The sequence below is a fragment of the Arachis stenosperma genome, chromosome 1 (assembly GCF_014773155.1).
Source record: "Arachis stenosperma cultivar V10309 chromosome 1, arast.V10309.gnm1.PFL2, whole genome shotgun sequence".
Taxonomy (NCBI): Eukaryota; Viridiplantae; Streptophyta; class Magnoliopsida; order Fabales; family Fabaceae; genus Arachis; species Arachis stenosperma.
The window spans coordinates 93,917,211-93,989,299 of NC_080377.1; the positions used below are offsets into that span (position 1 = coordinate 93,917,211).

The 72,089-nt window shown below is 37.6% G+C and overlaps 1 non-coding gene across 1 annotated transcript; it reads left to right on the plus strand.

Annotated features, from left to right (window-relative positions):
- Positions 1-22,104: 22,104 nt before the first annotated feature.
- Positions 22,105-22,212, plus strand: LOC130954977 (small nucleolar RNA R71). The gene has a single exon (XR_009076536.1). It is a non-coding gene; the product is annotated as a small nucleolar RNA R71 (small nucleolar RNA).
- Positions 22,213-72,089: the final 49,877 nt, after the last annotated feature.

Here is a 72,089-nt window from a genome sequence, read left to right on the forward strand (position 1 = left end):
AATTTAGGAGAGCCTATATAAAGGCCTTAGTTTGTACATTCAAGGGGGCTACACTGGGGGATTTTAGAATTGGGGATTAAAGAGGGGTCTTCGGACTTCCTCCCCTCACACAATTTTCCTTCTCTTTCTTTTCTTTGTACTTTTCATTTATGAATTTGGAAGTTTCAATGTTAGTTTTAATCTTCATCTTTACTTTTCTGCACTTTCTTTCTTTTCTATTTTGGGTAGAGCAATGAAAAACTAACTCTTTTCATTGGGTTAGAGAGCTCTATTGTGATTTAATGGATCGATTGTAGTTCCTATTCTTCTTCTTCTTTCTTTTCTCTTGATTTTACTAGAGAGCTTTCGATCTTAATTCAATTGGTTAGTTGTCTTGGAAAAGAAACTCTCCATAATTGGATCTCCTCTGAGCCTTGAAAAAGGGATGAGGAGATCATGCTAGAAATGCTCTCTCACATTGGATTAGGTTGGGGGTTGGGCGGATATAGTGACATGTAATCCTCCCAATACTTTGACCTATAAATGTGTGTGGTATAATCAGTGACCAAACTTCAGCTCTTCCCATGAGCAATTAAATCAAGGAATTGGGAAATTGTTCAAGCTTAGAGAGATTGGATTGCCAAGGAATTGGGATCCAATCACTTAAGATTGCCAAGGAGATCAATGAATGCATTGATTGAGGAAGAGATGAGAATGAACTTGATCCGGAGGATTGCAATATCTCTTGATCCCAATGTTCATTTTATTTTTAGTTCTTACATTTACTTTTCTTGCCATTTTACTTTTCTGCACTTTATTGCTTTCTTTACTTTTATGCCATTTGCATTTCCTTGTTACTTATCACTCCAATATGATTCGTCTAACAAGGATAATCAATTAACCATTGATTGCTTAATCCGTTAATCCATGTGGGATTCGACCTCACTCTATTGTGAGTTTTTACTTGACGACAATTCGGTATACTTGCCGAAGGAAAATCTGTTGAGAGACAAGTTTTCGTGCATCAAGTTTACTTTTACCACTAATGTTCCATGCTCTCCTTTTTCAAAGTTAATGCCATTAACTTTCTCACTAACGTTGAGGCTTCTGTTTTCTTCCACGTTAATGGCCACGTTAGTGGCACTAACGTAGACACTAACGTGGCTCTTCTCTGCTTCTTGTTACCTGAAATCAATCAAACAAAGTGCATCAAAGTCTTGCTCTTAATCATGGGATCATGCATCATCCAACTTATCATTCAATTCATGCATAATTCTCATGAAATCATTCAAAATTCACAATGTTTGCTTGAATCATGGTATGATTGTATTTTCAACCAAATACTTGCTTATTTCCTAAGAAAATGCATGAAACCAACGTAAAGCATACAAAAAATGGCTAGTAAAACTAGCCAAGATGCCCTGACATCACAATACCAAACTTAAATCTTGCTTGTCCCCAAGCAAGAAAAGAACTATGCACAAAGAATTCTCTTAATTGGAATGTATTGAAGAATTGCTTATGATGCCTTAGTGGGTGAAGTGAATAAGTGACAGTGGGGTGAACTCTAATTTGTATGCTTATGCAAGGATTCCAGTGCTCATTAGTCCTCACATTTTGGAAGTCTTAGATCTTAGGACTTTCATTCAAATGATATTATGGAATCCTCTTTATAGATTGTCACCTTGAAGCAGCACTTATTTTCTAGCATTTTTCTTTCTTTGTGGAATTTGGCCTCGACTCTAGGTGTCATGTATCAAAGTGGCTTTTTAAGATAAGCTTTCAATCAATACTCCCAAACCAGTTGGTCTAAGGTATTAGGTGTTGAAGCACCCCTTAGGATTTACTTGCTAAAGCCTCTCTCTTTGATACAAATCCACCACAAGCATTTAACTAGGACAATAACTCTTTGAGTTCTTGTTTCTTTCTTTTTCTTCCTAGTAATTGATGCTCAGAGCCTTGGGCTTGTTCTTTGTTTTTATTTTTCTTTTGTTTTCTTTTGTTACTGCTTCTTGGATCAATAGATGTTTGAGAAATTCCATAATACTTCTCTAAACTTCATTTCCTGTCTATGAGCTCCCATGCAAGTTTTCACAAACATGCAACCTCAATACACAATCATACAATCAGAACCTCCACTCCTCTTAATCTTTTGCTTGCCCCATGATTTATAAAATTCTTCAACATTTTCCTTTCAAAAGAATGATTTTTTTGTTGGATTCTTAAAGATATTGGGTGCAAGTAAAACTCAAGATGATAATCATGATATCATAGCAACATGTTACAAATCAAATATCAAATTATGCTTATTCACAAGGAGTAATCACACATGCATACAAAGAAAATAGAAGACAATCATGCAATTTAAAGTGCTGGAAATAAGTAAGAGGAGAAAGGAACTTTACCACCTTGTAGTTTATCTTCATTATTGTTGTCCTTTTCCTCCTATTCTCCCCCTTCCCACACCAAACTTAGAATGATTGCTTATCCTTAAACAACAAGTAAAACAGTGGTGATGTGGTTTATGATGGACCATGAATGTCTTAGAATGAAGTGTGAGTATGCATGTGTTTCAGCAAGCAAGATTAAGAATAAAATAAAGGCACAAGAGATACAAACAGAGACATTTTGATTGCATTAACAAGTGGTGTGCTTGGTACCTTGCATGAAAAATAAGTGACAACACCAAACTTAGTGTGACACTCTTAATTTAGAATGTTGCAAGTACCCAGTGAAGATTGAAAATCAAATTATTGCATGGCCAAATTATTGAAAGTAAACTTAGCAAAGCAAGAAAATATTACCTACGGTTGGGTTGCCTCCCAACAAGCGTTCTTTTAATGTCATTAGCTTGACATGTTGTTCATGACTTTCTTCCTCTTCTTCTAGTTTGTTAAGATGAATGACCTCAAGAGGAAAGAGGAGCCAGTTAATGCCCCTTGCTTAGAGTGCCTCTCCCTAACAAGCTTTCTTTTGTTGTTAGCTTGAGTAAACGTGCTTGTTGGGGTAGGGGTGGGATGGCTTTTGGTTGACCTTTTCTTCTTTATGGATATTGTCCTTCTTTTCTTGGTCACCATCCTCTTTTTAGTGCTCATGTTGATTGCCTTCACCACCTTGATTTTAGGACTTGGGTGTTGTATGATGGTTGGAGTGTTTTCCTCATCAAGAGCTTCTTGAATTGGTGGTTCAATGAACTCACCCTTTATGCAACTCTCTGTGTCATTAGAGTAGTGTGGACTCCCTTGATTGACTTCCTCCCTTTCTTCTACATGATGTTGCATTGAGTCTTTTGGGAGTGAGTTTGTATATTCTTTTGTCACCACTAGTAACCTCTGTGGGTATGGAGCCTTAGGCTTATATACTCTCATATCCTCCTCCTTCTTCATAGAAATCTCACTTGGTATGGGTGCCTCTTTTTCTTGTTCTTCTGATTCCTCCCTTGGGTTTGCCATGGTACCACTGAGAGAATTGTAGGTAGTGATTTGCTTTGATAGATATCCAACTTGTGCCCCAAGCTTATTAATGGCAACACCCCGGTACTGCATAATGGATTTTACTTCCTCTTGGAAAGTCTTTGTGTCCTTAGATTCTTCCAAGAGCATTGCCAGTAGGTTCTCTATCCTTGATAGCTTATCCTCGAGGGGAGGGTGTGCAACTGGGTTGGAATTTGGAGATTGAGGGTGGCTATTTTATAAATAGAATTGGTTGTTTTGTGGTTGTATTCTGAGAGTGGTATGACTCTTGTGGGTAATGATATGGATTTTGTGGATTGTGAGATTGTGTGTAATGCAATGAATTGTGTGAGTGGTGAGATGAATTATATGGATGTGGGAAGGAATTTTATGTTGAGCCATATCCAAGTGGTGAAGGGTTTTGATGCGGAAAGCTAGGAGGTGAGGTTGTATAATTGAGAGGTGATGACTCTTGATGAATGGGGTATGAATGAGTAAAATCTCTTTGATTTTGATCTTCCCAGCCACAACTTGAGTAGTGATCAATTTCACCAAAATATGGACCATTTTGTGGCTCTGGAAAGTACCCCATTTCATGTTCTTGATACTCCCACCCACCATGAGCATAGTAAAGTGGATTATTTTGTGGTGGTGGAGAGTTTTCCATGAAATTTGATTGACTACCATATGATGGATGCTCCTTTCTTTCCTGCAAAAAGCTCTGTCTCAAACAATAATCACCAAAAGAAATTAGAATCTCCATTGTCACAGATGAGGAAATTCCCAGTGAGGCAATATCACAAACAGTTAATTAGCAAAAGAAAATAAAGAAACAAAAGAAAACAAAAAACAAAAGAAAAGTGTATAATCTAGTAAATCAATCAACCGTTAGTTTGTTAATCACAATTAATTCCCGGCGACGGTGCCATAAACTTGATGCACGAAAACTTGTCTCTCAACAAATTTCCCTTCGGAAAGTATACCGAATTGTCGTCAAGTAAAAACTCACTCTATTGTGAGTTTTTACTTGATGACAATTCGGTATACTTTCCGAAGGGAAATTTGTTGAGAGACAAGTTTTTGTGCATCACTTAGCTTGATCCACCTCTATTCCCTTGTTCGAAATTTTGTGCCAAATGACAATTCCTTCAGTCACCATAAAGTGACATTTTTTCCAGTTTAAAACCAGGTTAGTCTCTTGACACCTCTTTAGAACAAGTGCTACATGGTCAAGACAGGAGCTGAATGAGTCTCCAAATACTGAAAAGTCATCCATGAAGACTTCCAGAAATTTTTCCACCATATCAGAGAAAATAGAGAGCATGCACCTTTGAAAGGTTGCAGGTGCATTGCACAGACCAAATGGCATCCTTCTGTATGCAAATACTCCGGATGGACATGTGAATGCTGCTTTCTCTTTATCCTGGGGGTCTACTGCAATTTGATTATAACCTGAATATCCATCCAGGAAGCAGTAGTATTCTTGACCTGCTAGTCTTTCTAGCATTTGGTCTATGAATGGTAAAGGAAAATGATCCTTTCTGGTAGTTGTATTGAGCCTTCTATAATCAATACACATACGCCACCCTGTAACTGTTCTTGTAGGAACCAATTCATTTTTTTCATTATGAACCACTGTCATGCCACCCTTCTTAGAGATGACTTGGATAGGGCTTACCCAGGGGCTATCAGAAATAGGATAAATAATCCCAGCCTCTAGTAATTTAGTGACCTCCTTTTGCACCACCCCCTTCATGGCTGGATTCAGCCGCCTCTGTGGTTGAACCACCGGCTTAGCGACACCCTCTAATAAGATCTTGTGCATGCATCTGGCTGGGCTAATGCCCTTAAGATCACTGATGGACCACCCAAGAGCTGTCTTGTGTGTCCTTAGGACTTGAATTAGTCCTTCCTCTTCCTGTGGCTCTAAGGTAGAGCTTATGATTACAGGAAAGGTATCACCTTCTCCCAGAAATGCATATTTCAAAGATGGTGGTAATGGTTTGAGCTCGGGCTTGGGAGGTTTCTCCTCTTCCTGAGGGATTTTCAAAGGTTTTATTATTCTCTCCGGTTCCTCCAGATCAGGCTGAGCATCTTTAAAGATATCATCTAGCTCTGATTCGAGACTCTCAGTCATATTGACCTCTTTTACTAGAGAGTCAATAATATCAATGCTCATGCAGTCATTTAAGGTGTCTGGGTGCTACATGGCTTTGACAACATTCAACTTAAACTCGACCTCATTGACTCTCAGAGTTACTTCCCCTTTTTGGACGTCAATGAGGGTTCGTCCCGTTGCTAGGAAAGGTCTTCCTAGAATGAGAGTTGCACTCTTATGCTCCTCCATCTAATTGCTGATTGAATTCAATAACTTGTTCTGCAGGACTGAGTTCATCAGTTACTGTTTTAGTCTCTTCTTTCATGGAAGATTCACAGCTTAGGTACAGATGCTGATTTCTGGCAACTGTATCAATGAGCTCTTGAGCTTCCTCAATTGTCTTTCTCATGTGTATAGATCCACCAACTGAGTGATCTAGAGAAATCTGAGCTTTCTCTGTAAGCCCATAATAAAAGACGTCTAACTGCACCTACTCTGAAAACATTTCAGAGGGACATTTTCTTAGCATCTCTCTGTATCACTCCCAAGCATCATAAAGAGATTCATTATCTCCTTGTTTGAAGCCTTGGATGTTCAGCCTTAGCTGTGTCATCCATTTTGGAGGGAAGTATTGATTCAGGAATTTTTCTGACAGCTGTTTCCATGTCCTTATGCTAGCTTTAGGTTGGTTATTTAACCACCTCTTAGCTTGGTCTTTTACAGCAAATGGAAACAGTAACAATCTGTAGACATCCTGATCTACTTCCTTATCATGTACTATGTCAGCAATTTGTAAAAACTGTACCAGAAACTCTGTAGGTTCTTCTTGTGGAAGACTGGAATACTGGCAACTTTGCTGCACCATGATAATGAGCTGAGGATTCAACTCAAAACTACTGACTCCGATGGAGGGTATACAGATACTACTCCCATATGAAGCAGTAGTGGAGTTAGCATATGACCCCAGAGTCCTTCTAGACTGTTCATTTCCACGTAGGTCCATAATGGAGAAAGGGAGATGATGTGGATTTATTTTATTTATTTTATTATTATAGAGAAAATTTCGAAATAATAAAATAAAATAAAATAAAAACTAAAATAAAAAAAACAAAAGAATTTGAAAATATTTTATGAAGATTTTCGAAAAAGTGAGGAGAGAGAAAGTGGTTAGGATATTTTTGAAAAATATATAATTTGAAAAATTTTGACCAAGTCAACCCAAGTAATTCGAAAATTATGAGAAATTAAAGGAGTAGGTATTTTTTATTTTTGAATTTTATTAAGAAAGAGAAAAACACACAAAAGACACAAGACTTAAAATTTTTAAATCCAATGCTCCTTGTTTTCGAAAATTTATTTTGGTTTATCTTTGGACGTTTAGTTCTTAGACTTTGGGGGCTGGCCATTCGGCCATGCCTGAACCTTGATCACTTATGTATTTTCAACGGTGGAGTTTCTACACACAATAGATTAAGGTGTGGAGCTCTGCTGTACCTCGAGTTTTAATGTAAAGTACTACTGTTTTCTATTCAATTCATGCTTATTCTTATTCTAAGATATTCGCTGCACTTCAACCTGATGGATGTGATGATCCGTGATACTCATCACCATCCATCCTTATAAACGCGTGCTTGACAACCACTTTCGTTCTACCTTAGACCGATCGTGTATCTCTTGGGTTCCTTAATCAGAATCTTCGTGGTATAAGCTAGAACCCTTTGGCGGCCACTCTTGAGAATCCGGAAACTCTAAACCTTGTCTGTGATATTCCGAGTAGGATTCAAGGATTGAATGACTGTGACGAGCTTCAAACTCGCGATTGTTGGGCGTGGTGACAGACGCAAAAGAATCAATGGATTCTATTCCGACATGATCGAGAACCGACAGATGATTAACCGTGCTGTGACAAAGCATTTGGACCATTTTCACTGAGAGGATGGGATGTAGCCATTGACAACGGTGATGCCCTACATACAGCTTGCCATGGAAAGGAGTAAGAAGGATTGGATGAAGACAGTAGGAAAGCAGAGAGACGGAAGGGACAAAGCATCTCCACACGCTTATCTGAAATTCTCACCAAATTTAAAAATCTTATCTTTCCAAAATCATTTTCAAAAATCAAATCCTTTTCATTTTTCTTCTTTTTTTTTTCAAAAATTTTTAAAATTTATTTTCAAAATCTTTATCTTATCTTTATTTCAAAAATTTCAAAAACTTTACTAACAATTAATGTGATTGAGTCAAAAATTTGAAGTTTGTTACTTTCTTGTTAAGAAAGGTTCAATCTTTAAATTCTAGAGTCATATCTTTTAGTTCCTTGTTAGTCAAGTAATCAATTTTAATTTTAAAAAATTAAATCTTTTCCAAAATTTCTTTTTAAATCATATCTTTTTCAACTATATCTTTTCAATCATATCTTTTCAATTAATATCTTTTTCAAAAATTTGATTTCAAAATATCTTTTTTAACTTCTTATCTTTTCAAAATTGATTTTTAAAATCTTTTTCAACTAACTAATTGACTTTTTGTTTGTTTCTTATCTTTTTCAAAACCACCTAACTACTTTTCTCTCTCTAATTTTCAAAAATTACCTCACCCTTTTTTTCAAAATTCCTTTTAATTAACTAATTGTTTCAAATTTTAATTTTAATTTTATTTCTTCTCTTAATTTTCGAAAATCACTAACCCTTTTTCAAAAATAATATTCGAAAACTCCCCTCTCTCATCTTCTTCTAATTATTTATTTATCTACTAACACCTCTCTTCTACTCAAGAATTCAAACCCACTCTTCTCCCTTGTGTTTGGATTCTTACCTTTTTCTTCTTTTATTCTCTTATTCTTCTACTCACATAAAGGAATCTTTATACTGTGACATAGAGGATTCCATATTTTCTTTGTTTTCTTCTCTTTCATATGAGCAGGAACAAGGAAAAAGGCATTCTTGTTGAAGCTGATCCTGAACCTGAAAGGACTCTGAAGAGGAAACTAAGAAAAGCTAAAATACAACAATCCAGAGACAACCTTACTGAAATTTTCGAACAAGAAAAGGATATGGCAGTCGAACCCAATAACAATAATGCAAGGAGGATGCTTGGTGATTATACTACACCCACTTCCAAGTTTGATGGAAGAAGCATCTCAGTCCCTGCCATTGGAGCAAACAATTTTGAGCTGAAACCTCAACTAGTTGCTCTAATACAACAGAACTGCAATTTTTATGGACTTCCATCAGAAGATCCCTATCAGTTTTTAACTGAGTTTTTGCAGATCTATGAGACTGTTAAGACTAATGGAGTAGATCCTAAAGTCTACAGGCTCATGGCCTGGACTCTTGGGATAAGCTGGTCATGGCCTTCTTGGCTAAGTTCTTTTCTCTTCAAAAGTTGAGCAAGCTTAGAGTGGATGTTCAGACCTTCAAACAAAAAGATGGTGAATCCCTCTATGAAGCTTGGGAAAGATACAAGCAGAAGACCAAAAGGAATTCTTCTGACATGTTTTCAGAGTGGACCATTCTGGATATATTCTATTATGGTCTATCTGAGTTCTCCAAGATGTCACTGGACCATTCTGCAGGTGGATCCATTCACCTAAAGAAAACACCTGCAGAAGCTCAAGAACTTATTGACATGGTTGCAAATAATCAATTCATGTACACTTCTTAGAGGAATTCTGTGAATAATGGGACGCCTCAGAGGAAGAGAGTTCTTGAAATTGATGCTCTGAATGCCATATTGGCTTAGAACAAAATGTTGACTCAGCAAGTCAACATGATTTCTCAAAGTCTGAATGGATGGCAAAATGCATCCAACAGTACTAAAGAGGCATCTTCTAAAGAAGAAGCTTATGATCCTGAGAACCCTGTAATGGCAGAGGTGAATTACATGGGTGAACCTTATGGAAACACCTATAATTCCTCATGGATAAATCATCCAAATTTCTCATGGAAGGATCAACAAAAGCCCCAACAAGGCTTTAATAATGGTGGAAGACAGACAAAGAATTCTGAGTAGAGCCTCTCTAGCTTAGCAAATATAGTCTCTGATCTGTCTAAGGCCACTTTAAGTTTCATGAGTGAAACAAGGTCCTCCATCAGAAAATTGGAGGCACAAGTGGGCCAGTTGAGTAATAAAGTTACTAAAACTCCTCCTAGTACTCTCCCAAGCAATACTGAAGAGAATCCAAAAAGAGAGTGCAAGGCCATTGACATAATCAAAATGGCCGAACCTAGAAAGGAAGGGGAAGACGTGAATCCTAATGAGGAAGATCTCATGGGACGTCCCCCAAGCAAGAAGAAGCTCCCTATTGAGGACCTAAAGGAATCTGAGGCTCATATAGAGACCATAGAGATTCCATTAAACCTCCTTCTGCCATTCATGAGCTCTGAAAACTATTCTTCCTCTGAAGAGGATGAAGATGTAACTGGAGAGCAAGTTGCTCAATATCTAGGAGCCATCATGAAGTTGAACGCCAAGTTGTTTGGTAATGAGTCTTAAGAAGATCAATCTCTCTTGCTCAATAGTGAACTAGATACATGGGTTCAACAAACTTTACCTCAAAAGAAACATGATCCTGGTAAATTCTTAATACCCTGTACCATGGGCACCATGACCTTTGAGAAAGCTCTGTGTGACCTGGGGTCAGGTATAAATCTTATGCCACTCTCTGTAATGGAGAAACTGGGAATTTTTGAGGCACAGGCTGCCACATTTTCATTACAGATGGCAGACAAGTCAGTAAGACAAGCTTATGGATTGGTAGAGGATGTGTTAGTGAAGGTTAAAGGCCTTTACATCCCTGCTGATTTCATAATCTTAGACACTAGGAAGGAGAAGGATGAATGCATCATCCTTGGAAGACCCTTCCTAGCCACAGCAGGAGCTGTGATTGATGTTGACAGAGGAGAGCTAGTCCTTCAATTGAATGGGGACTACCTTGTATTTAAAGCTCAAGGATATTCCTCTGCAACCATGGAAAGGAAGCATGAAAAGCTTCTCTCAATAATACAGAGTCAAACAAAGCCCCCACAATTAAACTCTAAGTTTGGTATTGGGAGCCCACAACCAAACTCTAAGTTTGGTGTTGAACCCCCACATTCAAACTCTAAGTTTGGTGTTGGGAGTCCACAACATTGACCTGATCACCTATGAAGCTCCATGAGAGCACACTGTCAAGCCAGTGACATTAAAAACGCGCTTATTGGGAGGCAACCCAATTTTTATTTATCTAATTTTATTTTTATTTTATTGTTCTTTTATGTTTTATTAGGTTCATGATCATATGGAGTGACAAAACAATTACTAAATTTAAAAACAGAATCAAAAATAGCAGAAGAAACAGCACACCCTGGAGGAAGAGCTTACTGGCCTTTAAACGCCAGTAAGGAGCATCTGGCTGGCGTTGAACGCCAGAACAGAGCATGAATATGGCGTTGAACGCAAGAAACAAGCAATAATATGGCGTTTAAATGCCAGGATTACACCCTAAGGAGAGCTGGCGTTAAACGCCAGACACAAGCGTGGAACTGGCGTTCAATGCTAGAAACATGCTGTAGACTGGCGTTGAACGCCCAAAACAAGCATAGAACTGGCATCTAACGCCAGAAACAAGCATCAATCTGGCGTTAAAGGCCAGGATTGCATGCAGAGGGCGTTTTACACGCCTAATTGGTGCAGGGATGATAAATCCTTGACACCTCAGGATCTGTGGACCCCACAGGATCACCTCAGAATCTGTGGATCCCACAGGATCCCCACCTATCTCAAGTTACCTTCTCTCTTCTTCACACAACCCAATAAAACTCTCTTCCCCAAAACCCTTCACCAATCACCTCAATCTCTCTTCCCCATCATCTCTTCACCACTCACATCCATATTCTCTTCCCCATAAACCCCACCTACCTTCAAATTCAAAATCTCTTTCCCACCCAAACCTACCCTATATGGCCGAACCTTAACCCCTCTCCCTCCACTATATAAACCCCCCCATCCTTCCTCATTTTCACACAACACAACCCTTTCTTCTTCCCCTTGGCCGAATACACATCTCTCTCCCTCTCTTCCATATATTCTTCTTCTTCTTCTATTCTCTCTCCTCTTGCTCGAGGGCAAGCAATATTCTAAGTTTGGTGTGGTAAAAGCATAGCTTTTTTATTTTTCCATAACCATTTATGGCACCTAAGGCCAGAGAAACCTCTAGAAAGAGGAAAGAGAAGACAAAAACTTCCACCTCTGAGTCATGGGAGATGAAAAGATTCATCTCAAAGGTCCATCAAGACCACTTCTATGAAGTTGTGGCCAAGAAGAAGGTGATCCCTGAGGTCCCTTTCAAGCTCAAGAAAAATGAGTATCCGGAGATCCGACATGAGATCCAAAGAAGAGGTCGGGAAGTTCTGACCAATCCCATTCAACAAGTCGAAATCCTAATGGTTCAAGAGTTCTATGCCAATGCATGGATCACTAGGAACCATGATCAAAGTATGAACCCGAACCCAAAGAATTATCTTACAATGGTTCGGGGGAAATACTTAGATTTCAGTCCGGAAAATGTAAGGTTGGCATTCAACTTGCCTGTAATGTAAGAAGATGCACGCCCTTACACTAGAAGGGTCAACTTTGATCAAAGGTTGGACCAAGTCCTTATGGACATATGCATAGAAGGAGCTCAATGGAAAAGAGACTAAAAAGGCAAGCCGGTTCAATTAAAAAGACTGGACCTCAAGCCTGTGGCTAGAGGATGGTTGGAGTTTATCCAACGCTCCATCATCCCCACTAGCAACTGATCCGAAGTTACTGTGAATCGGGCCATCATGATCCATAGCATCATGATTGGAGAGGAAGTAGAAGTTCATGAAGTCATCTCTCTTGAATTCTACAAAGTAGTCGAAAAGTCCTCCACCATGGCAAGGCTAGTTTTTCCTCATCTTATTTTCTATCTATGCTACTCAGCTGGAGTTGTCATAGAAGGAGACATCCTCATTGAAGAGGACAAGCCCATCACTAAGAAGAGGATGGAGCAAACAAGAGAGGTCATCCATGGATCTCAAGAGATGCATGAGGAAGCTCATCATCAAGAAATCCTTGAGATGCCTCGAGGGATGCACTTTCCTCGTAACAACTATTGGGAACAACTCAACACTTCTCTAGAAGACTTGAGTTATAACATGGACCAACTAAGGGTGGAGCATCAAGAGCACTCCATCATTCTCCATGAGATTAGAGAAGATCAAAGAGCAATGAGGGAGGAGCAATGTAACGACCCAATTTTCAGTACGCCTAGGACACACCGGAAACTGAGCGCTACCAATTTGTCTTCCTAGTTATTATCTATTATTTATCATATGAGCCTGATTCGTTGTTAAAAGCGTAGTTAATTTGCGAGGTGTATTTTTTTTGAAAATGTTTGGATTAATAAACATAATCATTTATAATCAATTCACAAATAATAACAGATAAAATAGTTATAAACAACCACACATAAATACATCACAAGCAGCTAACAAGATTCAGTGATCCAGCCTTTATTAGAGTATAGACTTTTAGTTAGAACACCCCTAGATATAGCTAAATAATATCTATATACATATATATATATATATATATATATATATATATATATATATATATATATATATATATATACATATATATATATATATATATATATATATATATACAACATCCCAGGTCCTGACCTGTTCAAGAAGTCCCTAAGCTGGCACCCAGGCTAGCCTAGACTCTATACTCGCCTAGTCCCTCTAAACTACTAAAGCGAGGGAAAGTACGTTCTAAGTCTTCAAAACTCAAGTCAAGTGAACGTCACCAAAGGTAGGACATCATCTGCTATTCCTCTGCACGATCAGACATTGCCATAGGACGTCCCTCTGGTACCTCATCAAGTAGCCACACAACGGGAGTCTCGTACACAGGATTCAGATTAAAGTGCGCATACGAACGGGATGTAGACGTTGGTTGGTCTCACAGTATATACATATACATAGATAAAGAGATTCACCCTAGACTCAGAAGACTACCTAGAGCGGAATTCTCTTTACGAACGGTCATCAGCGAACTACGGAAGGGTACTCATGCTTCCATCTGGAAGGGGAAAGGAGAGAGAAGGGGTAAGAACTGGAGAGTTCTTAGTAGGGCCGGGGTTATTAGTTACGTTCATTAATTTTGTGTTGTTTAGCAGATTAATAGCAGAATATAGAGAAGTAGTAAACAGAAGACAGATAAATAGAGAAAATAGAGAAAACAGAAAAAGATCACAAACAGAAGAATACAAGAAAGTAAAACATAGACACAAACACAGAGAATAGAATACAAACAAAGAAAGCATACATTCATGCAACAATCATAATAGAGAAAATGCACAACCAAGTATGATGCATGTCTAGCCCTAGTGCAGGTAATGAGCTCATCTGTCGGTTACATACCCGCTCCCGACGTTACCCAGCAACCTCTGTCTGGATAAGGCTTTCCTGTTGGCAATATCCACTGCAAGCAACCGTTGTTTTGCAGGGTATCCACTGCAAGCAACCTTTGTCTTGCAAGGCGAAACTTATTAGCCGATATACACCCAACAGACTCACTATAAGCAACCTCTGTCTTACAGGAGCAACAACATACTCACTATAAGCAACCTCTGTCTTACAGGAGCAACAACACACTCACTGTAAGCAACCTCTGTCTTACAGGAGCACATTCATCTTGATACATCTGTAAGCAACCTCTGTCTTACAGCAAAGCATTATAGCAAGGTATCCCAGGAAAGCGTTCTCAGTGGTCGTACCACCATCTATCTGACGGCCTCTCTGCAGCAGATTCTTACATAATCATTCTCATTATCATCATTCATTAACATTCTCATTATTCATCATCACTTTCACATTCTTATGTTGTACCTCTTTCTTTCTCTGTTCAATCATGCTATATAAACTCTACAGCTTTTACTTTTACAACATCTTAACTCAAACCATTTCTCTTTGTCACATTACTCTCTTCTCTGTGTCTTTTTACTTTGCTCAGATTACTCTTTTCTCTGTATCCCTCTATTCTGCTCTGGTTACTCTGTTCTCTGTGTTTCTTTACTCTGCTCTGGTTTCTCTGCTTAACATATGTATTTAAAGCTTATGTAAATTTCGGTATGAATAGTTAGCCTGTCCCAAGTATAGGTTCATTAAGTCTATACTGAAACAGGTTAACTTTTCATATAATACTTAACCCTAGTCGCAACTCAAGGACTAACTATGTTGCCCTAGTTCGTTCACTAATTCTATCTGTTTTTCTGTCATTAAAACATTACAGACTTTTTCTTCGATTTTTATCTTTTCTTTAACTTTTTATCTTTTCTTTATCTTTGCCTCACTAACATGATATTACCACTCCCTAAGTATTTTATGAAGCTAATTATGAGATTCTGCACTTAAAGTTGTCTTTCTAAAGCTTTTACAGAAAATTGCCTTTTCTGCATTATTTTATTATTTTTATTAAAATATTATTTTTAATTAAATATTATTATTTAATATTTTATTATTATTTATTATTTTATTAATATATTTTCGAAAATTAACTTTACTTTAACCTTTAACCTTTAAAATTCACTTTTTACCACCCGTAACTTTTAATATTTCTACTTTTACCACCCTAACTTTCAGAAATTACCAGACAACCCCTAAAACACCAAAAATTTTACTTCCTTGCCCTTTTTAAGATCTAAGGCCTGTTCTTCATTGTTCTTCATCACACTCAAAGTGTTCTTCATGTTCTTCATAAATTCTTCAGATTCTTTCTCTGTTTTTACCCGTTTTTCAGTCTTTTCAGCAACCGATTTTTACTATAATTCATAATAAATTAGCAGCCACTAAAACCCCATCTTTTCTACATGATTTCAACACAAATTGAACCTCAATTTAAGCTTAGGGTTTCGTTTTTCCCAGCTGCCCAAGAACATGAACTTTAAAGCTTAAATTTCATCAAATTTCATCAGAATTTCACCAAATTTTCACCAAGAATCAATCATATATGCAACCAATTTTTAGCACAACCAAATAATACAACATTCACACATCTCAAACACAAATAACCAAGATTAATTTCGTGACACCCTACCTGGTTTTGCTGCTCCTAATTCGGTTAAACTTTCAGGTGGTCCTTAAGCACTTTTTCCTCCTAAATCACATCAAGAACAACTTTAAATCCAAAAACTCTCAACTGACCAAATCTCACTCAGTATGTTAGGAAGAGATATCTCACCTTAGACTTGCTGAAAATTCACGTTTCTTGGCCCTCAAGTCAAGTTAAGCATGATTCCTAAGGAAAAACATCAAGAAAACACATGTTTACATGGTTTTCCTTGAAAACCGAATTGAAGAGGGAGGGAGACAGCCATCTCACCTTATTTCCAGCCTTGATATATTATATGGTTATGTAGAGAAAGAAGAGAGGATCATTTTGGTGAAATCGGAGTTTTGATTTGAGTTTTAGTTCAGAAGAAATCAAGCTTTGAAGATTAAGTGTTCATGAAGGTTTCTCTCTTTTCTCTCTTGTTATTTTCGGCCAAAATGATGAAATGAGACAGCCTTGGAGGTCTTGGGGGTGTAAGGTGAGTTGTGATTGGTTGGCTTGGAGGTGGATTAAAATAATATTAAAATATCTCAAGTGTATAACAACTAAAACTAGGTGTATCGGAACACTTGTAAAAATATCTCTAAAAATTATTTTCTAAGCTACTAGCATAAATGACACTAGTAACATATTTATTATGAGAATAAAACATGTATGATGAGCCCTTAGCATTGCTAAAGTCATCAGAGAGTGCTGGTGCTAAGCTGCACCAGTAAACCGTAAACCTGGTTAAACCGATTTCCTGTTTTTAACTAAAACAGACCAGGTAACCATATAATATCTTTCAAGCAACCTCTAATACTAATATAATGATAATATCATACTATTATCTTTCTTCTCTCATGAATCGAGTCCGGTTCGTCAAACTGAGCCTATTTACGAAAACTAGAATCAAAACTCCTAACCGATACGGTTCAAAAACTAGGTTCTCCGTGGCCGCGTTGTCGAGCTTGCCTCAAAAGAGGTTTTGGCTTAAAGATGTCATAATGACAATGAGGATTGAGATGCTTGATGATACAGCAGAGGTGTTCCCTTTACTGATCTTCCGGAGAAATTCGTGCCTGTAGAAAAGATCCGCGTACTCAAAAATCGGGGTTGTTACAAGCAACAAAGGCAAGGAAGAGACATAGAAGAGCTCAAGGACATCATTGGTCCTTCAAGAAGAAGGCGCCACTATCACTAAGGTGGACTCATTCCTTGTTTTTATTTCTCTATTTTTTGGTTTTTATGCTATATGTTTGTCTATGTTTGTGTCTTTACTACATGATCATTAGTATTTAGTAACTATGTCTTAAGGCTATGAATAATTCCATGAATCCTTCACCTTTCTTATATGAAAAATGTTTTAATACAAAAGAACAAGAAGTGCATGAGTTTCGAATTCATCCTTGAAATTAGTTTAATTATATTGATGTGGTGACAATACTTTTTGTTTTCTGAATGAATGCTTGAACAGTTCATATTTTTTATCTTATTGTTTACGAGTGTTAAAATTGTTGGCTCTTGAAAGAATGATGAACAAAGAGAAATGTTACTGATAATCTGAAAAATCATAAAATTGATTCTTGAAGCAAGAAAAAGCAGTGAATAGCAAAAGCTTGTGAAAAAATAAAAGCAAGCAGAAAAAGCCAATAGCCCTTAAAACCAAAAGGCAAGGGTAAAATGGATCCAAGACATTGAGCATCAATGGATAGGAGGGCCCAAGGAAATAAAATCCAGGCCTAAGCGGCTAAATCAAGGTGTCCCTAATCATGTGCTTGTGGCATGAAGGTCCAAGTGAAAAGCTTGAGACTGAGTGGTTAAAGTCGTGATCCAAAGCAAAAAGAGTGTGCTTAAGAGCTCTGGACACCTCTAACTGGGGACTTTAGCAAAGCTTACTCACAATCTGAAAAGGTTCACCCAGTCATGTGTCTGTGGCATTTATGTTTGTTTTCCAGTATTACCACCGGATACATAAATGCCACAGACACATGACTGGGTGAACCTTTTCAGATTGTGACTCAACTTTGCTAAAGTCCCCAGTTAGAGGTGTCCAGAGCTCTTAAGCACACTCTTTTTGCTTTGGATCACGACTTTAACCACTCAGTCTCAAGCTTTTCACTTGGACCTTCATGCCACAAGCACATGATTAGGGACACCTTGATTTAGCCACTTAGGCCTGGATTTTATTTCCTTGGGCCTTCCTATCCATTGATGCTCAAAGCCTTGGATCCTTTTTACCCTTGCCTTTTGGTTTTAAGGGCTATTGGCTTTTTCTAATTGCTTTTTTTTTTCACAAGCTTTTGCTATTCACTGCTTGTTCTTGCTTCAAGAATCAATTTCATGATTTTTCAGATTATCAGTAACATTTCTCTTTGTTCATCATTCTTTCAAGAGCCAACAATTTTAACATTCATAAACAACAAGATTAAAAATATGCACTATTCAAGCATTCATTCAGAAAACAAAAAGTATTGTCACCACATCAATATAATTAAAATAATTTCAAAGATGAATTCGAAATTCATGTACTTCTTGTTCTTTTGTATTAGAAACATTTTTCATTTAAGAAAGGTGAAGGATTCATGGAATTATTCATAGCCTTAGGACATAGTTACTAAATACTAATGATCATGTAGTAAAGACACAAACATAGACAAACATATAGCATAAAAACCAAAAAATAGAGAAATAAGATCAAGGAATGAGTCCACCTTAGTGATGGTGGCGCCTTCTTCTTGAAGGACCAATGATATCCTTGAGCTCTTCTATGTCTCTTCCTTGCCTTTGTTGCTCCTCCCTCATTGCTCTTTGATCTTCTCTAATCTCATGGAGAATGATGGAGTGCTCGTGATGCTCCACCCTTAGTTGGTCCATGTTATAACTCAAGTCTTCTAGAGAAGTGTTGAGTTATTCCCAATAGTTGTTGGGAGGAAAGTGCATCCCTCGAGGCATCTCAGGGATTTCTTGATGATGAGCTTCCTCATGCATCTCTTGAGATCCATGGAAGGCCTCTCTTGTTTGCTCCATCATCTTCTTAGTGATGGGCTTATCCTTTTCAATGAGGATGTCTCCTTCTATGACAACTCCAGCTGAGTAGCATAGATAGAAAATAAGATGAGGAAAAGCTAGCCTTGCCATGGTGGAGGACTTTTCGGCTACTTTGTAGAATTCAAGAGAGATGACTTCATGAACTTCTACTTCCTCTCCAATCATGATGCTATGGATCATGATGGCCCGATCCACAGTTACTTCGGATCGGTTGCTAGTAGGGATGATGGAGCGTTGGATGAACTCCAACCATCCTCTAGCCACAGGCTTAAAGTCCTGTCTTCTCAATTGAACCGGCTTGCCTTTTGAGTCTCTTTTCCATTGAGCTCCTTCCACACATATGTCCATAAGGACTTGGTCCAACCTTTGATCAAAGTTGACCCTTCTAGTGTAGGGGCGCTTGTTTTCTTGTATCATAGGCAAGTTGAACACCAACCTTACATTTTTCGGACTGAAATCTAAGTATTTCCCCGAACCATTGTAAGATAATTCTTTGGTTTTGGGTTCATACTTTGATCATGGTTCCTAGTGATCCATGCATTGGCATAGAACTCTTGAACCATTAAGATTTCGACTTGTTGAATGGGGTTGGTCAGAACTTCCCAACCTCTTCTTTGGATCTCATATCGGATCTCCGGATACTCATTTTTCTTGAGCTTAAAAGGGACCTCAGGGATCACCTTCTTCTTGGCCACAACTTCATAGAAGTGGTCTTGATGGGCCTTTGAGATGAATCTCTCCATCTCTCATGACTCGGAGGTGGAAGCTTTTGTCTTCCCTTTTCCTTTTCTAGAGGTTTCTCCGGCCTTAGGTGCCATAAGTGGTTATGGAAAAACAAAAAGCTATGCTTTTACCACACCAAACTTAGAATATTGCTCGCCCTCGAGCAAAAGAGGAAAGAATAGAAGAAGAAGAAGAAAATATGGAGGAGGGGGTAGAGGCGTGTATTCGGCCAAGGGGGAGAAGAGAGGGTTGTGTTGTGTGAGAATGAAGAAGGATGGAGGGATTTATATAGCATAGGGAGAGGGGTTTGGTTCGGCCATTTAGGGTGGGTTCGGGTGGGAAAAGGGATTTTGAATTTGAGGGTAGGTGGGGTTTATGGGAAAGAGAAGATGGATGTGAGTGGTGAAGAGGTGATGGGGAAGAGAGATTGAGGTGATTGATGAAGGGTTTTTAGGGAAGAGTGTTATTGGATTGTGTGAAAGAAGAGAGAGTGAGTTGAGGTAGGTGGAGATCCTGTGGGGTCCACAGATCCTGAGGTGTCAAGGATTTATCATCCCTGCACCAATTAGGCGTGTAAAATGCCCTCTGCATGCAATCCTAGTGTTTAACGCCAGATTGATGCTTGTTTCTGGCATTAGACGCCAGTTCTATGCTTGTTTTGGGCGTTCAACGCCAGTCTGCAGTATATTTCTGGCGTTGAATGCCAGTTCCATGCTTGTTTCTGACGTTTAACGCCAGCTCTCCTCAGGGTGTAATCCTGGCGTAGATGCTCTTTACTGGCGTTTAAACGCCAATAAGGTCTTCCTCCAGGGTATGCTGTTTCCTTTGCTGTTTTTGATTCTATTTTTAAGTTTAGTATTTGTTTTGTGACTCCACATGATCATGAACCTAATAAAACAAAAAAGAATAATAAAATAAAAATAAAATTAGGTAAATAAAAATTGGGTTGCCTCCCAATAAGCGCTTCTTTAATGTCACTAGCTTGACAGTGTGCTCTCATGGAGCTTCACAGGTGATCAGGTTAATGTTGTGGACTCCCAACACCAAACTTGGAGTTTGAATGTGGGGGTTCAACACCAAACTTAGAGTTTGGTTGTGGCCTCCCAACACCAAACTTAGAGTTTGATTGTGGGGGCTTTGTTTGACTCTGTATTGAGAGAAGCTTTTCATGCTTCCTCTCCATGGTTGCAGAGGAATATCCTTAAGCTTTAAACACAAGGTAGTCCCCATTCAATTGAAGGACTAGCTTTCCTCTGTCAACATCAATCACAGCTGCTGCTGTGGCTAGGAAGGGTCTTCCAAGGATGATGCATTCATCATTCTCCTTCCTAGTGTCTAAGATTATGAAATCAGCAGGGATGTAAAGGCCTTTAACCTTCACTAACACGTCCTCTACCAATCCATAAGCTTGTCTTACTGACTTGTCTGCCATCTATAATGAAAATGTGGCAGCCTGTACCTCAAAGATTCCCAGTTTCTCCATTACAGAGAGTGGCATAAGATTTATACCTGACCCCAGGTCACACAGAGCCTTCTCAAAGGTCATGGTGCCCATGGTACAGGGTATTAAGAATTTACCAGGATCTTGTTTCTTTTGAGGTAAAGTTTGCTGAACCCATGTATCTAGTTCACTAATGAGCAAGGGAGATTGATCTTCCCAATTCTCATTACCAAACAACTTGGCGTTCAGCTTCATGATGGCTCCTAGATATTGAGCAACTTGCTCTCCAATTACATCTTCATCCTCTTCAGAGGAAGAATAGTTTTCAGAGCTCATGAATGGCAGAAGGAGGTTTAATGGAATCTCTATGGTCTCTATATGAGCCTCAGATTCCTTTAGGTCCTCAATAGGGAGCTCCTTCTTGCTTGGGGGATGTCTCATGAGGTCTTCCTCATTGGGATTCATGTCCTCCCTTTCCTCTCTAGGTTCAGCCATTTTGATTATGTCAATGGCCTTGCACTCTCTTTTTGGATTCTCTTCAGTATTGCTTGGGAGAGTACTAGGAGGAGTTTCAGTGACTTTCTTACTCAGCTGGCCCACTTGTGCCTCTAAATTTCTAATGGAGGACCTTGTTTTACTCATGAAACTTAAAGTGGCCTTAGACAGATCAGAGACTATATTTGCTAAGCTAGAGGGGCTCTGCTCAGAATTCTCTGTCTGTTGCTAAGAAGATTATGGAAAAGGCTTGCTATTGCTGAGCCTATTTCTTCCACCATTATTAAAGCCTTGTTGGGGCTTTTGTTGATCCTTCCATGAGAAATTTGGATGATTTCTCCATGCGGAATTATAGGTGTTTCCATAAGGTTCACCCATGTAATTCACCTCTGCCATTGCAGGGTTCTCAGGATCATAAGCTTCTTCTTCAGAAGATGCCTCTTTAGTACTGTTGGATGCATTTTGCCATCCATTTAGACTTTGAGAAATCATGTTGACTTACTGAGTCAACATTTTGTTCTGAGCCAATATGGCATTCAGAGCATCAATTTCAAGAACTCCCTTCCTCTGAGGCGTCCCATTATTCACAGAATTCCTCTCAGAAGTGTACATGATTGATTATTTACAACCATGTCAATAAGTTCTTGACCTTCTACAGGCATTTTCTTTAGGTGAATGGATCCACCTGCAGAATGGTCCAGTGACATCTTGGAGAACTCAGATAGACCATAATAGAATATATCCAGAATGGTCCATTCTGAAAGCATGTAAGAAGGACACCTTTTGGTCATCTGCTTGTATCTTTCCCAAGCTTCATAGGAGGATTCACCATCTTTTTGTTTGAAGGTCTAAACATCCACTCTAAGCTTGCTCAGCTTTTGAGGAGGAAAGAACTTAGCCAAGAAGGCCGTGACCAGCTTATCCCAAGAGTCTAGGCTATATTTAGGTTGTGAGTCCAACCATGTTTTAGCTTTGTCTCTTACAGCAAAAGGGAAAAGCATGAGCCTGTAGACTTCAGGATCTACTCCATTAGTCTTAACAATCTCACAAATCTACAAGAACTCAGTTAAAAACTGATAGGGATCTTCTGATGGAAGTCCATGAAACTTGCAGCTCTGTTGCATTAGAGCAACTAGTTGAGGTTTCAGCTCAAAATTGTTTGCTCCAATGGCAGGGACTGAGATGCTTCTTCCATCAAACTTGGAAGTGGGTGTAGTATAATCACCAAGCATCCTCCTTGCATTATTGTTGTTGGGTTCGGCTGCCATATCCTTTTCTTGTTCGAAAATTTCAGTAAGGTTGTCTGTGGATTGTTGTATTTTAGCTTCTCTTAGTTTCCTCTTCAGAGTCCTTTCAGGTTCAGGATCAGCTTCAACAAGAATGCCTTTTTCCTTGTTCCTGCTCATATGAAAGAGAAGAAAACAAAGAAAATATGGAATTCTCTATGTCACCGTATAGAGATTCCTTTATGTGAGTAGAAGAATAAGAGAATAAAAGAAGAAAAAGGTAAGAATCCAAACACAAGGGGGAAGAGTGGGTTTGAATTCTTGAATAGAAGAGAGGTGTTAGTAGATAAATAAATAATTAGAAGAAGATGAGAGAGGGGAGTTTTCGAAAATTATTTTTGAAAAAGGGTTAGTGATTTTCGAAAATTAAGAGAAGAAATAAAATTAAATTTAAAATTTGAAACAATTAGTTAATTAAAAGGAATTTTGATAAAAAGGGTGAGGTAATTTTCAAAAATTAGAGAGAGAAAAGTAGTTAGGTGGTTTTGAAAAAGATAAGAAACAAACAAAAAGTCAATTAGTTAGTTGAAAAAGATTTTAAAAATCAATTTTGATAAGATAAGAAGTTAGAAAAGATATTTTGAAATCAAATTTTTGAAAAAGATATTATTTGAAAAGATATGATTGAAAAGATATGGTTGAAAAAGATATGATTTAAAAAGATATTTTGGAAAAGATTTAATTTTTTAAAATTAAAATTGATTACTTGACTAACAAGAAACTAAAAGATATGACTCTAGAATTTAAAGATTGAACCTTTCTTAATAAGAAAGTTACAAACTTCAAATTTTTTACTCAATCACATTAATTGTTAGCAAAGTTTTTGAAATTTTGAAATAAAGATAAGAAAAATATTTTGGAATTAATTTTTAAAAATTTTCGAAAAACAAGAAAACAAATGGAAAAGTTTGACTTTTGAAAAAGATTTTGGAAAGATAAGATTTTTAAATTTGAAAATTTGACTTGACTTATAAGAAACAACTTATTTTTAAAAAAAAATTGACTAAGTCAACCCAAATTTTTGAAATTTATGAGAGAAAAAAAGAAAATATATTTTTTATTTTTGAAATTTTTAATGATGAGAGAGAAAAACACAAAAATTACTCACAACATGAAAATTATGAATCAAAACACATGATGCATGCAAGAACACTATGAATGTCAAGATGAACACCAAGAACACTTTGAAGATCAAGATGAACATCAAGACTTATTTTTGAAATTTTTCAAGAAAAGAAAAACATGCAAGACACCAAACTTATGAATTTTTAATGCTTAGACACTATGAATGCAAAAATGCATATGAAAAACAACAAAAAAACACAAAACAAGAAAATCTGAAGATCAAACAAGAAGACTTGTCAAGAACAACTTGAAGATCATGAAGAACACATGCATGAATTTTCGAAAAATTCAAAAATTTTTGAAACATGCAATTGACACCAAACTTAAAATTAGACTCAAGACTTAAACAAGAAACACAAAATATTTTTTATTTTTATAATTTTTCTCTCTCCTCACTTTTTCGAAAATCTTCATAAAATATTTTCAAATTCTTTTGTTTTTCTTTATATTTTAGTTTTTATTTTATTTTATTATTTCAAAATTTTCTCTATAATAATAAAATAAATCCACATCATCTCCCTTTTTCCATCATGGACCTAAGTGGAAATGAACAGTCCAGAAGGACTCTGGGGTCATATGCTAACCCCACTACTGCTTCATATGGGAGTAGTATCTGTATACCCTCCATCGGAGTCAGTAGTTTTGAGTTGAATCCTCAGCTCATTATCATGGTGCAGCAAAGTTGCCAGTATTCCGGTCGTCCACAAGAAGAATCTACAGAGTTTCTGGCACAGTTTTTACAAATTGCTGACACAGTACATGATAAGAAAGTAGATCAGGATGTCTACAGATTGTTACTGTTTCAATTTGCTGTAAAAGACCAAGCTAAGAGGTGGTTAAATAACCAACCTAAAGCTAGCATAAGGACATGGAAACAGCTGTCAGAAAAATTCCTGAATCAATACTTCCCTCCAAAACGGATGACACAGCTAAGGCTGAACATCCAAGGCTTCAAACAAGGAGATAATGAATCTCTTTATGATGCCTGGGAGAGATACAGAGAGATGCTAAGAAAATGCCCCTCTGAAATTTTTTTAGAGTGGGTGCAGTTAGACATCTTTTATTATGGGCTTACAAAGAAAGCTCAGATTTCTCTAGATCACTCAGCTGGTGGATCTATACACATGAGAAAGAAAATTGAAGAAGCTCAAGAGCTCATTGATACAGTTTCCAGAAATCAACATCTGTACCTAAGCTGTGAATCTTCCATGAAAGAAGAGACTAAAACAGTAACTGATGAACTCAGTCCTACAGAACAAGTTACTGAATTCAATCAGCAATTAGATTTTCTAACAAAATAGCTAGCCAAATTCAAGGAGATATTGCAAGAAACAAGAATGGCTAATATGAATATGGAAGTGCAGTTGAAGCAAACAGAACAATAGTTATCAAAACAAATAACAGAAGAGTGCCAAGCAGTTCAATTAAGAAGTGAAAAAACATTAAATACCTCAATACAAGGCAGCAGGAAGCCAAGAAATGAACAAACTACTACCCAAAATCCCTCTGAGGACAGTCAGAGTCCAGAGAGGAATAATTCTGGCTCTCAAACGCTAGAAAAAGGGTGGAGAGCTGGAGTTGAATACCCAACCCATGCTCAGTCCTGGCGTTCAACGCCAGAAACAGGCAAGGAATTGGCGTTGAACGCCCAAAGGAAGCACAATTCTGGCGTTCAGACGCCAGAAACAGGTAAGGAGTTGGCGTCTAATGCCACTCCAACTTCCACCCCTGGCATTCAAATGCCAGTGGGAGATCAGACACATACAAGTGCTGATAGCAACCCCTTTAAAAAGGCTTCTCAACCCACATCTATAGGCAATAAACCTATAGCAACTAAGGTTGAGAAATACAAAGCAAAAATGCCATATCCTCAGAAACTCCGCCAAGCGGAATAGGATAAGCAATTTGCCCACTTTGCAGACTATCTCAGGACTCTTGAAATAAAGATTCCGTTTGTAGAGGCACTTGAGCAAATACCCTCTTATGCTAAGTTCATGAAAGAGATCTTAAGTCATAAGAAAGATTGGAGGGAAACTGAAAAAGTTTACCTCACTGAAGAATGCAATGCAGTCATTCTAAAAAGCTTACCTGAGAAGCTTAAAGATTCCGGAAGCTTTACGATACCATGCACATTAGAGGGTACTTGTACCAAGCAAGCTTTATGTGATCTTGGGGCAAGTATCAACCTAATACCTGCATCTACTATCAGAAAGCTTAGTTTGACTGAAAAAGTCAAACCAACCCGGATATGTCTCCAACTTGCTGATGGCTCCATTAAATACCCATCAGGCATGATTCAAGACATGATTGTCAAGGTTGGGCCATTTGTCTTTCCCACTGACTTTGTGGTGCTGGAAATGGAGGAGCACAAGAGTGCAACTCTCATTCTAGGAAGACCTTTCCTAGCAACGAGATGAACCTTCATTGACGTCCAAAAAGGGGAAGTAACTCTGAGAGTCAATGAGGACGAGTTTAAGTTGAATGTTGTCAAAGCCATGCAGCACCCAGACACCCCAAATGACTGCATGAGCATTGATATTATTGACTCTCTAGTAAAAGAGGTCAATATGACTGAGAGTCTCGAATCAGAGCTAGAGGATATCTTTAAAGATGCTCAGCCTGATCTGGAGGAACCAGAGAGAATAACAGAACCTCTGAAAATCCCTCAAGAAGAGGAGAAACCTCCCAAGCCCGAGCTCAAACCATTACCACCATCCCTGAAATATGCATTTCTGGGAGAAGGTGATACCTTTCCTGTAATCATAAGCTCTACCTTAGAGCCACGGGAAGAGGAAGCACTAATTCAAGTGCTAAGGACACACAAGACAGCTCTTGGGTGGTCCATCAGTGATCTTAAGGGCATTAGCCCAGCCAGATGCATGCACAAGATCCTACTGGAGGGTGACGCTAAGCCGGTGGTTCAACCACAGAGGCGGCTGAATCTAGGCACAACCTGACGTTTAACTCCAGAAACAGCCCAGGCACGTGAGAAGCTCAAGTCTCAGCCCCAGCACACACCAAGTGGGCCCTAGAACTGGATTTCTGCACCATCTATCTTAGTTTACTCATTTTTTGTAAACCTAGGTTACTAGTTTAGTATTTAAACAACTTTTAGAGACTTATTTTTGTATCTCATGACATTTTTAGATCTGAACTTTGTACTTTTTGACGGCATGAGTTTCTAAACTCCATTGTTGGGGGTGAGGAGCTCTGCAGCGTCTCGATGAATTAATGCAATTATTTCTGTTTTCTATTCAAACAAGCTTGTTCCTATCTAAGATGTTCATTCGCACTTCAATATGAGGAAGGTGATGATCTGTGACACTCATCACCATTCTCAACCTATGAACGCGTGCCTAACAACCACCTCCGTTCTACTTTCGATTAAATGAATATCTCTTGGATTCTTTAATCAGAGTCTTCGTGGTATAAGCTAGAATCCATTGGCAGCATCCTTGAGAATCTAGAAAGTCTAAACTTTGTCTGTGGTATTTCGAGTAGGATTCAGGGATTGGATGACTATGACGAGCTTCAAACTCGCGAGTGTTGGGCGTAGTGACAGACGGAAAAGGATCAATGGATCATATTCTGACATGATCGAGAACCGACAAATGATTAGCCGTGCTGTGATAGAGCATTTGGACCATTTTCACTAAGAGAATGGGAAGTAGCCATTGACAACAGTGATGCCCTACATACAGCTTGCCATGGAAGGAGCCTTGCATGTTTGAAAGTAAGAAAGCATTATGTTGCAGGAATTCAGAAGACAAAGCATCTCCAAAACTCCAACATATTCTCCATTATTGAGTAACAATTACTTATTTTATGCCCTTTCATTTTTTTTTACAATTGAAACTAAAGAACCTTATTGGTATCCTGACTAAGAATAATAAGATAACCATAGCTTTCTTCAAGCCAACAATCTCCGTGGGATTCGACCCTTACTCACGTAAGGTATTACTTGGATGACCCAGTGCACTTGCTGGTTAGTTGTGCGGAATTACATAGTGTAATTTTCGTGCACCAAGCAGTAAAAGGGAAACCCCAAGATTCACACCAAGGTCTAGGGGTACCCTTTGGAGGCAGTAACAAGGCAAGAACCCGGAAAGAAGGAAATCGACAATGAATGCCCTAACATCTTTCAACAAGAAAACACAATTCTTCTCTGACAAACGACACTTCACACAAAATAGTAAAAACCATCACATCAACTGACCACGTAAAAATCAAAAGACATTAAAACTACAAACTTTTTTCACCAACAGTTCATCATCAAAGCTACAGCCTTTTCCACCAAACAGTTCAAGCAAAAACCCTACGGAAAGCAAGATTACCAAAAAAGAACGCACTTTTCTAGAAATAGGCATGAGTAAAGGGAATCGCAGCATTGATAAAAAAGATGCAACCTTTAGCAAAAAGAATCAAGCTTTGTAGAATCAGATTTGGCAAAAACCAAACATTTCGCAGACATGCAATACCAAGACAAATCATCAAAACTGAAAATGGAGGAAGAGATACCAACCTATAAAGAATGAGGAAACAAAGGAAGAGGCAACGATCGAAATCTGCGCCAGCAAAAGCTCTCGAAACCAAAGAAGACATAAAAGCTTCGAAGCGTGAGGGAACGAAGCTCCTCAGTGAATGACGAAAGCAAAGGGTGAAAGAGAAAGGAAGAAAAGAAACTGTGAAACGACACTTTGAAATTCAAAAAGAAATATAAAAGAGGGAAAGAAGGAAACGGCAAAGAGGAGTTAATGGGCTTTAAAACCCTCGCGCGTTTCCAAGAAAAGCGCAAACGTGCGCTACAATTAAAAGGGAAGAGAAACGCTTCGCATTCAAAGACAGGGGATCGACTCAAACAAAGATGCTCGAGCTCGACTCCCTCGAAGGGTCAAAGTCTACATACACGACCTTAAGGGTAAAGACCAAGCTCAAGCAGGGTCACTGTTCATACGCTGGGTTGAGCTATGCGACCCGGGCTGATTGAAGATAAGTAACTGACATCTTCAGGTTGGGTTGCTACCAACCTCTTCTCAAAGAGTTCGGCCAAATTGCCAGGAAGGCCCAAATCAGGCCCAAACAAAAGGACACAGCCCAAATCTAAAGGCAGCCAAAGCCCAGAAGGATAAAGGCAGTTCCTCTTAAAGATAAGATTACTTCACTCAAAGATAAGATAAGATAACTAACTTATCTCAAGGAAGATCACTCCACACTATTATAAATACACTGGAGCACCCAGGTATAACTCATACTCTGATTCTACTAAAAACCTGCTTAAAGCCCGTGCTAACTTAAGCATTGGAGTCTCTTGTAGGTACCTGACGTTAGGATTTTTGCTAGTAAAGAATTTTACAAAAATAGTCGCGTTGTAAGTATAGCTTCTAAACTAACAGAAAATCCCTTCGTATAAACGTTTGGTTGTCACAAGTAACAAACCCAATAAAATTTATAAACCGAAGTATTCAAACCTCGGGTCGTTTTCTCAAGGAATTGCAGGGAAGTATGATTTATTATTGGTTATGGAAAATAGTGTCTTGGGTTTGAAAAAGGTTTTAAGCAAGAGAAATAGTTTGCAAGAATTAATAAATTAATAACTAATAAAACTCCTGGCAAAGTATGAAAACTGGAAGTCCTATCCCAGTTGTCCTTATCAATTATGATGAGAATTGGATTTTTTTTTCTCCCACTATGTTAACCTCTAACTATGAAGGTAAGTTAAGTGGACGAAATAAGTTTGGTTCCTCAGGTCCCAGTCTTTCCTTGGGAAAGGCTAGAGTTTGTGGAACTCAAGTTAATTCTTGAAGAATTCCAATATTCAGTCAACAATGAGTTTGACAACTCAAGAGTTACCAATTAATCAATTAAAGCCGAGAATATAAAAAGCTAAATGAAAATCATAGATATGAAAATACCTCAAATGTAATTAAATATAAAATTAAATCTAACATGGAAAGATTTAAGAATCAAATGGGCAACATAAGTAATTAACAGATAAAAGTATTAGAGTATCTAAAAGTAGAAGAGAAACATAAATTAAAGAACCTTGAACCTGTGATGAAGAAGTAATATTCCTAATTTCTAAAAATCCTAATCCTAAAATCCTAAGAGAGAGGAGAGAACCTCTCTCTTTAAAAACTACATCTAAAACTATGAAAAGTGAATTATGAAAGCATAATTATGAATGGATGCATTCTCCCACTTTATAGCCTCTAATCTGTGTTCTCTGGGCCGAAAACTGGGTCAGAAATGGCCCAGAAATCGCTGATTGTGAAATCTGGTCCGAGACAAGTCGCGGCAAAGTGACGCGGAGGCGTCATCCACGTGTTTGCGTGGAATGAGATTCACAGATGCGATGCGTCTACGTGGAGCGCGCATTCGCGTCGCCTATCTGTATGGCCACTATGGCGAATTATATATCAAATCGAAGCCCCGGATGTTAGCTTTCCAACGCAAGCGGAACCGCATCATTTGGACCTCTGTAGCTCAAGTTATGATCATTTTAGTGCGAGAGGGTTAGGTTGACAGCTTTTCAGTTCCTTCAACTTCTTGTATTCCTTCCACTTTTGCATGCTTCATTTCCATCCTCTAAGCCATTCCTGCCCTGTAATTCCTGAAATCACTTAACACACATATCAAGGCATCTAATGATAATAAGAGAGGATTAAATAAAAGAAAATAAAAGCCAAAGAAGCATGTTTTCAATCATAGCACAAAATCGGAAAGGAGAATGTAAAACCATGCAAATCATATGAATAAGTGGGTAAAGAGTTGATAAAAACCACTCAATTGAGCATAAGATAAACCATAAAATAGTGATTTATCAACCTTCCCACACTTAAACATTAGCATGTCCTCATGCTAAGCTCAAGAGAAGCTATAAAGAAGTGAAGAGGAATGATAGAGAGTATGCAATGCAACCTATCTATGTGAATGCAACTACATGCAAAATGTTTCTACCTACTTGGTTAAAAGTAAATAAGTTCTCCAAGACAAATATGAATCAAATTCCGCTAATTCAAATTACACAATAAAAGACAAGTAAACTTGTAAGAAGATAGCTCATGAAAGCAGGAAACATAGAATCAAGCATTAAACCCTCACTGGTAGTGTATATCACTCTAGTCTCTCAAGTGTATAGGGTACTTCACTCTAATCTTCTCTAATCATGCTTTCTAAACTTTGTTCTTCAGCTAACCGATCAACAAATATTTAGTATACCAATGCAAACATCATGAGGTCTTTTCAAGGTTGTAATGGGGCCAAGGCAAGGGTGAGGATATATGTATGGCTAAGTGAACTATAAATTGAATCATTGAATAACCTAAGCTCTCACATAAACACACACACACACTCTATATAACTCTAAATTCATGTCTGACTACCCATAATTTCCACTTTTGTATCACATACTCATGTACCAAACTTTTGATATTTCTTTACTTTTATCACATGTGCATTGATCTTTCTATTAAAGCTTAACATTGGGGTAATTTTGTTCCCTTATTTATTGAATATTTTTTTTTGAATCATAAAAATAAACATAACATTGTCAATGCACATGGATTTTTTTTATTTTTTTATTTTTTTTATTTTGGTTTTTCATAAGTAGGTTTCCAAATTCCAATATTTAAATAAATTAGAAACATGATACATTCCCTTATTAACCCATGTTCTCACAGTTTTTCCATACTTAGTTGATACACAATCTTTATCTTAAGCTAACCAAAGATTCAATTGGGATATTTAATTTGTTTTTCTGCTTAAAGCTAGTGATGTGGTTATAGAACAGAAGGGGATTAAAAAGCTCAATGTGGCTAACAAAGGTAATTTAAAGGGTAGGCTTATTTGGGATAAGTGTGCTAAAACAAATAATGGCCTCAATCATATGCAAGCATGTAAATACACTAAATAATGGACATATAGAATGAAACAAAGTAAAGATTGCAATCATAGAGAAGAAAACACATAAGAATAAAATATTTATGGTTAAATAATGTAACCATGTAATTAAGCTCAAATCTCACAGGTTGTGTGTTCTAACTTTTAACTATGTTCCAAATACAACTTCCAAACAAATTTAACATTTAAATTTTGATTTAAATTAGTGAATTTTTTTTTTTCAAAAATAGGGTCTTAAAAAGAAACTCATTACTTTAACCAAGCAGTAGCTAAATGCATAAAATCAAACAAACATGCAATCAAATATGCAAATGCAACAATTAACAAATTAACATTGGTGTTGAAAAAAAGAAGTAACTAACCCACGGAGATCGGTATCGACCTCCCCACACTTAAAGATTGCACCGTTCTCAGTGCATGCTAAGATGTACAGGTGGATGGGTGGCTCCGCAGCTAGTGCTCTTTTTATTCCGTTCCTTGCCAGTGGTATGGGAGTAGCTTTCTCTTTACCTTTCTTGGTGGCCATCCTGAAAGGAAACGAGGAAAGACATTAGTATTCAAGGGTTATAGCAAGGAAAAGAATTGGAAAGGTGGTAATCAATGCACATGTACGGATAATGATGTGAACACATGGTCATGACTACATGTGGCAAATCAACAATGGAAATATAGTAAGTGCATGTGAGGAAAATTGAATGCAAGGTGTTTATTGGCATGCCGGCAAAGGGCATGAGTAGCATAGGTCAAGCATGCAATGTCCAAATTAGATTACCAAGTCTTTCAAATTAATAATATGTTTGTAAAAACAATTATATTTAAATAATAAAATAGAGAATGGGTTATGTGAAAAGCAGGCATTTAGAGTAGTAGATTTAAAAGAAATCTAAGAATAGTGCAAAATGCCATATGGGCGTTTTTACAAACACATAGCATGCATGTTAAATAAGGTATGGAAAATATTAATTAGAACATGCAACTAACCCTTATAATAATATAATTGTTTAAACAAATCCCAAACAATCCATAACCAACATATAAAATAATGACCCAAATAAAATTCTAACACCAATGAAGATAATGCAATGAATGAGGGTATGCAAATAAATTGAATGAAATAGAATGGAAGTGAAGAGAGATGAGAAGTGAAATAGATGAAGAAGAAGAAAGTAAGAAAAGGAGGGAGAAAGAAGAAAAGATAGAAGAGATTAGGATTAGAGAAGAAAAAAAATAAGATAATTGGCGCTGATCTGGATAAGTTGTGCGGCGCAGGTGACGCGAACGCGTGGGGTGACGCGTTCGCGCGGGTGGCGCTATTGTCAAGTGACGCGGCCGCGTGGGGCACGCGGTCATGTGAGTGAATTTGTGCTACTAGCGCGAGGGCAGCCTCGCAGTCGCGCAACTCTTTGTTAGAAATTCATATTGCCAAAATCCTTGGGTGACGCGATTGCGTGATTGACGCGATCGCGTGGATAACCTGAATGTGAAAATGGCGCGGACGCGTCGGGCACGCGTATGCGTGGCAAGGCTTGTGCTTCTAGCACGAGTCCAGCCCAATTCTAGCTCAACTTTCGGCCATACACCCCTTTTTACTTCGATTTCAAGGCACGCGTTCGCGTGGGTGACGCGGACACGTGGGAGGCATTTTTTCCACATGACGCGGACGCGTCAGCGACGCGGTCGCGTAGATCAAGTTGTGCCAAAGGCACGCCACCAGCCACGCTCTCGCGTGACTCTCTGTAAAGTCTCTTTTCTTCCTAAGGCACAGAGGATGCGGACGCGTCGCGTGCCCTTTTCTTCTCTTTCTTTTTTTTGGTTGATGCAGTATGCAGAATGCAATGCTAACATGAATGTTATGCAGAATTCCAGGTTCAATCAAAACTCAAACACAAACAAAACATACTAGAATTAAAACTGAAAAGGGATGATCATACCATGGTGGGTTGTCTCCCATCTAGCACTTTTAGTTAAAGTCCTTAAGTTGGACATTTGGTGAGCTCCTTGTCATGGTGGCTTATGCTTGTACTGATCCAGGAATCTCCACCAATGTTTGCAAATCCAATATCCTCCGGGATCCCAAATCTTGTTTTTACACCCGTCTTCAATTTGATTATCATGATTCTATCCGGGTGGTTCAGCTTTAGAATTCTCACTGAAGCATCCAAACAACTTTCTAAACCCATTCAATTGAGCTCTATACCAACCTTTGCAGTTAAAATTAAAGCTTCCAACCATAATTAACTTTGTAGGACAATTCTCACCACTGACCATCTTCCTCTTACTCTTAATGCCAAAAAGAGCTCTAAGCTGACCATCCGTCTCTAGTAGCCCATATTCAAGTGGGAAAGTAAAGGATAAGGATAGGAATTTTACCCACTTGAATGTTGTGTTGGACGGTAATGGTCTTGGGAGAGATATTTCTAAAGAATTTGCAAGCTCCACTCCCTTGTGCTCTTCTCTGACAACTTCCGCCTCTTTGTAAGCTTCTTCAATTTCAACCTCTTCCTCTTGGTAGCTTTCTTCCAATTCAACCTCTCCTTCATTGTTTACAAAGGGCATGGGAGGTTGTGCTTCTTCTTCTTTAAACTCCATCTCTTGATCAACCTCTTTCAAGTCTTCAACCATGACATGCTTTGGAGGTTGTACACCCTCCTCAACAACAAATTCAAACTCCTTAGAAGAGGGTTCTGTGACTTGAGGTTCCCGTGGAGGTTCTGCATCTCCTAAATCTTCAACCACTTCTTCCTCTGCAACTATTATGGCTTCCTCCACTTGTTCCAATACAAAGTCATGCTCCTTATTGTCCACTGGAGTCTCTAATGTCTCTTTCATGCTACGTTCTTCATTAGATTGTCCACATGAAGCCATGGGGGTTCCTTGAGTGTTCAAACATTGGGAAGCTAATTGATTTATCGCTTGATTCAATTGATGAAGGGTTGCGTGAAATTGATCCACTGTTTTCTTGAGACGATCCGTTGATTCTTGTTTCGCTTGGGTATCATAAGTAAGACCATAGTGCTCTTAGATTGATGGATATAGAGATGGTGTATATTGAGGTGGTGGTTCTTGAGAGTAATTGGGGTGAAATTATGGTGGTTCTATATATGGTTCATTTGGCTCATAAGATGATTGGTATGGTGGTTGAGGGTTAGGATCATATGAGGGTGTTTGGTGGTAAGGGGCTTGTGAGTATGGTGGTCCAAAGCTATGTTGAGGAGGGGGTTCATAGGCGTATGGTGGTGGTTGTTGATAATCAAAAAAGTGCTCACCATAGCCGTTATCTTGGTATGCATCACAGAATGGTTGTTGATAGTCCATTGGAGGTGGTTGTTGCCATGAGGGTTGATCAAATCCTTGTGGCTCCTCCCATCTTTGATACTTCCAACCTTGATGCCTGTTCTGATTGTAATTTCCTCTTCCTGCAACATAATTGTAACCAGACTCATAGCCAAAGGGGTAAGAGTTCATAGTAGTAAGAGAAAATAAAAACAAAAACTAACAAAAAGAAAATATTTTGAAAAAGATATGATTTTTGAAAAAAATAAAATATGATTTTGAAAAAAAATATGATTTTTTTTAAAGATTTGAAATTTGAAATTTGATTTTGAAATAAGATAAGATAAGATTAAAATTTTAAAATAAAAATCCGAATTTTTTTTTGAAAAATATTTACAATAACCAATAATAAGGCACACGTTTGCAATTCCCCAGCAAGGGCGCCATTTTGATGTTAGGATTTTTGCTAGTAAAGAATTTTACAAAAATAGTCGCGTTGTAAGTATAGCTTTTAAACTAACAGAAAATCCCTTCGTACAAACGTTTGGTTGTCACAAGTAACAAACCCAATAAAATTTATAAACCGAAGTATTCAAACCTCGGGTCGTCTTCTCAAGGAATTGCAGGGAAGTATGATTTATTATTGGTTATGGAAAACAGTGTCCTCGGTTTGAAAAAGGTTTTAAGCAAGAGAAATAGTTTGCAAGAATTAATAAATTAATAACTAATAAAACTCCTGGCAAAGTATGAAAACTGGAAGTCCTATCCCAGTTGTCCTTATCAATTGTGATGAGAATTGGATTTTTTTTCTCCCACTAAGTTAACCTCTAACTATGAAGGTAAGTTAAGTGGATGGAATAAGTTTGGTTCCTCAGGTCCCAGTCTTTCCTTGGGAAAGGCTAGAGTTAGTGGAACTCAAGTTAATTCTTAAAGAATTCCAATATTCAGTCAACAATGAGTTTGACAACTCAAGAGTTACCAATTAATCAATTAAAGCCGAGAATATAAAAAGCTAAATGAAAATCATAGATATGAAAATACCTCAAATGTAATTAAATATAAAATTAAATCTAACATGGAAAGATTTAAGAATCAAATGGGCAACATAAGTAATTAACAGATAAAAGTATTAGAGTATCTAAAAGTATAAGAGAAACATAAATTAAAGAACCTTGAACCTGTGATGAAGAAGTAATATTCCTAATTTCTAAAAATTCTAATCCTAAAATCCTAAGAGAGAGGAGAGAACCTCTCTCTCTAAAAACTACATCTAAAACTATGAAAAGTGAATTATGAAAGCATAATTATGAATGGATGCATTCTCCCACTTTATAGCCTCTAATCTGTGTTCTCTGGGCCAAAAATTGGGTCAGAAACAGCCCAAAAATCGCTGATTGTTAAATCTGGTCCGTACAGGTCGCGGCAAAGTGACGCGGAGGCGTCATCCACGCGTTTGCGTGGAATGGGATTCGCAAATGCGACGCATCCGTGTGAAGCGCGCGTTCGTGTTGCCTATCTATATGGCCACTATGGTGAATTATATATTAAATCGAAGCCCCAGACGTTAGCTTTCCAACACAAGTAGAACCGTATCATTTGGATCTTTGTAGCTTAAGTTATGATCGTTTTAGTGCGAGAGGGTCAGGCTGACAGCTTTTCAGTTCCTTCAACTTCTTGTATTCCTTCCACTTTTGGATGCTTCATTTCCATCCTCTAAGCCATTCCTGCCCTGTAATTCCTGAAATCACTTAACACACATATCAAGGCATCTAATGGTAATAAGAGAGGATTAAATAAAAGAAAATAAAAGCCAAAGAAGCATGTTTTCAATCATAGCACATAATCGGGAAGGAGAATGTAAAACCATGCAAATCATATGAATAAGTGGGTAAATAGTTGATAAAAATCATTCAATTGAGCACAAGATAAACCATAAAATAGTGGTTTATCAGTACCACCACCCTCCAGTAACGAAGGATCAGCAACACCACCAAGTCCAACAAGTCGGACACATCAACTCCGGCCAGCACCGCAGATCTTTTCTGAGATTGACCTACAGTTTCAGGTAACCCTCAGAACAGTTAGTTACTAGGACTTGTCGGGTTGGCTCTATAACCGACAGATGAGACTCATCAGCCACTAGGACAGGCATGCATCATATGCATTATATGTGATTTGTCTGGATTTGCCTAATTGACTGCATTATTACTTCTATTTGCTTAATTGTTCTATTTGCTTCCTACTTGTGCATTTCTTTGTTTGATATACGTGTGTTTGTATCTGTTACTATTGGCGGTTGGAAGATTTACAGGATTTGGAAAGGGGATATATAGTTAGACCGAAGATCCTTAGGTTAGTTGCCTATTCACATTTGTTATGGTTTAGTTATGCTTATACACTTTGATTATAACTGGAAGTTCTAGGGTTGCCTTCGGCTTTCCCAGGACATTACATGATATTTGGGCACTGTTACCATGCTGAGAACCTCCGGTTCTCACCCATGCGGATTTTGTGGTTTTCTGATACAGGGCGTGAGGCTCCTCGCTGAGGCATGCTGGAGACTTTCTTTTAGTGGAGATCCTTGTATTTTAGGATTTTATTTTGGATATTATATACCTATTTAGATACTATGTTTTCCACTGTACATGTATTTTGAATTGACTCCTCTTAGAGGTTATTTTGGAGAAACAGGATTTGTATGTTGTCTTTTGGGTTGTCTTTTGGGTTTTTCTTACTATATATATATGTATGTATACTGTATGCTCGGACCGGTTATCTTCGCAGGCCGAGTCCCGAGTCTTAATATATGTATTTTGGCACTCTTTTGTATATTTTTTGCCTTAGTTTGATCTCTAGCTGTTCGTTTACGTTAACGATCGGAGTGTTGTGCTTTTCGATGTATCGGTTTTAATTTTACCCACTTTTCTTTAAAGGCTCCTAGTTATGAACATTTTTGTAATACTATATGTACTAAATTTTATTTTAGAGGTCGTAATACCTAGCCACCTCTGTTTTATGAATTAAGCGTAAGACTCTGTGTGGTAGGATGTTACAGCCTTGCCATTGAATGAATCATTCATCATTGGAGTAGTGGGTATGACGTATTGATCTAGAAGAGGAAGCATCTCCAAAGCCTTAACTGATTCGCTATTTCTATCTCTACACCTATCATTTATCGCTTTTGTTATTGCTTGATTATACGCCTACAATAACCATCAACTATCTTTCTATTCACCTGACTGAGATCTGCAGGATAACCACAAATTGCTCAATCCGATAATCCTAGTGGGATTCGACCCTCACTCACCTGAGGTATTACTTGGATGACCCAGTACACTTGCCAGTTAAGTTGTGTAGAGTTCAATTTCGTGCACCAAGTTTTTACACATTCCCAACATACACTTTTCCCCAAACCCATCATAAATCCTATCACTTTAATTCCCACCAACCCCACCCAATTTAAATTCAAACCTTTCCCACCCATTCTTCCCTCCCATCCAACCGAACCCTACACCCTACCAACCCTATAAATACTCCCTCCTATCACCTTTTATACACACACCTTACACACTCTTATTCTTCTCTACCCCCTCACTTGGTTGAATCCTCTCTCTCCCCCTATCTCCATCACTTTCTTCTTTCTTCTACTCTATTCTTCCCTTATTATTCTTTACTCGAGGACAAACAAAATTCTTAAGTTTAGTGTTGCAAAATCTTTGCTTTTTGACTTCTACCATTCCTAAGTATGGCACCCAAAGTCAGAGAATCCTCTAGAAAGAGAAAAGGAAAAGCCATTGCTTCCGCTTCTGAACCTTGGGAAATGAAGAGATTCTTCACCAAGGCTCATCAAGACCACTTCTATGATGTGGTAAAACACAAAAGGGTGATCCCCGAGGTCTCCTTTAGGCTAAAAAAAGGTGAGTATCCAGAGATCCAACAAGAAATCTGGAGAAGAGGTTGGGAAGTTCTAACCAATCTGATCCCGGAGGTTACAATCCTAATGGTGCAAGAGTTTTACGCTAATGTGTAGGTCACCAAAAAGCATTATGATACTAGTGTGAACCCAAGCCCCAAAAATTGGCACACCATGGTCCGATAGAGACTCTTAAATTTTAGCCCGAAGAATGTAAGAGTGGCGCTCAAATTACCATAAATGCTAGGAGACCTACACTCTTACACTACAAGGGTTAAGTCTGTCCAAAGGTTGGACCAAGTGCTTACAGACATTTGTGTGGAAGGAGCACAATGGAGGAGGGATGCGCAAGGCAAGCCCTACCAACTAGGTAGGCTTGACCTCAAGCCCATGGAAAGAGGATGATTGGATTTTATCCAACGCTCTATCATTCCAACAAGTAACCGCTCTGAGCTTACCATAGACTTAGCAATAATGATTCATTGCATTATGCTTGAAAATGAGGTGGAGGTACATGAGGTACCTCAAGAATTGTACAAGGTGACGGACAAGCCCTCCACCCAAGCAAGGTTAGCATTCTCTCACATCATATGTCACTTATGCAATTCAGCTGGAATTGTCATAGAAGGAGACATCCCCATTGAGGAGGACAAGCCCATCACAGAAAGAAGGATAGAGCATGTTAGAGAGCCTGCACAAGGACCACAGTAATAGCATGTGTAGCCACCTCCACCAGAAATCCCTAAGATGCCCCAAGGGATGTATTTTCCTCTCCAAAACTATTGGGATCAATTAAACACATCTCTAGGAGAGCTGAGTTCAAATGTAGATCAGTTGAGGCTAGAACACCAAGAGCAATCCACTATCCTCCATGAGATAAGAGAAGATCAAAGAACTATGAGAGTGGAGCAGCTAAGGCAAGGACGAGACATAGAGGAGCTTAAACGCTCCATTGGATCCACTAGAGGGAGCAGTAGCCACCATCACTAAGCTGGTTACATTCCACTATTCCCTTAAGTATGTTAATTTCTGTTTTCCATTGTATTTTTATCTTATTGTCTGTTTTCTATTTCTAGCTGCATGATCATCTTTAGTATTTTCTTCTTTACTTGTTTTGTCTTAAGCTATAAGATATCCTATGTATCTCACACCATGCTTAAAAGAAAATTTTATTTAAACAAGAATAGTGAGATACATAAGCTCGAGTTGTATAATAAGAGTAGTTCAACTATTTTGATGTGGTGGCCTTGTATTTACTTTCTGAATGTATGAATTAATAGTGCATATTTGATGTTGGAGTTAAGTATGTTGGCTCTTGAAAGAATGATGGAAAAGGAGAAGTATTATTGGTGATTTGAAAAATCCAAAATATTGAATCTTGAAGCAAGAAAAAACAGCAAAAAAAAAGAGAGGAAAAAACAAAAAGAAAAAGAAAAAGCAAAAACCTCAAAAGAAAAAGAAAAAGAGCAAGGATCCAAGACTTTGAGTATCAATGGTCAGGAGGGTCAAGAGAAAGAAATTTTGGCCTAAAAAGTTCAAATGAGCTGCTTTCCCTTATTAAATGCTTGTGATGTGAAGGTATCAAGTGAAAAGTTTGAGACTGAGCAGTTAAAGTCATGATTCCAAAAGCAAAAGAGTACACCTAAGAACTCTGGACACCACTGCCTGGGACTTTAAGCAAAGCTAAAGTCAAATCCAAGGGTTCCCCCAGTTAAGTGTCTGTGGCGTTTATGTATCTGGTAGTAATACGGGAAAACAAAATGCTTAAGGCCACGACTAGGCTCAAAAAGAAGCTATGTTCAAGAATAAAAAAAAGCTAAACTAAGAAAATCAATAATATCATTCGGATTCTAGTTTCAAGGGATGTCAGTACTTCTGAGTTTCAAAGAAAATTGAGATGCCAAAACTGTTCAAAAGTAAAGAGCTATTAGCCCCATTCAGTAGTTGGAATTGAGCTTCATTGGAAACTTTGAAACTTATTGTATCTTTCTCTTCTTTTTAATCCTACTTTGTTTTTTGTTGCTTGGGGACAAGCAATAGTTTAAGTTTGGTGTTATGATGAACGGATATTTTATACGCTTTTTTATGTTATTTTCTTAGTATTTCAGTTATGTTTTGTTGAGTTTTACTATATTTTAGTAGATTTTAGTGCAAAATTCACATTTTTAGATTTTACTTTGAGTTTGTGTGTTTTCTTATGATTTTAGGTGATTTCTGGCTGAAATTGACAAGTTTTGGCAAAGTCCGATTCAGAGGCAAGGAAAGCATAGCAGATGTTGTCAGATTCTGACCTTCATGCATTCAAACGAGCATTTCTGGTGCTATCAAGGTCCAAATGACATGTTCTCAATGGCATTGGAAAGCTAACTTCTAGAGCTTTCCAGCAAAATATAATGGTTTATACTTTTCTTCAAAGGAGACTTCCCATATTGGGCATTGAATGCCTAAATCACCCCCTTTCTGGAGTTCAACGCCCCAAGAGGACCTAAGCCAGCGTTGAATGCCCAAACCTGGCATTCAACACCCCCAAGGGAGCACAAGGCAACGTGGACAACTCCCTAATGGGAGTTCAACGCCCATTCCTCAAGTTAGACGGCAAGCTCAGCCCAAGCACTCTACCAAAGTGGGCCCAAGAGTGGATTTTTGCACCTCTAGTCTAGTCTATCATATTTTTGTACTTCTTAGTTATTAGGTTAGTATATATAGGAGAAGATCACCCATATTTAGGATCTTCTTCCACCACTTTCGAATTACACATTACTTCCTATATAGTATGAGCAACTAAACCTCCTAGGTTAAGATTAGAAGCTCTGCGGATTCCTATGGATTAATATACTTTTCTATTCCAATAAATGTTTGATTCTATTCTATGATGCATTGTCGTTCTTCATCCCTATAAATCTCGATTCTACATGAGCTCTTTACGAGTCTTAACCCAGATAGTTTTGAGCTACAGTTTGAGGATGCATCACGGATTCCAAGAGTATTATTTGGCCTGATTGGCGTATATGACATATAACTCCGTTAGTTTTGAGTAATTGAGGTTCTTGTGCCTTTAAGGGATAGAACCCATAAGAGTGTAAGTCTCTGATCCAGAAGATCAGACCTTATCTATGGTGTTTTGAGTAGGATCGTTAAGATATTGAATTGCGTGTGCTTCATCACCCTCTCCTAAATTGATCTAGTCTGTTCAGATGTTTGGTCTAGACCTGAGGAGATTAGTGACCATGACCAAAGGCCTAATCACCTACAGCCTTGTCATTGAATAAATCATTCATCATTGGAGTAGTGGGTATGACGTATTGATCCAGAAGAAGAAGCATCTTCGAAGCCTTAACTGATTCGCTATTACTGCCTCTACATCTATCATTTATCGCTTTTGTTATTGCTTGTTTGTGCGCCTACAACAACCAACAACTATCTTTCTATTCGCCTGACTGAGATCTGCAAGATAACCACATATTGCTCAAACCGACAATCCTCGTGGGATTCGACCCTCACTCACATGAGGTATTACTTGAATGACCCGGTTCACTTGCCGATTAAGTTGTACAGAGTTCAATTTCGCGCACCAATTTCTAATACTAAAAAATCATATATTATGTTTAGTACTCTGTTTATGAGTTATATAATATTTCATTTATGGATTATGATTTTTTGTTATTGTGAAATTTTAATAAAAAATTATTTGTTTAATGCAATAAAAATGACGGTAAAAACTGTCTTTTTAAACAAAAAAAATATCACTTTAACCAACCACTGTCAAGGTAAAATTGACGGTTCAAAAATATCATTTTAACCAACCAAAAATACCGTTTTAACCCAGTGAATTTAGCGGATTCAAACGCCGTCTTAACGAATAAAAATGCTGCTATCAGGGTAAAAATGACGGTTCAAAAATGCTATTTTAACCAACTAAAACGCCACTCAATCAGGGTAAAAATGGCAATTCAAAAATGCCGTTTTAACCAACTAAAAATGTTATTTTTACCATGGAAATAAGGGCGGTTTAAACTGCCATTTTAACTAACCAGAAAATGCCATTTTATTTGGAAATAATGGCGGTTTAAACTGTCTTTTTAACCTATCCATAAACCGCTGTTTTAACCCAGGAAATTGTGGCGGTTTTCAAAAAACTGCCGTAATAATCAAAATGGCGCCCATAATTACGTCGCTTTCTGAAACTGTCGTTATTGATAATAACGGCGGTTCAAACTGCCGTAAATACACAAAAATCGTCGTTTTTACTAGATTTTTTTGTAGTGAGTGGATATACCTGTCCCATGAGACCCGCGAAAATCCGTGCAAAGGAAAATTTACTAAAATCTCCTCACCTTATATAAAAGTTATAAGTTGCCATGTTGAATATTTAACATTTGTATTGAATTATATTAAACTATGTTTGAAACTTTAGATTGTGTTACCTTATGTGTCATGTGTTTTATGTTAAATTTAAAAAAAAATTGAAGGCAATACCTATGAATATCCACGGGTATTTGTCTTTCACATGGGACAATTCGAGAATTTATAATAGAGATGGGATAAGTAAGGCATTATCATAAATATGAATGGGATGTGGGAGAGGGATATTTACCCTACAAATATCCATTGTCATCCCTATCCATGACAATAAGAAAGATTCAAGCAAACTTTATTTCATGTTAGATCATACTTACTAAAATCGATTTTAACATAAAATTAAGAAGAACTAAAAGTTTTACTCATAAATCATAAAAAATGCCTGCAAATTCAAGTACTAATGTTGTTTAAAGAGAAATTTTTAAATGATAAGATCCTAATATAAATATTTTAATTTAATCACAAATTATATATTATTATTGATGAGTACTATGTATTATTATCAATAAGTAGTAATTCTTTTTTTTTGTGATATAAAAACAAAAAAAAATAGAAAATAGAAAAAAAAAGAATAAAAACAGAAAAGCAACTCGTAAAGATGGTCTATCTCTAGCAAATAGAGCAGAAAAGGTACTAAGAATCTACTCGACCGATCGATTCTACATCTCCTAAAACTCTCTATTTAGCTAGTTAATTTGGTGGCTTATTACAAATTTTTTATCCTTGTTCAAAGGAGTTCTATTTCCTCAAATTTTAAACATAGATGACAACTATTTCTTCTTCAATGCATAAAGTTTTACCAAATTCCTTTATGTCAGAACAAAGACTCTCAACAGATTGCATTGGAATTGTATTATCTAAGGAGTACTACACATTTTTTTTCTAGAAACATATTAGTATTCGTCAAAGAAGGATAGCAATGGAAAATTGAATATGGATAAGAATGCTAGAAAGCATGAAAAATGTTGGATGTTACTTATTATTAGCAAGCATATAAACCATATTTTCCTTTTTAAAATTTTTAAATATAGAATAAACCACTAAAAATATATCCGAATAATTTTATTGCTGAAAAAAATATACTCGAATTTTGTTATTGACAAAAATGTTCTCAAATAATTTTAAAATGTGACAAACATGCCCAACATGAAATCTGTATTCTCAAACAATATTTTAGAAATTGAATTTTAATACGATTTTTTGCAAGTGTGATTAGAAAAATAAGATATTTTTATCCTTAAAATTTAGTAATTTTTTGCTAAGTATATATTTTTTATGATTTTTTGTCAAAAACTAATAATATTTTTAAAAAATAAAAAATATAGAGATCAAAGTTTTATTTTTTTTTGTGTGTATTTTTAATTAGTTATCTAAAGGTTTCTATAAAATTTTGGACCAAATGCATAAGCAGTTTGTCAAATACAAAAGTCATTTGTCACTTACAAAAAAATTCTTTTAGGTATTTTTGTCGATAACAAAATTTGAAAGTATTTTTGTCAGTGACAAAACTATTTGGATGCATTTTTAGCAGTTTACCCAATAATTAAAATACATCATTAATTAATAATAGTTGTATTTTTATATCGACATCAATGGTATTTGGTGTACAATAGGAGTCTTTTTCTGATGTTTTCTTTTTAAAGAATGTTTAAGGGTTAAGTACTTTTTTCGTCCCTAAGGTCTGGGGCAAAAATCAAATTCATCCCCGGCCTTTTTTTGTTATTAAAATCATCTTTAACGTTACAAAACGTTATAAAATCATCCTCTTTTTTTAATTTTAGACTAAAATATCCTTCATCGTCATCTTTTTCCTTTATCCTCCACACTCCATTGTTTACCTCAGCCTCATTCCTGCTCCACTCTCTCCACCCAAATCTTCAACAACAACAATACCAACAATTTCTTTTTTTTTAATTTCAAAAAAATCAAACAAAGCCAACACAGAATCAGCAATAACAATATATCTGTTCATACCCTGGGTCGAGCTGTCCAACTCGGGATGTTCTACTGACAAGTCGACCGACCTCTTCAGGTCAGTACAATCCGAGCTCTTCTCAAAGAGCTCGGCCAAATCACCAGGAAAGCCTAAAAAGGGCCCAAATGGAGGACCACGCCCCAAATCCTAAGGCAGCCCAAGCCTACAGAGAGAAGTGCGGTTCCCTTGAAGATAAGATGACCTCACTTGAAGATAAGATAAAGATAAGATAAGATAACTAACTTATCTTATCTAAGAAGGTCACTCTACGCCATTATAAATACACTTGAGCACCCAGGTATAACTCATACTCTGATTCTACGAAAAACCTGCTTAATACTCTTACTAACTTAAGTATCGGAGTCCCTTGCAGGTACCACCACCCTCCGGTGAAGAAGGATCAGCAGCATTGCCAGTCCAACAAGTCGGACACGACAGCTCCGGCCGCAACGCACAAGCCAGACACGTCATCTCCAATCAGTACAAAAGATCTCATCCGAGATCGACCTACAGTTTTAAGTAACCCTCAGAATATTGGTGCCATTGCCGGGGACCCTGAAAGTCATCCCACCACCACAGCGGACAATCATGACAATGACCACGATTCGGATCTATAAGACAGAACGCCGCACAAAAACGTGGACACTACACCGAAAGATATTCTGCAACCTAACGGAGACAAAAATTCACCAAACCCGGGAGCCCTTGAGACACTTCAAGATCGTTTAAAACAACTTGAGGAAGAAGCCCAACATCAGCGAGAAGCTAGGAAGGACCTACAAAGGGAGATAAGGTGACGCCGGAAATTGAAGGACAAACTCCTAAAACTCGAAGCTGATCTCAAATCCAAAGCGACTCGATCCACTCACGAGGACAGCTCCCGCAAGGACCAAGATCCATTTACCAAGGAGATCATGAAGACCAAAATCCCAAAAGACTTTAAACTCCTGGATATGGCTTTATACGATGGCACGGCAGATCCTAGCCATCACCTCAGTAATTTCAAGAGTCAAATGTACCTCACTGACGCCTCAGGCGCAGTCCACTGCAAAGCCTTCCCAACTACCTTAATAAAAACGGCGATTAAGTGGCTCGACAATCTACCCCCCAGGTCCATCTCAAGCTTCGACGACCTAGCCAAAAAGTTTCTAGCCAGATTCTCTATCCAGAAAGACAAAACCAAGCATGCCCCAAGTCTATTAGGAATCAAACAAGGAGATCGGGAAAGTCTCTGCAGCTACATGGAAAGATTCAACAAGGCATGTCTAGACATACAAAGTCTGCCCACAGAAGCGGCCATCATGGGCCTTATCAATGGCCTACGAGAAGGGCCTTTTAGCCAATTCATATCGAAAAAACATCCCGCATCTCTAAATGAGGTACAAGAACAAGCAGAGAAGTATATCAACATAGAGGAAAACTCTCGACTAGGAGAGACCTCAAAATCCGGATTCTCCTATTCCTCCCAAGATAAGGACAAAGAATCCAAGAAAAAAGAAGATCGCCATGGGAAAAAGATCAAAAAATACCACAATTATACCCTCTTTGGATATCCCTTGTGGATGTTGGTGCACGAAAATTGCAATAACACTTTTGCAATCCCGCACAACTAACCAGCAAGTGCACTGGGTCGTCCAAGTAATACCTTGCGTGAGCAAGGGTCGATCCCACGGAGATTGTCGGCTTGAAGCAAGCTATGGTTATCTTGTAAATCTTAGTCAGGATATCAGAAATTATCAGGATTGATTGTAAAAAGCAAAAGAACATGTAATGGTTACTTGTATTGCAGTAATGGAGATTGGGTTGAGGTTTTGGAGATGCTCCATCTTCTGAATCTCTGCTTTTCCACTGTCTTCTTCATCAAACACGCAAGTCTCCTTCCATGGCAAGCTCGTGTAGGGTCTCACTGTTGTCAGCAGCTACCTCCCATCCGCGCAGTGAAAGCTAATGCACGCACTCTGTCACAGTACTGCCAATCACCGGTTTGGTTCCCTCCCCTACCGGAATAGAATCACTCTTTTGCGTCTGTCACTAACGCCCAGTAGGTTACAGGTTTGAAGCACGTCACAGTCATTCAATCATTGAATCCTACTCAGAATACCACAGACAAGGTTTAGACCTTCCGGATTCTCTTGAATGCTGCCATCAGGTCCTGCCTATACCACGAAGATTCCGATTAAAGAACCCAAGAGATAACTACTCAATCTAAGATAGAACAGAGGTGGTTGTCAGACACGTGTTCATAGTTGAGAATGATGATGATTGTCACGGATCATCACATTCATCCGGATTAAGAGCAAGTATTATCTTAGAATGGAAGCAAGCATGATTGAATAAGAAACAGTAGTAATTGCATTAATCCATCAGGACACAGCAGAGCTCCTCACCCCCAACCATGGGGTTTAGAGGCTCATACTGTGGAAAGAAACGTGTACAAAAATGTTATGAGGTCATAAGGTACGGATACAATGTCAAAAGATCCTATTAATAGTAAACTAGTGTCCTAAGGTTTACAGAAATGAGTAAATGACATAAAAATCCACTTCCGGGCCCACTTGGTGTGTGCTTGGGCTGAGCAATGAAGGAATTTCGTGTAGAGACCTTTTCTGGAGTTAAACGCCAGCTTTTATGCCAGTTTGGGCGTTTAACTCCAAATTTTATGCCAGTTCCGGCGTTTAACGCTGGAAATTCATTAGGTGACTTTGAGCGCCGGTTTGGGCCATCAAATCTTGGGCAAAGTATGGACTATTATATATTGCTGGAAAGCCCAGGATGTCTACTTTCCAATGCCGTTGAGAGCGCGCCAATTGGGCTTCTGTAGCTCCAGAAAATCCGCTTCGAGTGCAGGGAGGTCAGAATCCAACAGCATCTGCAGTCCTTTTCAGTCTCTGGATCAGATTTTTGCTCAGAACCTTCAATTTCAGTCAGAAAATACCTGAAATCACAGAAAAACACACAAACTCATAGTAAAGTCCAGAAAAGTGAATTTTAATTAAAAACTAATAAAAATATACTAAAAACTAACTAAAAGATACTAAAAACATACTAAAAACAATGCCAAAAAGTGTACAAATTATCCGCTCATCACAACACCAAACTTAAATTGTTGCTTGTCCCCAAGCAACTGAAAATCAAAATAGGATAAAAAGAAGAGAATATACTATAGATTCCAAAATATCAAAGAAACATAGTTCTAATTAGATGAGCGGGACTAGTAGCTTTTTGCCTCCGAACAGTTTTGGCATCTCACTCTATCTTTTGAAGTTCAGAATGATTGGCATCTATGAGAACTCAGAACTCAGATAATGTTATTGATTCTCCTAGTTAAGTATAATGATTCTTGAATATAGCTAATATATGAGTCTTGGCTGTGGCCCAAAGCACTCTGTCTTCCAGTATTACCACCGGATACACACATGCCACAGACACATAATTGGGTGAACCTTTTCAGATTGTGACTCAGCTTTGCTAAAGTCCCCAATTAGAGGTGTCCAGGGTTCTTAAGCACACTCTTGTTGCCTTGGATCACAACTCTATTTCTTTTCTTTTTCTTTTTCTTTTCTCTTTTTTTTTTCGAATTTTTTTTTTTTGTATTCACTGCTTTTTCTTGCTTCAAGAATCAATTTGATGATTTTTCGGATCCTCAATAACAGTTCTCTTTCTCCTCATTCTTTCAAGAGCCAACAAATTTAACATTCTTAAAAACAACAAATTCAAGAGACATATGCACTATTCAAGCATTCATTCAGAAAACAAAAAGTATTGTCACCACATCAAACTAATTCAACTAGTTTCAGAGATAAATTTTGAAATCCTGTACTTCTTGTTCTTTTGTGATTAAAGCATTTTTCTTTTAAGAGAGGTGATGGATTCATAGGACATTCATAACTTTAAGGCATAACTTTAATTTTATTAATTATGAATTAAAAACAAGACTCAAAAATAGATATAGAATGAGACTAGAAAAACGAAAAATAAAAACAAAATAAAGGAAAAAAAAACGAAAAACAGAGGCTCCTAATGATAGAGGTTTTCACAGAGTTAGGACTCAACAACCTTGATTTTGAGAAGTGGATGCTCCCTCAGCTTGAGAGGAGAGCTTTTGGCGTTTCAACTCTTGGAGTTCACGCCCCTGCTTCTCTTGTTCCTTCAGCAATTTGCAGAGCATGCAATTCTGATTCTGCTGTTCTTCCTTCAGTTGCTCCATAGTCTCTTGCAGCTTGTTAATAGATGCTTCTAGGCTGGACCAGTAGTCAATTCTTGGGAATTCAGGGAGGAATTCCTGCGCCCTCCTCTTGATGGAGTTGTCTTGCACTTGTCCTTCCATTGACTTCTTGGTGATTGGGTGTTCAATGGGTATGAACTCATCTACTCCCATCTTCACCCCAGCCTCTTTACAGAGCAAGGAAATCAAGCTTGGGTAAGCCAGTTTGGCCTCAGTGGAATTCTTATTTGCAATGGTGTAGATCTCACAAGCAATCACATGATGAACCTCCACTTCTTTTCCAAGCATAATGCAGTGAATCATCACTGCTCTCTTGATGGTGACCTCAGAACGGTTGCTAGTGGGCAATATGGAACGCCCAATAAAGTCTAGCCAACCTCTTGCAATTGGCTTGAGGTCTCCCCTCTTGAGTTGGTTTGGGACACCCTTTGAATTGGTTATCCACTTAGTCCCAGGGAGGCAGATGTCCTCTAGAACTTGATCCAAACCTTTATCTACTCTCACCATCCTCCTATTGAAGGAATCAGGATCATCTTGTAGTTGAGGTAGTTTGAAGATTTCTCTTATTTTGTCCAGATGGAAGTACATAACTTTCCCTCTGACCATGGTTCTGTGGGTATGGTAAGCGGTTCCAGTCATTCTTTGCTTATCTGTTAGCCACAGATTTGAGTAGAATTCCTGAACCATGTTCCTTCCAACCTTTGTCTCAGGATTGGTCAGAACTTCCCAACCTCTGTTTCGAATTTGCTCTTGGATCTCCGGATATTCATCTTCTTTCAGATCAAATTTAACTTCCGGGATCACTGACCTCAGACCCATTATTTTGTGATAATGGTCTTCATGTTCTTTGGTTAAGAACTTCTCTTCATTCCAAAGATTCTTTGGATTAGTCTCTTTCTTTCCTCTTGAGTTGGTTTGTTTTCCCTTGGGAGCCATGATCTTGATAGATCTTAGCTTAGTGATCACGGAAAAGCACACCAAACTTAGAGGTTTTGCTTGTCCTCAAGCAAAAAGAAAAGAAAGAGAAGAGAGAGAGAGAGAGAGAGAGAGAGGAAATTCGAATGGTGTGAGGAAGGAGGGGTGAGGAACGTTCATTTATAGAGTGGGGGGAGGAGAATTTCGAAAACAAAAGAGAGATTTGAAAGGAAATTTGAAAAGATTTTGAAAAAAATTTGAGAAAAGGGTGAGTTTTTGAAGAAGATTTGAGATTATTTTGAAATAGATTTGAAGAATGGTTTTGATTTGTGAAGATTTGAAAGTGAATGATGAAAGGTTGAAGTGCATTTATGTTGAAGATTATGGGTAAAAAGAGGAAAGTTTGAAAAAATTTGAGTTGAAAACAAAAATGTGGTCCCCCCACCTTTCTGGCGTTAAACGCCCAGAATGGCACCCATTCTGGCGTTTAACGCCCACTTGGCACCCTTTTTGGGCGTTTAACGCCCAGCCAGGTACCCTGGCTGGCGTTAAACGCCAGAAAACCTTCCTCACAGGGCGTTTTTCTGAACGCCCAGTGATGCTGCACACCTGGCGTTAAACGCCCAGAATGGTACCCATTCTGGCGTTTAACGCCCAAAATGGTACCATTACTGGCGTTAAACGCCCAGAATGGTACCCATTCTGGCGTTTAACGCCCAAAATGCACCTTACTGGCGTTTTTTCGCCAGTAAGCTCATTTTCTCTGCTTTTTGAGCTGAATCCTTCTGTAACTCTGTGAATTCCTTCATTTTTTGATATTTGCCTCTGTAAGAACAAATCATACAACCTACTAATGACTGGGTTGCCTCCCAGTAAGCGCTTCTTTACTGTCTTTAGCTGGACTTTCACTGAGAATCACTCTAGTCTCAGTTTTGAGCACTCCTGCTCAAAGTTTCCTTCAAGATAATGTTTGATTCTCTGTCCATTAACAATGAACTTCTTATCAGAATCAATATCCTGAAGCTCAACATATCCATATGGTGACACTCCTGTAATCACATATGGACCCCCCCCAACGGGATTTGAGTTTTCCTGGAAACAGTTTGAGCCTAGAGTTGAAGAGCAGAACTTTTTGTCCTGGCTCAAAGACTCTGGTTGACAATTTCCTGTCATGCCATTTCTTTGCCTTTTCCTTATAAATTTTTGCATTTTCAAAGGCATTGAGTCTGAACTCCTCTAGCTCATTCAGCTGTAGCAGTCTTTTTTCACCAGCTAACTGTGCATCCATGTTTAGGAATCTGGTTGCCCAGTAGGCTTTATGTTCCAGTTCCACAGGCAAATGACAGGCCTTCCCATACACTAGTTGGTATGGAGAGGTACCTATAGGAGTCTTGAATGCTGTTCTGTATGCCCACAGAGCATCATCCAAGCTTTTTGCCCAATCCTTTCTTCGGGCCATTACAGTCCGTTCCAGGATTCTTTTTAGCTCTCTGTTAGAGACTTCAGCTTGCCCATTTGTCTGTGGATGATACGGAGTTGCCACTTTATGGCTGATTCCATATCTAACCATAGCAGAGTATAGCTGTTTATTGCAGAAATGAGTGCCCCCATCACTGATTAGCACTCTGGGGACGCCAAACCTGCTGAAAATGTTTTTCTGGAGGAATTTCAACACGGTCTTGGTATCATTAGTGGGTGTAGCAATTACTTCTACCCACTTAGATACATAGTCTACTGCCACCAGAATGTAAGTGTTTGAGTATGATGGTGGGAATGGCCCCATGAAGTCAATTCCCCATACATCAAACAATTCTATCTCTAATATCCCTTGTTGAGGCATGGCATATCCGTGAGGCAGATTACCAGCTCTTTGGCAACTGTCACAGTTACGCACAAACTCTCGGGAGTCTTTATAGAGAGTAGGCCAGTAGAAGCCGCACTGGAGAACTTTAGTGGCTGTTCGCTCACTTCCAAAATGTCCTCCATACTGTGATCCATGGCAGTGCTATAGGATCCTTCGTGCTTCCTCTCTGGGTACACACCTGCGGATCACTCCGTCAGCACATCTCTTAAAGAGATATGGTTCATCCCAAAGGTAGTATTTGGCATCTGAAATTAATTTCTTTCTTTGCACACTGCTGTACTCCTTGGGTATGAACCTTACAGCTTTATAATTTGCAATGTCTGCAAACCATGGAGCTTCCTGGATGGCAAAGAGTTGCTCATCTGGGAAAGTCTCAGAGATCTCAGTAGAAGGGAGGGACGCCCCAGCTACTGGTTCTATTCTGGACAGATGATCAGCTACTTGATTCTCTGTCCCTTTTCTGTCTCTTATTTCTATATCAAACTCTTGCAGAAGCAACACCCATCTTATTAGCCTGGGTTTTGAATCCTGCTTTGTGAGTAAGTATTTAAGAGCAGCATGGTCAGTGTACACAATCACCTTTGATCCCACTAAGTAGGATCTAAACTTGTCAATGGCATAGACCACTGCAAGTAATTCTTTTTCTGTGGTTGTGTAATTCTTCTGTGCATCATTTAGAACACGGCTAGCATAATAAATGACATGCAGAAGTTTGTTATGCCTCTGTCCCAACACTGCACCAATGGCATGATCACTGGCATCACACATTAATTCAAATGGTAATGCCCAATCTGGTGCAGAGATGACTGGTGCTGTGACCAGTTTAGCTTTCAGGGTCTCAAATGCCTGCAAACACTGTGTGTCAAACACAAATGGTGAGTCAGCAGCTAACAGGTTACTCAGAGGTTTAGCAATTTTCGAAAAATCTTTAATAAACCTTCTGTAGAATCCTGCATGCCCCAGAAAGCTTCTGATTGCTTTAACATTGGCAGGTGGTGGTAATTTTTCAATTACCTCTACCTTTGCCTTATCCACCTCTATCCCCCTGCTTGAAATTTTGTGCCCAAGGACAATTCCTTCAGTCACCATAAAGTGACATTTCTCCCAGTTTAAAACCAGGTTAGTCTCTTGGCATCTTTTCAGGACAAGTGATAGGTGGTTAAGACAGGAGCTAAATGAGTCTCCATATACTGAAAAGTCATCCATGAAGACTTCCAGAAATTTCTCTACCATATCTGAGAAGATAGAGAGCATGCACCTCTGAAAGGTTGCAGGTGCATTGCACAGACCAAAAGGCATTCTCCTATAGGCAAACACGCCAGAAGGGCAAGTAAATGCTGTTTTCTCTTGGTCCTGAGGATCTACTGCAATTTGGTTGTAGCCTGAATAGCCATCCAAAAAGCAGTAGTAATCATGACCAGCTAGTCTTTCTAGCATTTGGTCTATGAATGGTAAAGGAAAATGATCCTTTCTGGTGGCTGTATTGAGTCTTCTGTAATCAATACACATGCGCCACCCTGTGACTGTTCTTGTAGGAACCAGTTCATTTTTTTCATTATGAACCACTGTCATGCCTCCCTTTTTGGGAACAACTTGGACAGGGCTCACCCAGGGGCTATCAGAAATAGGATAAATAATCCCAGCCTCTAGTAATTTAGTGACCTCTTTCTGCACCACCTCCTTCATGGCAGGATTTAGCCTCCTCTGTGGTTGAACCACTGGTTTGGCATTATCCTCCAACAGGATCTTGTGCATGCATCTAGCTGGGCTAATGCCCTTGAGATCACTGATGGACCACCCAAGAGCTGTCTTGTGTGTCCTTAGCACTTGAATCAGTGCTTCCTCTTCCTGTGAATTTAAAGCAGAGCTTATAATCACTGGAAAAGTTTCACCCTCTCCCAGAAATGCATATTTCAGAGATGGTGGTAGAGGTTTGAGTTCAGGCTTGGGAGGCTTATCCTCCTCCTGAGGAATTTTCGAAAATTCCTTTGCCTCCTCTAGTTCTTCTTGATCAGGTTGAGCATCCTTGAAGATGTCCTCAAGCTCTGATTCCAGGCTTTCAGCCATATTGATCTCTTCTACCAGAGAGTCAATAATGTCAGCGCCCATGCAGTCATTTGGTGTGTCTGGATGCTGCATGGCTTTTACAGCATTCAACTTGAATTCATCCTCATTGACTCTCAGGGTCACTTCCCCTTTGTGTACATCAATGAGAGTTCGTCCAGTTGCTAGGAAAGGTCTTCCTAGAATGAGAGTTGCACTCTTGTGCTCCTCCATTTCTAGCACCACAAAGTCAGTTGGAAAGGCAAACGGCCCAACCTTGACAATCATGTCCTCTATTATGCCTGATGGGTGTTTAATGGAACCATCAGCAAGTTGGAGGCATATCCTGGTTGGTTTGACTTCTCCAGTCAACCCAAGCTTTCTGATAGTGGATGCAGGTATTAGATTGATGCTTGCTCCAAGATCACATAGGGCTATCTTGGTGCAGGCACCTTCTAATGTGCAGGGTATCATAAAGCTTCCAGGATCTTGAAGCTTTTCTGGTAAGCTTTTCAAAATGACTGCACTGTATTCTTCAGTGAGAAACACTTTTTCTGTTTCTCTCCAATCCTTCTTATGGCTTAAGATCTCTTTCATGAACTTAGCATAAGAAGGTATTTGCTCAAGTGCCTCTGCAAACGGAATCTTTATTTCAAGAGTCCTTAGATAGTCTGCAAAGCGGGCAAATTGCTTATCCTGTTCTGCTTTGCGGAGTTTCTGAGGATAAGGCATCTTGGCTTGATATTCTTCAACCTTAGATGCTGCAGGTTTATTCCTTACAGAAGTGGTTGAAGAAGCCTTGTTAGAAGGATAATTATCAGGGCTCTCAGGTGCCTGATTCTCCTTGGGCGTTTGAACGCCAGGAATGGATGAAGTGTGGGCGTTAAACGCCAACTTCTCCCCCTTTTCTGGCGTTTGAACGCCAGAACTGGGCAGGGAATGGGCGTTTAACGCCAGCTTTCCTCCCTTTTCTGGCGTTTGAACGCCAATAATATTCCTCTCTGGGCTCTTACTGTCCTCAGAGGGATTTTGAACAGTGCTTTGGTCATCCTCTGTCAACTGTTCCTTAATTGACTTTTTGCTCTTTTGAGCAGTGTTATTCAGTGTTTTCCCACTCCTTAGTTGAACTGCTTGACATTCTTCTGTTATCTGTTTAGATATTTGCTGTTTTGCTTGATTCAACTGCAGTTCTATGCTCTTGTTAGCAACCTTAGTATCATGGAGCATTTCTTTAAATTCTGCTAACTGTTCTGTCATCAGGAGCAATTGTTGATTAAGCTCATTCATCTGTTCTTGAGGATTAGGCTCAGTGACTACTGCCATGGCCTCCTCTTTTGGGACGAACCCATTGCTAGAATATAAGTGTTGGTTTCTAGCAACAGTGTCTATAAGCTCTTGAGCTTCTTCAATTGTCTTCCTCATGTGTATAGATCCACCAGCTGAGTGGTCTAAAGACATTTGAGCTTTTTCTGTGAGCCCATAGTAGAATATGTCTAACTGTACCCACTCTGAAAACATTTCAGAGGGGCATTTTCTAAGCATACCTCTATACCTCTCCCAGGCATTATAAAGGGATTCATTATCCTCTTGTTTAAAGCCTTGGATGTCCAGCCTTAGCTGTGTCATCCTCTTTGGAGGGTAAAAATGATTCAGGAACTTGTCTGTTAACTGTTTCCATGTCTTTATGCTTGCTGTAGGTTGGTTGTTCAACCACCTTTTTGCTTGATCTTTTACAGCAAATGGAAATAGTAACAGTCTGTAGACATCCTGATCTACCTCTTTATCATGTACTGTGTCAGCAATTTGTAAGAACTGTGCCAGAAACTCAGTAGGTTCTTCCTCTGGAAGACCGGAATACTGGCAATTTTGCTGCACTATGATAATGAGTTGAGGGTTTAGCTCAAAGCTGCTTGCTTTGATGGGAGGTATACAGATGCTATTCCCATATGCAGCTGTACTGGGGTTGGCATAGGACCCCAGAGTCCTCTTGGACTGGTTAATTCCACTTAAGTCCATCATGGACAAAAGGGAAATGATGATAATTGCAAAGAGATAAATTTTGTTTTTTTTTTTTTTTTGAAATAACCGAAAAAAAAAGAAAATTAAAATAAAATAAAATGAGACAAAAGGAAAATAAAATAAAATTCGAAAATTAAAAATAAAATAAGATCAAAGCAAATTAAAAACTGAATCAATTAGTAAAGAAAAAAGATTTTGAAAACAGCAATTAAAAAGATATGATTGAAAAACTTTTATGAAAAAGATTTGATTCTTAAAAAGAGGAAAGAGAAAAACACAAAAAGACACCAAACTTAAAATTTTAGAAAATCAAACACTAATTTTTTTGAAAATTTTAAAGGAAAAACACAAAGAGGACACCAAACTTAGAATTTTTATGAATCAAAAAGGGACTAAGACTATGCAAAAACGAAAATTTTAAAAGAAAAACAAAAGCATGCAATTGACACCAAACTTAGAATATGAAACTAGACTCAACTAAAAGACTCTAAACCAACAAAAATAAAACAGTCCTAATCTAAGCAACAAGACAAGCCGTCAGTTGTCCAAACTCGAACAATCCCCGGCAACGGCGCCAAAAACTTGGTGCACGAAAATTGCAATAACACTTTTGCAATCCCGCACAACTAACCAGCAAGTGCACTGGGTCGTCCAAGTAATACCTTGCGTGAGCAAGGGTCGATCCCACGGAGATTGTCGGCTTGAAGCAAGCTATGGTTATCTTGTAAATCTTAGTCAGGATATCAGAAATTATCAGGATTGATTGTAAAAAGCAAAAGAACATGTAATGGTTACTTGTATTGCAGTAATGGAGAATGGGTTGAGGTTTTGGAGATGCTCCATCTTCTGAATCTCTGCTTTTCCACTGTCTTCTTCATCAAACACGCAAGTCTCCTTCCATGGCAAGCTCGTGTAGGGTCTCACTGTTGTCAGCAGCTACCTCCCATCCGCGCAGTGAAAGCTAATGCACGCACTCTGTCACAGTACTGCCAATCACCGGTTTGGTTCCCTCCCCTACCGGAATAGAATCACTCTTTTGCGTCTGTCACTAACGCCCAGTAGGTTACAGGTTTGAAGCACGTCACAGTCATTCAATCATTGAATCCTACTCAGAATACCACAGACAAGGTTTAGACCTTTCGGATTCTCTTGAATGCTGCCATCAGGTCCTGCCTATACCACGAAGATTCCGATTAAAGAACCCAAGAGATAACTACTCAATCTAAGATAGAACAGAGGTGGTTGTCAGACACGTGTTCATAGTTGAGAATGATGATGATTGTCACGGATCATCACATTCATCCGGATTAAGAGCAAGTATTATCTTAGAATGGAAGCAAGCATGATTGAATAAGAAACAGTAGTAATTGCATTAATCCATCAGGACACAGCAGAGCTCCTCACCCCCAACCATGGGGTTTAGAGGCTCATACTGTGGAAAGAAACGTGTACAAAAATGTTATGAGGTCATAAGGTACGGATACAATGTCAAAAGATCCTATTAATAGTAAACTAGTGTCCTAAGGTTTACAGAAATGAGTAAATGACATAAAAATCCACTTCCGGGCCCACTTGGTGTGTGCTTGGGCTGAGCAATGAAGGAATTTCGTGTAGAGACCTTTTCTGGAGTTAAACGCCAGCTTTTATGCCACTTTGGGCGTTTAACTCCAAATTTTATGCCAGTTCCGGCGTTTAACGCTGGAAATTCTGTAGGTGACTTTGAGCGCCGGTTTGGGCCATCAAATCTTGGGCAAAGTATGGACTATTATATATTGCTGGAAAGCCCAGGATGTCTACTTTCCAATGCCGTTGAGAGCGCGCCAATTGGGCTTCTGTAGCTCCAGAAAATCCGCTTCGAGTGCAGGGAGGTCAGAATCCAACAGCATCTGCAGTCCTTTTCAGTCTCTGGATCAGATTTTTGCTCAGAACCTTCAATTTCAGTCAGAAAATACCTGAAATCACAGAAAAACACACAAACTCATAGTAAAGTCCAGAAAAGTGAATTTTAATTAAAAACTAATAAAAATATACTAAAAACTAACTAAAAGATACTAAAAACATACTAAAAACAATGCCAAAAAGTGTACAAATTATCCGCTCATCAGATGTCTACAGAGAAGTATGCCATACTGAAAAGATACCTATAGCTCGACCACTCAAAAGCAAAAAAGGAGGAGGAAACTGGGCAGAATATTGTGAATATCATCGAATCTATGGACATTCCACCACCGAATGTTTTGACCTAAAAAATATCATAGAAAAACTTATAAGAGAAGGAAAATTAGATCGGTATTTGGCGAGCCAAGCAGACGATCCCAGAAAAATAAAAAGGGATGAAGATGTCGGACAGGCAGAACGACCACCTCGTACACCCGAGTGACACGTCCACATGATACACGGAGGATTTACGGGAGGCGGGATCTCCAAATCATCTCGCAAAAGATATCTTAAAGAAGTATATCATGTCAAGGGAAGAGAGGAAACACCCGACATCCCCACAATTACTTTTACCAAAGAGGACGCATCTGGCATCATCTCAGGACACAACGATCCTATAGTCATCACTATCGTATTAGCAAACGCAAATCTCCGCCGCACACTGATAGACTAAGGAAGCTCCGCCGACATCTTATTCAAAACTGCCTTCGACAAATTCGGCCTAGAAGAAAAAGAACTTAGAGCATATCCGAACAGCCTATTCGGACTGGGAGACACCCAAGTTCAACCACCAGTTAAGAACACTCAAGATAGACTACATTGTGGTCGACGTAAGTTCAGCCTACAATGCCTTAATAGGTCGGACAACATTGAATCAGCTCGGAGCAGTAGTCTCGACTCCACGTTTATGCATAAAATTCCCAACTGCAGAAGGAATAGCTACAATAAAAGCAGACCAGAAGACGGCGCACCGTTGCTACAACGAAAGTTTAAACCTCAAAGGCAGAGGAAAAGAATTCTACACAATCGAACTCGGTGGAGCTCAGAGGCGGGAAGAACTCCGCCCACAAACCGAAGGTGAAGTAGAAAAAGTCCATATCGGAGATATCCTGGACAAAACAACCAATATTGGTACAATCTTAAAAGGAGACATAAAAGAATCACTCGTACAGTTCTTACGAGATAACGTCGACCTCTTTACATAGAAGGCTGCAGACATGCCAGGCATAGACCCCAAGTTAATGTGCCACAAGCTAGCAATCTATCCAAGATCTCGGCCAGTACAATAGAAACGTAGAAAGCTCGGGCTAGAACGATCCCAAGCTGTGGAAGAGCAGGTACAAGCTCTACTGGAGCCAAGATTCATAAGAGAAGTCACGTACCCATTATGGCTAGCTAACGTTGTCTTGGTGAAAAAATCAAATCGGAAGTGGCGGATGTGCACCGACTACACTGATCTCAACAAAGCCTGCCCAAAAGATCCTTATCCACTCCCAAGTATCGACGCTCTGGTAGATGCCTCCTCCGGATATAAATACCTCTCGTTCATGGACGCATATTCGGGATACAATCAAATCCCAATTATAAAGCTATAAGGTCAGCAGAAAGTGAAAATCAAATTCACTGCTCGATCACGAAAAGGACCAAAATAGATGAAAACCGAATTCATCAAAAGGTCGACCAAACGGGGAATAAAACCCAATCTCTATATATCGGCAAAGATGAAAAGCGACAAAAATAGAATAATGCAAGAAGTTATCGAAAGCAATCCATAGAAAGGACCTGACGAGGTCTTAATAAAATGGGTTGCTATAAATAACTTAAAAGACAGGCCGACTTAAAGAAGTCGGACCAGTCGCCGCAATAACCAAAGTTATAAAAAGTCAATCCCTGGAAAGAGGCCTGGCCAGCCCTAAAAAAGAGGATTTCTAAAAATAACTTATAAGGGACCGACATAAAGAAGTCGGCCCCTAAACCAAAAAGCTATAAAAAGTAATCCCTAAAAGAGACCTGACAAAGGTCCAAGAAAGAGGATTACTAAAAATAACTTAGAAAGGACCGACGTAAAGAAGTCGGCCCCAAAACTAAAAAGTTATAAAAAGTAATCGCTGAAAGAGACCTGACAAAGGTCCAAAAAAGAGGATTACAAAAAAAACTTAGAAAGGACCAACATAAAAGAGCCGGCCCCCAAAACCAAAAAGTTATAAAAGGTAATCCCTAAAAGAGACCTGACAAAGGTCCAAAAAAAAGAGGATTCCTAAGAGATAACTTAGAAGGGACTGACATGATAAAGTCGGCCCGACCAAGATGCCAAAAATTAAAAGGTAAAATCCATGGAAGAGACCTAACAAAGGTCCAAACAGAATGGATTACTACAAAATAATTTCAGGCCGAAGAAGTCGGTCGACAGAAGGCATACAAGTTGAACCCAGATATCCACGACCTCAAGAGAACCAAGCTGCAAAGTATGAAAATACGAAGGCAATCAAAAGAGGTTGGACAACAAAACCTAAAAGGTATCAGATAGGTATAGACAAACATAACAGGACTCAAGAGGCCACCTGAAATCAACTCCAAAGAGCCTGAAAAGCTTCCTTTGTTTTTTCCAAAATAAAGTTGCTAACAGAGAAGCAACTAAAAAGTATCCAACAGTTACCACAAACTATAAATCATTGAGGGTTCGAAGATTTCTCGGCTGCATCAGCACGGGGTGAAGGAGGGCGAGTCTAAAGAGGCACCGCATCCACTGTCCCATCATCCCGGTTCAAGATCTGACAATCAGAATCTGACTCAGGAGGAATAACTACAGGGCTTGAAGAAGTCGGCGCAACAGAGACCTTGGCGGAAGGCACAGAAAGAGGATCGACATCATCATCATCGTCAGGGTCATCAGGGACAATTTTGCCGTCCTTCACAATGTTGTCCAAGCTAAAGAGAGTAAGGTCGAGCTCGGGGGCAAGAACTCGAACCTGCTCCTTCAGGTTCTCATAAGCAGCATTTACGCTGCTTACAAGGTGACCCTGGAGCTCGACATAATTAGCTCGGGCAGACTCCAAATCCTCCCTGAGACGCATCATTTTCCTATAGGTCGTGACATAGCCCTCATTGTGCTTCAACGCTATGTCTTCAGCCAACTTTGCAGAAGCCGCCAAAGCAACAGCAGTAGTCTTCTCACCCTCCAACTCTCTCTCCAATTTGGTCACCTTCACCTCGAGCTCTACCTTTAAACCCTTCATCCGGTCGAACTCCAACTTAGCCTCCTCCATAAAAGCCTTAGTAGCATGAATGGGAAGATCCTGGGCAGTCCGATATAAAGCGGCCCCCATGTGTGCCATCTTGACGCTACTCCAAGTAATAAAGTCTAGATGGCAAAGAAGAGAAACATCGTCAGTAGGGATAGTACCATAAGGACCAATTTTCTGGTCCACAAACTCGACAGCATCAAAATCAGGGGCATCAAGGTTAAAGGGCTCAGCTGTGTTTTGTTTTTTCGAAGGAGGAGCGACAGGTGGAAGAAAAGTAGTAGTAGAAGTCTGAGGAGGATCAACCAGGTGAACTTGAGGAGTGGGGATCATCCTCCTCGAACCAGGAGAGCTCGGCACAGGTGGTTTAGAAGGAACCCGGGAAGACCCTTCCCCAGTAACCTTGGCCGAAATGTTCTGGGCCGCCATAACTTTTCTTGCCCTCTTAAAGGCCTTCATAGAGTCGTTATTCTTCGCCATCCCTGAAAAACAAAAGAAACCATAGAAGCATATTACAAACCAGAAAACAAAGAAAGCAAAGTAAAGTGGAGCAAAATATAATACCCAGCACAGTTCAGATTAGGGATGGATCCCCCAAAAATTTCTTGGTATCAAAATGGGGAGGCTCCCCCCAAATATCCTCCAAGACAGTCACAAAAGCCTAATTAACCTCGTCCAACATTTCCCAAGTATACCTAGACACCACTACGTTCTTCTACTATTCTAAGGGAAAGCGAGGCTCGCCATTCTCATCCAAAAAGAAAGGACAAGCTCCTTCAACAGCTCGGATCTTAAAAAAGTAATTCTTAAAATTTCGGAACGACTCATCATACATGGAAAAAACTTTATGTCCCTGGGCTGACCTAAAAGAAATTCAAGAAGCTTTCTTTTTGGTAGTCCCAGGCTTGGTCAACACAAAGAGATACAAAAAAAGAGTTTGAGAAGGCGTAACACCAAATTCTTGACAAACCAACTGAAAAATTTTAATGAAACCCCAAGAATTCGGATGAAGCTGAGATGGAGCTACATTACAAGACCATAACAGGTTGGTCTCAAAAAAAGTGAAGGGAAGGGTGATGTTCATCTGGCTAAAGAAGAAATCGTATGCATAAAAAAAAGGGACGCTCCCCCTGGGTCAGAACAGGGAAGCAGACCCTTTCGTCAGAATCAGGTGCTACCAATTCATAGTTGTTTTCTTGATCCCCACTACTACATATTCGATGATGTTTCCTAAGCTCCACACAGAATTCCGAATTAGCTAGAGATACACACAACAACACAAGGGAGTCCAACCAGTCGGACATCCCCTCAGAAACCTTAGAAGACGCCTCGACAATATTTTTGCGAGAAGACATGGCCAACTAATCCTACAAATAAGAAAAAAATGGATTACTAACCAAAAAACAGCTCGGGCGATATTAAAACAACTCGGACAATATGATCCAAAGCAATACAAACAGTAAAAGGAAAGCCCCAACACACACACCAAGGTCCAGGGGCATCCTTTGGAGGCAGTGACACAGAGCAAAAGACTCAGGAAAACCTACAGAAGCTAAAACAACCTAGCAAAAGACTCTAAGCAAAAAAGACGCAAATCAGAGCAAGATCACCAAGAAAACCATCGTTCTCTACAAAGCTATCACAACAGAGAAGAGACTTTCTTTCAATCAACACTTCGAAGAGAAAAATGGATTGCTAAAGCCGCCTCTCAACTACAGTTTCAGTCTACAAAAACTACCAAGCAACAAAATATACCAAGGAAAAATCATCAAAGACGCAACATTTCCTAGAATCAAACAAGCCATTATCCCAACAAGCTACAAAATCTATAGAAGCAGTAGATAAACATGCAAAGCCTTAAAACCTCATCCATCAGTAGAAACACCAAAGTACACATAAGGTTGAAAGAAAGCCAGAAAAGTACATCACAATGAACGGACAGGTACAGAAACACGAAAAGGTCCAAGCTTTCTGACAATGCGTTCAAACAAAATTTAAACTTTTCCAAGAAACAAAGGAGCAACGAGAAAAGTAAAGAAACGAGAAGCCAACCTGAAAGAAGAAAGCTCTGAAGAAGTTGAAAGACGGAGGAACGAAATTGCCCTTCAAACAAAGCACCAACAATCACCAAACAGCGTCACGAGAAAAAATGCGAATGTGCAAAGTCTCAGGCAAAGCAGAAAGATTGAGAGAAAAGGGGGGAAGTTACAGAGAAGAGAAAAAACCATTTTCTGTGTGTAAAATTCAAAATAAAAGAAGCAAGAGAAACGGGGTATTAAAAACCAATTAATGACGGTATTAAACCCTCGCACATTTCCAAGACAAAAAAGGTTAAAAGTGCGCGCTTCTAAAAGCGAAGGAGAAACGCTTCACGTTCAAAAGCTGCAGCAAAGTCGACAAAATGCTCGAGTTCGGCTTCACCATAAAAGGATCGAAGTCCTAAAACTGAAGACTTGACCTTAAAACAGAAGACCGAGCTCGAGCAGGGGCACTGTTCATATCCTGGGTCGAGCTGTCCGACCCAGGATGTTCTACTGACAAGTCGACTGACCTCTTCAGGTCAGGACAATCCGACCTCTTCTCAAAGAGCTCGGCCAAATCACCAGGAAAGCCCAAAAAGGGCTCAAATGGAGGACCATACCCCAAATCCTAAGGCAGCCCAAGCCTACAAAGAGAAGGGCGGTTCCCTTGAAGATAAGATTACCTCACTTGAAGATAAGATAAAGATATGATAAGATAACTAACTTATCTAATCTAAGAAGGTCACTCTACGCCATTATAAATACACTGGAGCACCCAGGTATAACTTATACTCTGATTCTATGAAAAATCTGCTTAATATCCTTGCTAACTTAAGCATCGGAGTTCCTTGCAGGTACCACCACCCTTCGATGAAGAAGGATCAGCAGCATTGCCAGTCCAACAAGTCAGACACGACAGCTTCAGCCGCCACGCACAAGTCGGACACGTCATCTCCGATCAGTACAGAAGATCTCATCCGAGATCGACCTACAGTTTCAGGTAACCCTCGGAACAATATCCAAATTCAAAAATCAATCACAACAACAACACCAACTATTTTTATAATTTAAAAAATCAAACAAAACTAACACAGAATCAAACAACAAATATATTCATAATAAAAAAATCCATCAACAATAACACCACATTCAAATCAAGATAGAAATTTCAAAATTTCAATCCTTCAAACTCAAGGGAGAGAACGCAGAAAAGAGAGAAGAGAGAAGAGAGAAAAAAAGAGAGAAGAGAAAAACTCAGAGAAGAGGGGGTTTTGCTGTCGTCCGTCGCCGTCGCGGTTGAAGGAAAAAGGAGGAAGAAGCGACGGCATGGAAAGCTACTACCGTCGCCGTCGCAGCTGTGGTTGAGGAGAGGACAGATCGAGTGAGGAGAAAGAGTAGAGCCCCTCACCACCAAAAGCTCAACGACGGTGATGGAGCTCGACGCCGACAGAGCAGCTCTCTGCCGTCACTCTTCACTGCCGTCACCTCCTCCTTCTTCCTTTCCTTTCTTCTCCCTCTATTCCTCTCTTCTCTCGTCCTCTTTCTCATCTCCTTGTTTTGTCTCTCTCTCTCTCTCTAGTCACGACACAATGTTGACAGCAATGGTAGCAGCCGCACTCTTCCCCGCCGTCACCTCCCTTTCTGCCTTTCCTTTCTTTCTTCTTCCTCTCTATTTCTCTCTCCTTTATTTTATTCTGTGTCTTTTGTTTTCTCTTTCTTTTCTATTTAGGTAGGGGTAAGGGGTGGGTGGGGTGGTTTATTTTTTTAAATATTTTTATTTTTGTTTAAAGGGTAAAATTGTCCGAAAAAATGTTGTTTATGGACAAAAGAATGATTTTATAACGTTTTGTAACATTAAAGATGATTTTAATAACAAAAAAAGGTCAGGGACGAATTTGATTTTCACCCCAGACCTTAGGGACGAAAAAAGCACTTAACCTAATGTTTAATTACTCTGTTAGTTTGTATAGTTTTATCAAATTTATAATTAGATCTTTATATTTTTAATTAGGTCTCTATAGTATTTTTAAATTTTTAATTAGATTTTTTTCGTGCTAAAAATATTAAAATTAATAGAATATTCTTTCTGAAAAATATATAGTCAAAGATCTAGTTAGATTTTTAATTGTGAATACCATTAGTTTGCAAAAAAATATTTCGTTAACTCTAATATTTTTTTACATTGATAATGATTTAATTACAAAATTCAATATAGTGTAAAAAATTATTTTAAAAAAATATAAAAGAAAAATACCAAATCGGTAAATGAAAACTTCTAGAACTGACAAATTGATACCTGACCTTTGTTATTGATAAAATGATCCCTAAAAATTTTAAAATTTGACAGAAACACCCAAACGTAAAAACATAATATCACATGAAACGGAAAATACTGATCAGGCAATTGGAAGATCTTCAGTATGGCGGTAGAGAGCTCTGATGGTGTTTTCGGTGATGAGGAGAGCTTGCAGCTACAACAATAACCAACTTTATTCCTCTCACTCCAACTCCAATTCTCAATCCCTCACCTCCTCACCCCAAGCCAAAAGCCTAATCTCTTCCTTCATTTCCTCTACTTCTTTTTCTTCCTCCATGCTTGATTCGCTCCACCAACTCACTTGACTTGCCAAGCACGACTCAATCTTCTATCATTGTCTCATTAACTCAAAAAATTGTCCAACCATTACTCTCTTATGTTGAATCCCACGACCACGATTCTCTCCGTGAGAACACTCTCTCTTTGATTTTCAATCTCAGTCTCGACGACCACAATAAGGTTGGATTCGTTGCTGAGGGAGCAATTACCCGTCTTGTCGCTCTCACCTCTGGCACTGCTACCGGAAATCCATCTTGGGACTGTCGCACCCTTGTAAAGGACAGAAAGGGGAGAAAGAAAAAAAAAGTTGTAACGATTCTTTATGCTCTCTGCTCAACTGTTGAGGTTGTTAGAATTCTCACAAAACAAAAAGAAGGGAGAGAGCAGATAGAGAAATTCTATTGATGCATTCAGATTTTGAGTCAAGTTTTGAGGAATGGACGAGATGTGAAAACACCATCGTCGCAGCTGTAAGCTCCCCTCATAGCTGAAAATGTGATCGAAGCTCTTTGCCACCATTATTGAAACTCTTCCGATTATCATATCAGCATTTTTTATTTAATGTGATGTCATGCTTTTACATTGGGATATTTTATTAATAACAAAAATCAAATACTATTTTATCAATATTAAAATCTTTTAAATACTAATTTAGTATTTATCTCAATATATAAAATCTTACTTACAAATATGGCGAATTCTACTGTGTAGATGGAGAATTCTATCTACATATGTAGATGACACGTGTATGGTTATAATGAATGTAATGTGTTTTGCATCATAATGGAGGAAGACAAGTTTTCTGTAGTAATGGGCTCCACTGAAAGGTAGGCTTGCGGGAATTTTTTAAATAAACAATTTAATTATTAAATTATCGAAATATATAATTTGTAGTGTATTTATCAATTTACATCACATTGATTTATTTTGTTTATATTGTAAATGATATATATGTATTTGTAAATATAAAAATATAATATTTTAAAAATAATAAAAATATTAATAATTTAAATTGGATCAAACTCTTAAAAATTAAACGTTTTAAATAATATAGAAGATGGATAGTTTCAAATAATAGAAAAGATAGACAGCTTCAAATAATAGGAAAGATGGGCGAAGAGAAAATGGACGATTTCAAAATAATAGGAGAAAAGAGGAGATTTTAACTAACTAATTAATGAGCGACTGGACGTATCATGTAATTTGAAACTGCTCATTTAAATATATATAAATATTTCGTAATTAATTTAGGATTTAAATTTTAACGTATATTTTTTTTTAATAAAACATGCTTAAAAAAGAAGTAAATTAACACTAAAACTTTTTATTATTAGTTTAAATGGGTTGGTTTCTAAGAAAATAATGTATTGATTTTAAATGGGCATTTTCAAATTATGTGATATGTCCAGTCGCCCATTAATTAGTTAGTTAAAATCACCTCTCTCCTCTTATTATTTTGAAATTGTCCATCTTCTCTCCGCTCATCTTCCTTATTATTTAAAACGGTCTATCTTTTCTATTATTTAAAACCATCCCTCTTCTATATTATTTAAAACCTTTAATTTTTAAGAGTTTGGTCCAATTTAAATTATTAATATTTTTTATTATTTTTAAAATATTGTATTTTTATATTTACAAATACACATATCTCATTTACAAAATAAACAAAATAAATCAATGCGATGTAAATTGATAAAAACGCTACAAATAATATATTTCGATAATTAAATAATTAAATAATTTATTTAAAAAAAATCCCGACAAGCCTACCTTTCAGTGGAGTCCATTACGGCAAAAAATTTGTCTCCATTATCTATAACAATATATATATATAATGGGAAAACTCATTTTGGTGTTCAATTTTTTTTTATTTTTATCTTTTTTAATAACTTACTTCCCGTTACAAAATTTTCACTACTTCATTTCCATTCATATTCATGTCAATATAACTTTTCACGTTAATTTCTCTCATATCACGTTACTACATCAGTTACAGAATTTCTACTACTTAATCTTCATCTTCATCTATAATAACTAATAGGATACTAATTTCTCCTCTTAATCTCTCTCACTTCACTGGTTACTTCTATAACAATATATAATGGAAAAACTCATTTTGGTGTCCAATTTTTTTTCTATTTTTATCCTTATTAATAACTTACTTTCCGTTACAGAATTCTCACTGCTTCATTTCCATTCACGTTCATGTCAATATAACTTTTTTCGTTAATTTCTCTCACATCACGTTATTACATCAGTTACAGAATTCCCACTACTTAATCTTCATCTTCATCTATAATAACCAATAGGATACTAATTTCCCCTTTTAATCTCTCTCACTTCACTGGTTACTCCATAATAGAAAAAATTTTCTTCATTTCTCCTCCATTTTCTCCGGCATTCTTCTCACTTTGCCTAAATATAATATAAAACCTACTGTAATTTATTTTTCCTCATTAAATAAAAGTGTAAAACTATTTTTATATGTTTCTTTGATTAATTATAGTTGACAACATACCAATAGAAGATTCACGTGAAAGTGGTCGACGAACTTGACAAGACTATGCCAGGCAACAAAGACAAAATATGAGTGAAGAACAGAGGCAGCAACAACTTGGCAGAAGGCGTACCAGTTATCGAGAGAGTATTAGACAAGGAAAATAAATCCATACATCAAGTGATAAGTAATTTTTGGTAAATTTTATTATATTTGTGATATTCATTTAAATTATATTTTATTTAGTTTTATCTTAGTTTTAGTTTGTACCATTTTGTTTTGAGTACAATGTACTCTGTAGCTTCACTCTAATTATTTTATTAGAGTTTTTGTTGTAATTTCTTAAAAAAATTTATCATTTTTGTATTTTTTTATGTTTTTCTTCTCCTTTCTTTAACATTCTCAATTGAATTGCCTCCATCCTTCTCCTTTGCCTTCTTCCACTACGGTTACAAATTTTTTTAATTTACTTACTCAATCTATATTTTTAATCCATTTTTTTTAATTTGTTACCAATTTTTCACATAGACAAATAGCGTTATGCTTTTTTCTCTCATTAATTTGATTTGATCTATAACAATATATAATGGGAAAACTCATTTTTGTGTCCCATTTTTTTTCCATTTTTATCCTTCTTAATAACTTACTTCCCATTACAAAATTCCCACTACTTTATTTTCATTCACGTTCATGTCAATATAATTTCTCCCATTAATTTCTCTTACATCACGTTACAAAATTTTCACTTCTTAATCTTTATCTTCATCTATAATAATTAATAGGATACTAATTTCTCCTCTTAATCTCTCTCACTTCACTAGTTACTCTATAATAAAAAAAAATTTCTTCATTTCTCCTCCATCTTCTCCATTATTCTTCTCGCTTCGCCTAAATATAATGTAAAACCTACTATAATTTACTTTTCCTCGTTAAATAAAAGTTTAAAACTATTTTTATATGTTTTTTTGATTAATTACAGTTGACAACATACCAATGAAAGATTCACGTAGAAGTGGTCGACGAACTTAGCAAGATTATGCCAGGCAACGAAGATAAAATATGAGTGAAGAATAGAGGCAGCAACACCTTGTCAGAAGGCGTGCCAGTTATCGAGAGAGTATTAGACAAGGAAAACAAATTCATACATCAAGTGATAAGTAATTTTTGGTAAATTTTATTATATTTGTGATATTCATTTAAATTATATTTTATTTAGTTTTATCTTAGTTTTAGTTTGTACAATTTTGTTCTGAATGTACTCTGTAACTTCACTCTAATTATTTTATTAAAGTTTTTGTTGTAACTTCTTAAAAAAATTTATCATTTTTGTATTTCTTTTAATGTTTTTCTTCTCCTTTCTTTAACATTCTCAATTGAATTGAATTGCCTCCATCTTTTTCCTTTGCCTTGCTCTACTGCGGTTACAATTTTTTTTTTCAATTTACTTACCCAATCTATATTTTTAATCCATTTTTTATTTTTTAATTTGTTACCAATTTTTTACGTAGACAAATAGCGTTATGCCTTTTTCTCTCATTAACTTGATTTGACAAAAAATAAATTTTTTTACATTTTATATGTACATTTTATTTATTTTTTGACATGTCTGTATTTAACTATCTGTCAATGATGGGATGAAAAAATTTTATAAATATTTTTTAACATTTTTTCTTTTTAAATTACTTTTAATGGGATAATTTTTTTTAATTTTCTAAAATACTTGATTACTTAGAATATTGTATATAAAATTTGAGTATATAAATATTTTAAATTAAACTAAAATAAATAAATTATATTACAAAAAAGTTTATTAATTTTGTCTTTTACAATATTACTAGTGTATGTTCCCGTACCTTGTACGGAATAATACATAAAATTATATTAAAAATTTTATTAAAAAATTAAATAATATATATAGTAATTATTATTATAAATATTTTATAAAGTTATAATTAAAATCAAACTCTCAAAATTTTTAATATCTATTCTATTATATAAAAATCGGATGTCTGCACTTAATGATGGAGTTGACGTAGCATGCTCCAGAGAGTGTTTCCCGATTTAATTATTTTAACTCATTCAATATAATTTAATACCATGACTTAATTATATCAGCTAATTGATTTGATTAGATATTTAAATATTAATATAATTTATTATAATATATATTACTTAATTAATTTTACTATATTAATTATAATTTGTTATATTAGTTAATTAATTTATTCATTTATAAAGTCTGAAATAAAAAGAATAGATTTGTTGTTTATTCTAATTGAATTCATTAAATTTAATTACACATTATATACAAATTAATAATAATTTATAGATTACTCTAATTTATAATATTCAATAAAATAATTTGTAAATCACTTTATATTATATATGTATTAACAAAATATTATATATATCTTAATGTGTTAATTAAATATTATATACGCACAAAAAAATAAATACAAAGATAATTTATATAATATTGATAATATTATATTAGCACGGTGATTCTTTTTTGTTTTAATATCATATAGTATAGATCAATTAGCATTATTTAACATATCTAAATATTTATTATAGGATATTACGTCTTTATTATTTCGATTCTCTTAGCACCTATAAATACCCTTCTATATTGTATTATTTTACACAACTTAAATACACACAAACCTTTTTTCTACTACTCTCTCTTACCCTTTCTAATAATAATAAGTACAGTTTAATTTAGTTAGAAGTTCATTATTTTATAGTCTTCTATAAAATAATCTTTTTATCACTTTGGATATTTTAACTCTTTTTTCTTTTTTTTCTCTTTACATGTAATTTTGTTGTGCATTAACTTTGTTTATTTAATGATAAAATATACTCATGTTAATTCTATCATATAATAGTTTATTTTTCTCCTATGTATTTTGATTTGTATAGTTACTATTGATCTTACTGTTTTCGATCTTGTTGTTTTCATTTTGTTGAATTGTTCTTTATTTTTTTATGACTTGATAATTTAAAAAAAAAAGCAAAGAACAGAAAAAAAGATGGCCAAAGACGAAGGTTAAAAGTCTAAAGCACCAACATCATTCCTCAGCATTATTATTATTAATATGAACTTTATTATTTCTTTTCTAACATTTTTTAATAAAAGCTTTGTTTCTTTTTCTTAATTATTATTAATACTTTTATTCTTTTCTTCTCTAATTATAAATCTCCTTATAATAATTTTTTGATCGGATATTTTTTTGGTCTAATAAATTTTTTCTCTATTTTTTTATAAAAAATAATTGATATTAGAAAAAAAAAAGATAAAAGTAAATTTTAAGATTTAAATTTAAATAAGATGTGCAAAGGATAACTATTGAATTTATTTGGTCGATTTAAACACTTTGTATTATCGTCATTGAAAATTTTAAATACTATTATAAAATTCTAGATATTTTTATTTTATTGTTCTTAAATGATATATTATACCGTGTATTTGAAGAGTTTTATCTTTTTAAAAATAAGTGTGACATTATATACTTTTTTAGATACAATAAATGAATAATAAGGTTAAAGTGAGTAACAA